A 72089-nucleotide genomic window follows, 5' to 3' on the forward strand; every position below is an offset into this window, starting at 1 on the left:
TTTAGCATTCCCTATATGTAGCGCCACATACTAATAGCACCTGCACATTTTTTTTAGCAGAAGACGCGTCAGTAGAAATATACTTAAATTTCATTTTGGATAACTTCAAAATATAAATAAGATATTATTGGTTAAATTTTGCAAATGATTGATGAATAGATATGCAGCAGACTTAACTGAACAAATCAAGTGTTCAATATAAACAAATACATCAAAACTTTATGGGTATTGTCAATGAAAAGCAAAAACTTACCTCGAATAATGTCCCAGAATGGCACGTGAATTGCAATAAATATTTGATGCTTGGGTTCTCTAACGACTAAGACAATGTTTGTTGACTTTTTATAAAGGATTACCCGCATAGCATTGCTGAAATTATTCTGAGCAACTTCATTTACATTTTCAAAAGTTTTAAAGTGCTCTTCGGTTGCTTCTTCAAATCCCTTTAAATTAAACATTTTTTCTATAAGGTCGCAAGCATCTAATTGGCATATTTTTAGAAAAATAGCATTTCCTTCACTTTTGAATACTTTGTGAAAAAGCTTAGCACTCTTGTTAGCCCATGACTGAATTCGTATGTCTGGACAATTGAGAGCTATATTGATCCACCAAACTTCAGCACATAATCTGATTAGAAAATAAAAATCGTTAAAGAATTGTGAAGGAGGTGAAGTAAACTCAGTTTGTAAGATAACGTTTTCTTCTTTCATCAACGCATCCATGTACTCAGAAAAAAACTTATACACTGTCTGGGTACTAACTTTAGTATCTTCAGAAGGCTGTTTACTTAAAATGTCCCATATTCTATAAAACTCAGCAAATGCTTTACCATTACTGCAATGTCTGTAAATAGTACTCAAAAAATTGTAATGAATGTTTGGTTGAATAAATTCAGCAAATGAGTTGGGTTCATTCATAAAAAGGTTAACAAAATTGTCACAGACATTATCGCAGAGTCTGTTAAAGTCATCTTCATTCTCCATTATCTTGTTCTTCTCTTTAACTTTTTTTCTGCAAGCAAAGTAATAAGCTAAGTTATACTTTTCTAAAATATGGCCAAATTAAACATGTTTTAAGAACGGCATAAGACATGCTTAAAACATGTTTTAAGAATGTCTTATCATTTAGTAATGTTTTATCATTACTTCAATGATTTTGTGTGTCAACTCCTTGCATATAGTTTATAGGTTTTTGTTTGCCTAGTAAAAACTTTTTCCTTTTTACAGCAAACTAGAGTTTTATTGTCATCACTTTTAATGTTGATAAACAGAGCAGATAAAATGAAGAGACAGGCTCTGATGGTTATAAGCCTAACTATAAATAATGCATACACACTAGTGCTGGGCACGGGTAATAATACTCGTTGAACTCACGGGTTTATCTTCTCTCGAGTTTAGGGTTATAGAATATTCGGGTAATTCGATCTTGCGGGTTCGGGCTTTGACGCTCAAGTTTGGGTTTTGGTAGACGGAACCTTCGAGTAGTGTGAACAAAAACTCGGTCTATGTCGCCCTGTGCTTTTGACTGTTTAACAACCCACCTGTTAGCGCGGTGAGCACAAATTTCAGTCGATGAAAACAGAGAAAAATAAGAAACAAATTGAATAGAAATATAATTGCTTTGTAAATTTTAAGATATGTCTAATATTTAGAAAATCTAAACAACAAATACGTATTAATAAACCCGATACTCGAAAAACCTGTCGGTCAAGACGTTCTCATGCCCAGCACTGATACACATGCAATACAGGCATGTGATGAACCATTGATGTCAATAATAGCCATTATTTCAAAAATTTATTGTTTTTTGTTTACTAAAAAAAACCATTAACATCACTGCTTTTTTATTTCAAGCGTATTTTAATAAACAAGCCAAGGTAGTAAGTTAGGATATGTGATTGGATTGCAAGCAAACCTTGTACATTGTGGGTACAATGTAATGTATATTTTTGTCTTAAAAGCTGGCAAAACGCTAGGTACTACCGAACTAGTAAAAATAATTTTGCCAATAGTATATGAGATCGAACGAACGTATTCAATTTCTATTTTTCCAATTAAATGACTTTTATTTTGGGTTAAAGTGATGAATCAGTTTTACAAACTTTAAACTCTAGCCCATGAAACATCTATAATAATTAGGTACACATGTTTTAACAAAGGCTTTCAGACTTGTTTTTTTCACACCAGCTATGAAATTATAGTTCATATCGCTACTTTAATAGCAAGAAAAAGGCATTTCACTGAATTCAGAGTTATGGTTACACTCTTCATTTGATGAAACATCTTCTATAAGTGATATGAGTGAATATATATGCATGCATCATATGAAATCTAAGTCAGTTCAAAAACAATAATCAAAAACAGGTCGAAACATTTTCATATTATAATTAACTAGTTTGCTGGCATTTTCATGTGTTGTAAGAGATCATTATGTGCAATAACAATATGCATAATTATTCCATGCTGTTGCAAAGTGATGAAGTGGTGCAGTCGGTAACATGCTTGGCTACACAACGGAATGTGTGTGTTTGATTCTGGTGCAAAGCCATCTTTTTTGTAATGTTTTTAGCGCGACTTTAGACAAAGAGATGCAACGCTTATTATAGGAAAGATTGTCCTTTTTGTCTTTATTTTAGTTCTCATATCAAGCACTGCTCATATTATCTTACGCTTCACTCCACTAATATGCACTGATTCAAACACATGGAGTGTCTCCTTTTTTATCTTTGTCCCTTGTGTCTTTAATCCCGACATGATCTTTCCTATCACTTTCATTCACATATTGTGAACTCATTTTTATGTCATTTTTAAAACAATCTCTGTATTTCTAAATCTCATTATATGTTGATATTTATTTGTTTCTCAATGTTTCTCTATATATCTATGTGTATGTAAACATAATTATGTATATCTCTTTCACTATCTATATATACACACATACATGTACATATGTACGTATGTACATACGTACATACATGTGTACATGCACACATACATACGTGAATACATACATATGTAGGTACATACATACCTATGTATATATGTACATACATATGTACATACATATGTGCATACATATGTACATACTTATGTAAATATGTGCATATTTAAATACCTATACATGTACATATGTACATAAATACATACATACATACATCTATATACATATACTAGCCATGCTTACCGGTGTTGCCCGGGTATTAAACATCAGCTTATTATCAATGGGATGTAATGAGAATTGCCTGTCACTTGCTATTAGCCTGGCACATTGCCAATAGGAAGTTTGACAAGCTTACTAATGAGAGCTATTTGTCTCCGTAACATTACGCAATCACCCTGTGTAGTAAGCAAAGCCATTGTGTATTTGCTCTCATATAGCGACATATACAGTCAAACATGGATAACTCGAACTTCACGGGACCGAGCAAAAGTGTTCGAATTATCAGAGCATTCAAGTTATCAGAGCACTGTCACAAGTCCATGTATTTACTTATTTATTAGTAGATACATGTACATATGCAAACTATAATATAAATCAAAAGCACAAATGGCTTGTGTTGTATTTTGTGTTAGTTGTTTTCTCCTGCATACATATTTTATTGTGTTAGTTGTCTGCTCTTACATAACTTAAGTTCTCAGCATTATGATATAACCTGGTTTCTTGAGGGTTTAATAAAGTTCCCTTCCAGTTGAACTTGCATCCGAATCTGACGGTAATAATTTGTCAGAAAAATAATCCTGGTATAATCCTAAATATTAATGGCTTTAATACTCACATCTGACAAATTAAACATGGTGGCAGCGGTGTGAATGAACATTTGTGTAAGATGGAGGGCATATCACCACCACAACAGCTGGATTTAAGGGCAAATGACCTTGCAGGAGAATGGCGTCGCTGGGTACGTTCTTTCAGTGACTATTTACTTGCTATCGATCTAGTAGGAACAAGTGGAGCTAATGAAAGGAGAAAATTAGCTCTATTTAGACATGTTGGTGGTGAAGATGTGAGAGAGCTGTATAGCCAAATGGAGTTCGTAGGCACTGACAATGAAGGAAATCCAGAAGAGATTGCTGAAGGTGCAACAGGCAGGAAAATAGATGATGTCCTGAAGCGGTTTCGAGAATATTGTAACCCAAGATCTGGTGTTATAGTAAGCCGGTATACTTTTCATAACTGCTCACAAAGTGGAGAACCCGTGGATGTGTACTTAATGAAACTCAGGCGCGCAGCTGAGAGCTGTGAGTTTGGCAATCAACGAGATTCTCTAATCAGAGATAAACTACTTTTTGGACTAGATGATCATAAACTCAGAGATAAAATGATGCGTGAACCAGATGAACGTTTAACTCTTGATTATGTTATAAAGGCTCTACGAATTGCCGAGGTTTCTAAGAATGCACAGAACTCCAGTGAAAAGCCCACAGAGGTGAGTTTTGTCACATCCCACAAGAATGGTTCCAAATTAGGAAATGATAAACCAAAGATTTCATGTAACAAATGTGGTCGACGGCATGTTCGAAATCGATGTCCTGCTTTCGGAACAACTTGTCGAAAATGTAAACGGAAAAATCACTGGGAGTCAGTATGTACCAATGAGGTTACTCAAGCCGTAAGCGAGTTACAGGTTGCTGATAATAATGAAGCTAATTCTGACGAAGTGTTTCTTGGCGAAATATTTGACATAGACAGCGTAGGTCTAGAGGCCGGTTCATGGTATTCCAACGTGAGGGTTGACACTGACATTAAAAAGAATCAATTGATGAGATTCAAATTGGACACTGGTGCGGCCCTGAGCGTTTGTGGTCCTCAACATTGCGTAGGAACTCAATACCCATCTACAAAGAAGCTGTATGGACCAGGTCGTACACTTCTCAATTGCATCGGCATCATTTCTGGTAAACTTACTGCGGGTCGGGAGAAAATAACAGAAGACATATATGTCATAGAAAACCAAAACACCCCGTTATTGAGTAGAAAAGCATGTGAAAGCCTCAAGTTTGTCACCGTTGACAAAAGCAGGTGCGAAATCGGGTCTATACGCGTCAGTGATAGTTTGTTCAAAGGACTAGGTAAGCTTGATACAGAATATTCCATTACCTTGGATGAAAACGCAAAGCCGTTTGCATTGCATGTTCCACGCCCGATTCCATTCCCGCTTCGACAGAAAGCTAATATTGCACTTGAGAAAATGGTTGAAGACGGGGTAATTGTAGCCATAGAAGAACCAACGCAGTGGGTGGCACCAATGGTGGTAGTGCCGAAACCTGGGCAAGACAAGGTCAGGATTTGTACTGATTTCACAGAACTCAATAAATATGTACTCAGAGAAGTTCACCCTATGGCCACAGTAGAGGAAAGCCTGGCATCCATAAGAGGTGGCAAAGTGTTCTCAAAAATCGATGCCAATAGCGGTTTCTGGCAGATTCCGTTGTCAGATGAATCCAGTAAGTTGACTACTTTCATTACGCATCGTGGCCGATATCGATATTTAAGACTCCCACAAGGACTAAACAGTGCCCCAGAGATCTTTCAAGCTGAAATGAACAGGATTTTGGGGGATCTTGAGGGTCTTATAGTACACATGGACGATATACTAGTGGTTGGACAATCTACAGAACAACACGATTCAAGACTCAGCGTAGTATTAAGGCGACTCGAACAAGCTGGAATGACTTTGAACAAGTCCAAATGCCAGTTTGGGGTATCTAAAGTGCAGTTTCTAGGATATGTCATTGATCAGTTTGGAATCCACACAGGACCAAGAGTGCAAGGCATCTTGGAGTTTCCTACTCCTGCTAATGTAACCGGAGTAAGGAGTTTTCTCGGATTAGCTAATCAATACGCGCGGTTTTCTCCTCAGCTGGCTGATGTTACCAAACCTTTGAGAGATTTACTTCGCAAAGATGTGGACTGGATGTGGGGTTACGGTCAGCAGGAAGCCTTCCAGAAGGTGAAAGAGATATTTGCCAATCCACCGGTACTGGCGACATATGATCCTACCAGAGAGACTATAATCACAACAGATGCTAGTAATCAAGGATTGGGAGCCACCTTAAGTCAGGTGCAACCAGATGGCACTCGAAGACTAGTCGCTGCAGCGAGCCGCTCTCTAAGCGATACAGAACAACGGTATGCGGCTATTGAAAAAGAGGCTTTAGGAGTCTGCTGGGCTCTAGAAAAATTCTCCCAGTACATTCTAGGGATGAAGAAAGTTTTGATTGAAACAGATCACAAGCCGTTAATCACACTGTTCGGAAATCTATTCCTAGACCGGCTACCCGCAAGAATTCAAGGTTTTAAGCTCAGGCTACAGATTCGATTATAGAATTACACACATCAGTGGGAAAGACAATATCGCGGCTGATGCCCTATCGCGGAATACATCTACCAAACCTGACGAGGCAGATGCTCAACGGGTGGAAGAAGTTGAGACAGTAGTAAATGGTGGTGTGAGGTTAAATGGCTTATATACCAGGTTGGAACAAATGAAAATAGACCAAAGAAACGATGAAACCCTAAGCAAAGTGCTTCAGTTTGTCAGTGAAGGTTGGCCAGCATATTTATCATCCACGGACACTCTCATGCAGCCTTATTTCAAACGAAAAGCTTTTCTCTGCATCAACAAAGGGTTTCTGATGATGGGAAATCGACTGGTGATACCGCTAAATCAAAGAAGTAAAGTATTAGAGGATATACACAGGGGTCACCTGGGAGTAACCAAATGTCAGACTCGTGCGAGAAATAGTTTGTGGTGGCCGTGCATGTCCAAAGCTATCGAGACAATGGTTGGCCAATGCCAGATCTGCCAAAAAGACTCTAATACTTCATTTGAAACTCTGAGACCTACAGCCACCCCGGATCGCCCCTGGCAAGTCGTTGGTTCGGACTTATTCCATTTTCAGGGTCAGACATACTTATTAGTTGTGGACTATTATTCCCGATTTCCTGAGATCGCATTGCTGGGTAAGGATAGCACATCTAAGAATGTGATAAATCACATGAGAAGCATTTTCTCGCGACATGGGATACCAGAATGCGTCATTTCCGACAACGGTCCCCAATACTCTGCACAGGACTTCGTGGAATTTGCAGAGACATATGGATTCACTCAGGTCACAAGCAGCCCTCATTACCCGAGAGGGAATGGCGCTGCCGAAAGGGCAGTGCAGACTATTAAGAAAATGCTAACAAAAGAAAAGGATCCTTATCTGGCCCTTCTGGCATTCCGGACATCCCCTCAACTGGGATTATACTCTCCCGCTGAGTTACTGATGGGCAGAGTACTAAGAACCACTGTAACATGTCATCCTGATGCACTGATACCCAAACTACCAGATCACGAGCAATTTAAAAAGAAAAATGACTCGTACAAAGATCAAATGAAAATCAATCATGACAGTAATACTCGCGTAAAAGATTTACGACCGCTAGAGAAAAACAGTGCAGTCTATATACGAGATAACCATCGTGACGGTGTTATAGAAAATCGACCGAATGTAAACAATCGAGCTGTACAAATCACTTGTGATAATGGCAGAATCGTGACACGTAATCGGTCCGCAGTTGTACCTACTCAGCCAGCTACTCAAGCTCCAAATACACTCACCACTCGCTCAGGGCGAACCGTTAAGCCCCCTTCGTACCTTACTGACTACGAGTTGTGAATCCCAACGTACGTTGTAAGGTTGCCTGTTAATTAGTATTATACTCATGGACAATATAATTCAGTATAATCACGTTTCTAATATTTTGTGAAAATTAGTTTTATTAACCAACATCATTACATGCTTTGTAATCTAGAAAAGGGATGTTGTATTTTGTGTTAGTTGTTTTCTCCTGCATACATATTTTATTGTGTTAGTTGTCTGCTCTTACATAACCTAAGTTCTCAGCATTATGATATAACCTGGTTTCTTGAGGGTTTAATAAAGTTCCCTTCCAGTTGAACTTGCATCCGAATCTGACGGTAATAATTTGTCAGAAAAATAATCCTGGTATAATCCTAAATATTAATGGCTTTAATACTCACATCTGACAAATTAAACAGCTTGTTTCAAATTAAATGCTTCTAATGTAAAGTTTAAAACGTTTTTATCAAAAAGTATAGAGATTTTTCTATCACTTGAGATTGGTTTGTTGTTTGAGGTGATGTTATTGCCAAGACGTTTTTTTAGATTGACATTGGCAAAACTTGATCGTTGTTGAAATGCTCAAAAGAAAAGACATCTTTTTCTTTTGAGCGTTTTACCCACGATCAATTTTGCCGATTTTTCTTGAAGTTTATGCAACTTCAAGAAAAAGTTACCAAAGAAAAATCCCTTACTTTACCTGGGATTCGTTAAGAGCAACACTCCGAGGCAGTTCAATTAAAAGTTTTACGAAGTTTAACGGTACATTGTATATCACTCACGCTTTTTGAATGGATACTTATTGAATGTACACACGTATTCTGTGTTTAGGTCAAACGATGAATAGTTTTTTTAGCTAAGACAACGTATAGGTTTAATAAGAAGAATTTTAAGACGTTTTAAACATTCAACATTCCGACGTTGATTCAACACGGAATCAACGTCGGAAAACTATTCGTCACGGGCTAGCCGGGTCACGCACTCAAGGATTTTCGCCACGCACATACAAAACAACATGCTGTTTTTGTTTTGTATGTGCGTGGCGAAAATCCTTGCGCCCGTGACCCGGCAAGCCCGTGCTATTAATCGTATAGCAGTATAAATCAAATTGGACCAAACCATTGAACTTAAAACCCCTGGAATGGCAAGTGGTCATTCGCGAGTACGGAAATCCGGTCGACGCCATTATCAGTTAATGTTCAAGTTAATTTCATTGTGTTCAATGTGAGAAAGAAATCTAATTTCAGATTTAACAGCTATGGAAGGTCACGAATACACCGCTCAATCAAAGGAACAGACTACTGAGATTGCTACTAATAATTTATGTACGAGAGATAAGGGTGTAGGTGCACAGTGCTATTGCTATTCCATGAACTGCAAAAACCGCAAGAATGGACTTTTAAAGGAAAAGGCATGACATTTCACAAGTGAGTCACTTCTACTACTAGTTATGTTACTATTGCTCAAGTCTACGACTACTAATAGTTGTGCTACTACTAGTTAGTACTGCCACTGGTTAATTCTACTACACTAGTCACTGGGTGAGTGAGAGTCGATCAGTGTCACTACTGAGTGTACGAGTTTGACTGTATTTTGTCGGTGATTAGATAAATTTATAAGCTAGTGAGTGAAATGTTCTTCCTTTAGAACGAAGGTTTTTTATTATTTAAATTTGGAATTTTTATATTAATATTTTGGAACTACAACCCATTAGGTTATTTCTAAATATTTATATTTGAAGGAAGTGTTTGTCGTGCTTATATTATTTATTGTTGTACCTGGATCTAGCTAGCAGTAAGGAGATAAAAGTAATAATACTATTGTTATTACTACTGTTGCTAACTAACTACTACAGTTTCATTTTAATTTTTAGATTTCCAAACAAAGCAACTGAGAACTCTCGTTATTTACAATGGTATCGCAACCGCAGAAGAGTGAATAAGCCTGATCCTTGAGCACTTATCTGCAACGAACATTTCAATGATCCATGTTTTAACAGCAGGTTAAAACGTTCGACTGAAGTCATTTAAAGGTAATATTTTTCAATGTTGAATGATACTTTTCAATGATTAAATTTAAAACCAAATTGTCAAGCACAGTGCTGCAAGGTTGCTCAACTTAAAGTAGCTATATCTAAAAAAATTTTAGAAACCTCAAACAGCACCCAAAACAGTGACAGCTGCCACAGCAAGTGCCTATGAATATGTCTGCAGCTTAGCAGTTGTGTGATCTGTTCTTTGTGATTCTTCATCTTCGTTTCTGGGATTTAATGTCCAACGCATAAATTATGCTGTCCTTTTTATCAAATGTTAACTGTGTAAATGTTTTTTTCATTTCCTAGTTGTTGTAATAAAACTACATAATACTCCTGCAAATCATAAATTCCAAATTGATAGCAATAACTTGCAATTTAGAACACAAAACATCTTTTTGGAACAAAAAAATCAAAAAAATCTATTTAAATAAAAAAAATCAAATAAAGCAATAGAAATTGATTTTTTTGATTTAAAAAAAATCATCGATTTTTAACAACCCTGCCTACAACACAACTGGGTAAGACATGGTGAATCTTTTCATATTAAATAACGGTAATGTGAATTTTGTTGCAAGTCAACCATTAAGCTTTATGCCTAAGATGGGTGTGAATGACTTCCAGTGAAAATTGCTACATTTTCATTTTACATAGCGATATGGTAGCATTTTGAGCTGTTTTATTTTCATTTATTTTATTACTTGTATGGTTGTTTATTAAGGGTACTATGTTTATGTGAATAAGACATTCATTTTTGTTGATTTTATGTAATTGTTATAATTGATGCTTTTGTTTAGGGGGTTGGAATAATAATCCTACTGTTACTCAGTTTAAGGCTACCTTCGCAAACTTATCAGCAAATGTGGTGCAGAATCAGATGCTAGTAAGACAGGTAATGTTACTGCTCAAAACGAGATTCTCATCATACAGGCTACTCCAGAAGTTGATCAGTTTGTGGAACTCAATGTCAAATTTCAGATGTCAAATTTCTGTTATAGGTAACAGTATAGTCTATATAGCTGGCTACATTGTGCAAAAGCTAACTAAAGTGCTGTCGTCACATTGGCTGTCAGTTGCTGGTTACCACTAAGTCAAGTATCCAGTACCGACATCTCTGTACTCTACTCAAGCTACAAAACAATGGAGGATTGGTGCGTCCATCAGACGATGTCATCAGGATCCTGCTAGTTGCAGATCAATACTTTCGTATTCATACAAAGCCAGATCCACTCCATTGTGTGGTGTATTTTATCAGTAGTGTAAGGTCTAGTGATGTGTTATGCTTTGGGAAACACCTTACGGATACGGCAGATGGCATATCCAACCACTGCGTCATTGATGAAAAACTTTATTCAGTTGTTTTATGATCTCCGACAGCATCATTATGCTAAAATCCTGCACTCAAACTGCAAGGTGCATCTTTGTGGCATACAATACTAAAGTAGTACTTTTTAAAGGCCAGTAACAATATAATCACTGTAATATTCATCTGCAGCTGTTGTTGTGCTGTTATTCCTAATCTAATTTAGTTCTAAGAAACTGCTGCACCTTGGCTCAATATCCACTTCTATACAAATCTCCTTTTACACAGTTTCTGTAACGTGTATATATAAGTTTAATCATCTGATTACACTAATTCCTGCATTTCCTTGTTTGCATTAGTTTGATTATTCTCTATTACAACGGTTTTTAATTTCCGTTTAGTTGTTGCAGTAGTTCATTCCATCTTTTACAGATACTGTATTATACATATCATACATTCATAAGCTATTATCACTTAAATCTTGAAAACAGTTTCTGTTTTGGCAGCATACCTATGTGTTGTTTTTATCGAAATACTTCATGTGCTAAGTTTTTCCATATGCATTTATGCTTATGTAATATAAATTTTAATATAATGGAACAGTTGTTATTTGCCTGAATATATCATTTGCTGAGTTTATGCATTTGTAATACAACAGTTTGTATGAGTAACATGGTCCACGAAAATCTATTATACATCTACTTATCATTTGATATATCCTACTCCATATGTTATAAATAGGTTTTCTTCTATCAGGGCACTCTAAACGTTGTGTAGGAGTAGCTTTCATTAACACCCAGCTGGAAAATAACTATTCAACATGTACATTTGTCATTTTTCACCGTTTGTTTACAAACGGAACTAGCATTCGATTAGCTCTCCAATATGGCGCATACGTTTACGTATTATTATCAACGTAAAAGTCACGTGATTGCCATTCCAGGGGTTTTAAGTTCAATGGACCAAACCTTTAGAAAAGTCGTTGACAAAATTATTTTGCCGATGGTGGTAATAACAACGCTTATGAATTACGAAAAGATGAGGTTTACCTCTATGGCTTTGAATAAAGTGATTTTCTAAAGCGATAACAACCGTTTCGGTAGCCGTTGGGCAAAAAAACAGTTCGAATTAACAGTGTTGAATTCGAGTTATCTATAGCAATTTATCATTACCTGGGAACGGACCAAAGAAACTGTTCGAATTAACCATGTTTTCGAGCTATCCGTGGCCGAGTTATCCATGTTTGACTGTATTGCTTAGTTAACGAATCAAGTTATGTGGCTGAGTTCGTACGGTGTCTGACTGGCAAATTGGATAGTTTGACATCAATTCCTCTGCGATACAAAATTATTATTCAAAAAATTCAAAAGCTAATGCTTGGCATTTAAAATGATGGGCGACCAACTTTGAGAAATATATATAGACTAGCTGTACTACCCGGCGTTGCCCGGGCAATAAAAACCTCTTTGGACAGAAAATGTGATTTTATATAACATACCATATACAACATTTACCAGTCTAACTTTCAAATTTCACATCGAGAGAAAATATTGTTAAGCTATTCAATTGAATGAAGAAGAAAATGAAACAACTGTAAAGATTTTCAAGGTTTTTCAAAGAGCTACAACTTTTAAATTTCATATCATGATAGAAGTGTTTTGTTGAAATAAATTAGGAAGAAAACAAACTGTAAATGTGTTTAAATGTAAATGTGAAATCATTAGCAACTAATTGCTAAATATAGTATGTTTAGCTATGTTAACAGTAAAAAATTATTTATTAAATAAGGTAATAAAAAAGTCATGGACAACCAAATTATTTTTGTTTAACATATAACAGCTTCTACCTCTTTAACTTTCAAACTACATATCATGAGAAGAGTATTTTGTGTAATTTTAATAAATTAAGAGAGAAAATAAAAACAACCGTAAAAGTTTTTAAACATTTTTCAAACATTTGTAACTTTTAACATTTATATCATGAGGAAAAGGTTTTGTGCAGGACCACTAAAATTGAAATAAAAAAACTGTAAAGGTTATCAAACCACTGTAAATTTAAACTTTCACAACTTTAAGCGATGTGTTGGAAGGTGGTTTGAAAACCGAGTTGTTCAAAATCCTAAACAATTTTTTCCATTAAAATAAAACTATGTAAATTATATGATCCGTTCAAAGACAAGAAAACAACTTCAGTTAAGTATTTTTTAAACATTTTACACCATAAGCTGCACTGAATACTGCATACTATAAATAGAAACGGGTAGATACAGATCGTGCTTAATTTTAATAAAATGTTTTCTATTTATCATCATGGAAAACGACAACAAAAGTAAAAATTATGTTAGACTGGCTTTTGAAACATCAAAATTATTAGATTTAACATACAATACTAAAAATTGCAGAAATTTATAATGAAACAGCAAAAAATGCAACATATCAGTTACATCAAAAACAGCAATGGCACATTTAGTTCCCATATTTAAAAGAAAATCCACCTCCAAAACAATTTAGGGTAACTCGGCTGGAGGGCTTTTCTCCTTAGCAAATTTCTTTGGTAAAGTGAACATCGTGCCAGATGGTTCCTCTCTTTTTGTAGAGAAATTATAAAGCGTAAAATGCTTCTCTGTTTGTTCCGTTTCCGAATCTTTTCTATTTCCAACGCTCATGTTCCAGTTTGGTTGAGAACCAAATTTATGTTCGAGCTCCGATACGAAAAAATCTCAAAATCTTTGATCAAAAACTTAAGGCTAAAATATTTATTACATTCATGGTGTATCCGCTGCATAAAATTGTAATTGATCGACATGGTGTTCTAGCTCAGGGGTAGAGCATCCAGATAAGGACCTTTTCGATGCAATCGTTGTGAGTTCAAATTCATCAGAATGCGGAATTTATATATCAAGATTTTAAGATCTATAGCCGGAATGCAGACAAACGACAGATGACGACAGAATACAGACATACTTTGAGAAATATATACACAGATGGAGAAATATTTCTATATATATTGCCTAACTTTGAAATCTCGCGGCCTTGTTGTTACAGACAGCAAATTGAATTTACTAGCAAATGTTGTTAGACCAATAATATCTTAATCAACTGTCTGTATTTCGTCGGTGAAAATGTAAAGATAATAATAATATTTATAAAACTTCTACCTATGTAAGCCATAACATTTTACCATAATACTTTTATTAAAAAAATGGTTCGAGCGAAAAAATGATATGTAGATCATTTTTACACAAAACAGGTAATCTACATAAATTGTAGTTGAAAGAGTTTCATAGGAAACTCTCGTTTCATCTATTATGTATGGGCTGCTATGAGTATAGTGCTGCTAAGTTCATTTATATATCAAAACTGCTGTTGTATATTTCTTGTCAATTTTATTTGAAAAAAGCACCCATGTATGATCATTGCTCATTTATACTTTACTAATACGCTGACATCCTAGTGTGCTGCTAGCGATTTTCAAAGAGGCAGGTTATAATTATTAATTTTAATTGTAATTAAAATTACTATACGCAGATAATTATCTTATCAATTACCTTTGGATTGTGGAAGTATGAAATGCACCACTACTTTCAACAATACATTGCAACACTTTTTTCATTGCCCTGAGTAGAAAACACAGCAAATTACTACTCAGGAACAGCTATTGTCCTATGCGTTTTTACATGCAAGCCAACTTGCTTCTCTGTGTCACCCTAATATTCTACATGTGAAGTTTTTCCATTCCATCAACACAGCTTACTATCTATAGGCCAGCTATTTTGGATGGTGACCAGGTGCAATATACAAACAGCCTAACCAGATTTTTTTTGTAAAAACTTTTCTTGGGTTATATAGCTTATTACACCCAAACTCTAATAGTTCGTAGTTCATCAGAGTACTACAAGTAGGACAAATATTTACATGCATCTTACAACAAGCAGCTGATAGCGATCCTGAAAAGCTGACATTTCCAATGTTCCATATCATAATGAGTAAAATATAGTACACTTTAATAAAATGAAACATAAAACATGATGGATATATGCGGCATCATCTGATTAATCTATTAGCAAAGTTTTTAATTTTGGATAATCATAAATAAACAGCGTAAATGATACAAAAAAGAGGATAAATCCAAATACTGATGATTAACTATCACAATATAAAACCAGATACTGTATTATATAGTACTTGTGCGCCCTTACCTACTGTCTTTATAAGGGACACTTTTCAAATTGGAAAAGAGACACAAAGGCCTAAATAACAACAGGTGTCTGTACGCCTCTATACTATGCTACCATATTAGAAAAGAAAGTTAATGTTCATGGAATATGGTAATTAACTATTCATTAAATAAACAGAGATCAAAAACTGCTAGAAGTACGTTTAATGAAAACAATTACTCATTATTTAAAGTTCATAAGGTCAAAGTTGCCTTTTCTGTTCTGACTGCATGTTGGTTCTAGGCAACTTTGATATCAGGTTGCTCGTTGTGTTAAGGTAGACTACTACTACAGCAATAAAAGTCCAATGAAAGGATCAACTATTGTGACACTTCAATCGGGCCCATTAGCTCATTTAATTAAACGACCAGTTTCATGGTTGAAGTCTAAGGGCTTGATGCTCGTATAGTCCAATATTAAAGACATTTCAGTAACTGAGCGTACAAAATTTTGTGAGTGCATGAAAGATGCGCACAGAACAGCAGCTACTATAAAGCAAAAGTAAAAAGCTCTAACACTCATATCGTCTTTATCAGTTCTAAAAATGTAACAATGATATTGTAGCATTTTCTAAAAATACTTTTTACAAAGACCATATTTTTAAACTGTCAGCCTCGTAAAAATGAAAAAATAAGATTAATTTACCTGAGTGTAGAATAAGGTAAAAGTTATTGCAAGTCTCAGTAAAGTGTAATGCTCCAAGGTAGTTGTAGTAGTCAGGCTATAGGTGTTCTTTTACGGCTGCTCATATACTAGTCACTGCTAGTCTTTTCTGTGTATTAGATAATCAATAAAAAACAAAACAACTGTGAATCCCCTAACAATACCAACATTGTATATGATCTGCTATTGAGTCAATGAACAAAGGCACGATGAAAATAACATTGCTTCCGCTGGAACCATACTTGCCTAACTACAGAGCTCAACTTAACATGAGAAGAATGTAGGTCAACCAATTGAGACAACTCCATTAAAAAGGTTTTCCTGTACCTGCATTTTGATCAGTTAATCTAAAATACAAAGAGTTTGTACTGAGTTTGCAATGCCATACTGTGTGTATCGTTATATTTTGCCAGAGTCTTTTCATTGTAATAGCTTGTACGCTTATAAGTTCGCGGAAGTAACATGACATCACAAGAATAGCTTGACGTAGAAAAGAATACTGTTGGACATGGAAAGAGGTTTAGTGAGAGGAATCATAAGGTTTTTTAGGGTTTTCCTTTTGGCTACTAGTGTAGTTATATTATTGTTAGCTAATAATAATGTGATGCAACATCTTTGCGGAGCCTTGCGGAGCCTTGCGGAGCCATGCGGAGCCTTGCGGAGCCTTGCGGAGCCATGCGGAGCCATGCGGAGCCTTGCGGAGCCTTGCGGAGCCTTGCGGGGCTTTGCGAAGCCTTGCGGACCCTTGCGGAGCCTTGCGGAGCCTTGCGAAGCCTGGCAGAGCCTTGCGAAACCTTGCAGAATTTTGCGGAGCCTTGCGAAGCCTTGCGGAGCCTAGCAAAGCCTAGCGGAGCCTAGCGGAGCCTAGCGGAGCCTAGCGGAGTCTAGCGGAGCCTTGCGGAGCCTTACAGAGCCTAGCGGCACAAGTGTTTTGCTGCGTACCATGCTTTAGGCGCAACTGCTCATACTAAAACACTAGCATAAACTTAAGAAGATTTGCTATGCATACTAATATGCTGACAGTCTGGTGCGCCATGAGAGATTGTTATGAGTAAGAGTATGTGCATAATTGTTCTATTCTGCAGCAAAGTCATGGAGTTGCGTATATGTTGCCTTGATTGGCTATTAATGAAAATACATCAGTTTGATTCTAGTTCAAGACAATTATTATATGAGACTTTATCATCGGTTCAGACTGATGGACGCAGTTCTCATTATAGTAAATTCTTTTTTCTGTATATGTATATATATATGCATATATATATATATATATATATACTAGCTGTGCTATCCGACGTTGCCCAGGTAATAAAAAGTCTTTTTGGACTGAAAATTGATGTCTATTTTACATCTGACAACATTTTTCATTCTAACTTTCAAACAACATATCATGAGAAAAAAATTTTGTGTAGTTGAAATCAATTTGGAAAGAAAATTAAAACAACTGCAAAGGTTTTCAAACTTTGTCAAAAAATTGTAACTTTCAAACTTCCTATCTTGAGGAAAGGGTTTTGTGCAAGACAACTAAATTTAAAGTAAATAAAACAACTGTAAAGGTTTTCAAACAACTATAAGTTTAAAATTTCATAACTTGAAGGAAGTGTTTCGTTGAAATAAATTAGGAGGAAAATTAACATGTAAAAGTTGTTAAATGTAAATGTGAACTCATTAGAGAGTAATGGCTCAATATAGTCTATTCTACTGGGATTACAATCAAAAATTATTTGGTATACACTTACAGGTATATGATTTCAGCTTTTTTCAGTGTTGGCATGCAAAAATTGGGATACAAAAATATCGTAGGCTATAGACGTACTTAGAGTGGTATAGAAACCCATCGTCATTATCTGATGTAATCACTTCCTGGTAAAAATCATCAACATTAAAAATAGAACCAAAATGCTATGTTATCTTTAGTAACTATAGGTAACTATTTGAGTGTGTGTCCACCTTATGGAGCGGTTTTTCCTTTTTTCGTCGTATGAATTTTGATCGTACGAAGCGTACTGAATTATAATGGTGATGAGTAGTTAATAAATTATAGAGCGGTGTTTCTTTTTTCCATTTGGTCGTATGAAGCCAAATGAATTAATAGGTATGAGTAGTAAATAGCGTACTTTCTGACTATTAGCCTGCTACTTTTTTTCTGATGATTTGAGGCAAACGTCTTATAACTATAAGGGGGCGGCTTTTCTGTGTTTTTTTTCACTGCTAATGCGCATTATATCCGGCTAGTGCGACTCTAGCGATGAAAGAAAAACCTATGCCTGATGGTACTGTTCCATTAGGCACTGAGCTAAAAAGTGTCGGTTATGTAGTAAATTAATAAACTTTACTACAAAATGTAAATGAATTAATGAATAATAAATTACATGTAATTAATATTTACTGTCAATGCGTATAGAGGGAGGCTCACGTGAAGGTTTGTTTTGGCGGCCACTGGAAAAAAAACATTGTTCTCGCCCACTAAATTTTCCACTTCAAAAATGTAAGTACATGTACTTCTCATTCAAGGTTGTATTGTCTATGAATTGCCACACCTCCACTACTTAAAAACGTTGGATTTGCCAATGTTCGTAATAGTAAACATGTTTATTTCATTCCGCAGCTGAGTTATTAATTTCTTTTTAGCTACCTTTACTCTAACTTACCACTACGACACATTCCTTCAAACAAATTATTATTGACTCATTGTAGATTACATTCACTGCTCTAAAGCCAAAGTCGGGCGTTAAAAATGCTATCTTGGTTATCGACAGCATCAAGTTTATTTTGACAGACTGTGGAGGTAGCATTTTCTCAATTTTATTGGATGAACAATATTATATCTATTTTCACGTGCATGATTCTAGCTTGAGTAGGGCTACAGGTTGTTTTTTGTTTTAATGGTTTAGAAGTGATCAAACAATAGCAAAATTATGCTTACATTAAAATATAGTTAAGCAAACTAACTCTGTTGTGACATTCATTAGTTTTAACTTGGAGAGGCGCTTTTTACTAATGTTTTATTAAACTTACTCTTCAGGCAAGCATTAACTGCGCCAAATATTTGGGCTGGTACTAGAAACCGATGAGTCAATTTGCATCTATTCATTAAGTCCTAATGACTCCTAAATAATAATCAAATTTGAATTTCTTATCCCAGGTTTTGTCATCAAACTGGAAAAAACATCAACCCGTTCCAAGTTTTAACTCTGAGACCAGCGATTCAGTTATACTTCTAATTTTGAAAGCTATAGCATGGCTCTCCTGCATCTACCTGTAGATATATTATAGCATGACATTCCTTGGCATGTTTCTGTGGGCAGCACATGTTCATTTTAAAACAAATTGATGTCTCTACCATGAATTTTGTTATTTTATTCAGATGCGGACAAAGGCACCCATAATCCAATGACAACACTGTTTTCAAAGGTCACTGACTCATATGGGAGCTATACGGGATATGGGATGGAGCCATACGGGGTGCATTTTTTATCACCCATGTTCGGTCAACAACACTGTACCCTGCTACTTCATTGCGTCCAGTAAAGGGATCTACAGATAAAGTTAGGTTACGTTAGATAATTTGGACAGTTTTACCAATTAAAATGCTTACTTTTTCTAACGGTATTGAAGCAGTACAATGCCTCCCAAAAAGCTTACTGTCAAAATGCAATAACATATTGATTCCCGTAGAGAAAGAGATCAAATTCGAAAAGCAGCAGCTAGACAAGCACAAATTGCTGAGGAAATAGGGCTATGGCTAGAACAGGCCAGAACTACTACTGCAGCTGCTAGAAGAGCAAAAACTGCTAAACAAACACAGCTATGTCAAGAGCAGACCAGAATAGATGCTGCAGCTGCTAGAAGTGCAGGGACTGCTGAGCCGACCCAGCAGCGACTCAAACGGTTCAGACCAGCCGCTACAGTGGCCAGGCGTGCAGAAACCTCCGAGCAGATGCAACGGCAACAAGAACTTGATGCACTAGCTACATCAGCTGCTCAGTGAGATGAACTTCTAGAGCAGATTTAACGTTGACAACAGCAAGATGCACTAACTACATCAGTTGCTAAGAGGCGCCATGCATGGGCAGAAAACTTTGCACTTGACTACAATCCTGCAACACGGTATTGGGCCAAATTTTTTATGAGACGAATGTCTAAAAATGCTCCAGATGTAATGCCATATGTTGGAAGGATGAGAGGCCATATATGTAATTTATATAGTAGATTTTACTGAAAATAAATTTATTAACACAACCACATTACTGCTGCACAGTTTGTATATACCATGTCAAAACACAGGCTATAGACAACGAACTGGTGAATCATGATTAATGTTTTAAGCATGTAGAAGTCGTCATTCAATAAATGCTGGTAATAGCTCAGCAGTGCAATAGCAAAATATTTTGTAGAATTTCTCAAAATATGTAAAAGAAATTTCAAAATTGTCAGTTTGAAAAACTTCAGTTTGCCTAGCAATGTCAATTTCATTATCAGTTTTATTTACAAAAATTGGACAACTTTGGTTTGAGTGGTTTGAGACTGATGCATTGTAGACTAGCTGTAAAACACATGGCAGATCTCCCTTGTTCTTTCCAACATTATTGACATGTATGACTGTGTATGTGTATGCAGTCTGATCAGCACAAACATTTCAGTATATTGCATCTTTGGAGTTGTTTTACAGTAAGAAAAACAACTCTCAATAAACCTATTGATTTATGTGAATATGTTACCATACACGGGTAATGCAGCTAGTAGTAATCTATATATTTATTTTTCAAAGTATGTCTGTCTGCATACTATAGCTATAGCATTCCAGCTATAGCTATTAAAATCTTGGAAAAAGAATCCATACCAAAGAAGACTTTATCTCGGACCCTGCCTTTTACCAGTCCTATGCCCTACCCAGTAGGCCACAGAGATTGAGTTCATTGCTTGCCAATATAAGTCACTATTTGAGAGCACATACCCATTGGCTTTGCATATCACATTGGGTGATAGCATAAGTAAGTGATTGTCATTATTTAGCTTACTAAAATTTTCCATTGGCAATCTGCCAGGCTAATAGCAAGTGGCAGACAACTCTCATCACTTTTCTTGTTTATAAGCTGATTGTTAATACCCGGGCGACGCCGAGTAGCACAGCTAGTATTGTACATAATCGGTACACTAATATCAGGTTTTAAGTTTGAGATAAATTATTGTTGATTTTGTGTTCCGAACAAATTTATCCTAATAAAAAAATGAAGAAGCATCGAGTTGCTAATACTTGGGACCTAAAATATTTCAATAAAATTTTACTCACAAGTAAAATTGGCTTTGGCCAAAATACATGTATAGTAATTTAACCTTACGAAATATATTTCTTAACAGGGGTATAGTAACTCGTGACACATAAATAAAATAATCAGTGTGCGTTATAGCTATAGCCTGAATGACAGATATACAGACTATGAGAAATATATATATATATATATATATGTATGTATATATATATATATATATATATATATATATATATATATATATATACACTTGCCTACACATGTATGTACTAGGTGAATGCCAAGCGTTGCCCGGCTAATAAAAAATGTCCTTAGACAGAAAATTTATTTTCATTTAACATACCCAACATTTACCATTCCAACTTTTAAACTTTACATCATGAGAAAAGTGTTTTTGTGCAGGTCAAATAAATTAGAAAAAAGAATAAGACAACTTTGAAGGTGTTAAAACTTTTTCAAACAACGACAACTTTTAGATTTCATATCATGAAAGAATTGTTTTGTGGAAATAAATTAGGAATGAAAGTAAAACTGTAATTGTATCTAAATGTAAATAGTAAATTATTAGTAAGTATTGGATAAATTTAGCCTATTTTGCTATGATTACAATGAAAAAATATTTGGCATACAACGATATAAATTTAATTCATTTCAGTGTTGGCATCACAAGGCAAAGATATTGTATAGAGTAGTATAAAAACCCATGGTATTTACCTATTGCAAACACTTCCTGATTAATATCATCAAAATCATCATCATTAATATGGAGTAACAAAACAATATATATTAAGCTTAGTAACTATATAGTTCACTTACTAAAACTCTAGTGTATTTATTAGCTATGATCGGCAAAAACTTGTAACATTGCAATGTATTCTATGCAGTACCTACTATGGGAAAATCTTACATTCAAGACAGAAATGTAACGTAAACTCTGAATTTAACTCAAATTAATTTAGCTTACTCAACAAATACTTGAAAGCAGTTTTACCGTATATTTTAATAAACTTGAAACTTTTAGCTAAAATTTTATTACCTATCTGTTTGCTCTGCCATTTTTACTACAACAAATAATTCTAAGCTGAGATAGCCAGTAACGTATATCTAGTTCTGGCGTCATAAAAGGTATTTTGGCAAATATGTAGCATATAGACATTTTGTTTATTTCATTGTAATCAATACGACAACTGCCAAAGTTTAAATTTGAGAGAAACTTTTGTTGATATTATAGAGCAGAAAACTAATTTGCTCCAGCATGGTGAGAACAAAATAGCATTGTGTTTCATGGATTGAGGTAAAAAAAATTTATAACAAGAACATCTAAACCCGTGAGTACAATGCATAAACTAATACAACATTTTATCATGAGCAATCAGAAAAAGGTATGCAGTAAATAGTCAGAGTGATAGGATCATAAAAACCTTCAGAGACTTGTGGTTTGATGATTTGTTTAAAAACTTGCGGTTGCAATCTTTGTTAGTTCAATCCAGCCATAGGAGCATTGTTCATGCCTAGATTTTTAAAGCTATAGCTGGACAAGCAGGAAATGACAAACAAACGAAAAAATTTGAGAGTGATATGTTAATATACAGAGGTGTATACATAGGCAAATGCGTGGGCGTATGCGTGGGCGTATGCGCAGGCGTATGCGGGAACGTATGCGCGGGCGTATGCACGGGCGTATGGGCAAGCGTATGCACAGATGTATGTGCAGGCGTATGAGTAGTGGTATGCTTAGGGGTATGTGTATGCATAGACATAGGCATATGCTTAGGTGTAGAGGTAGGCATATATGTAGGATTGTACATAGGCATATACGCAGGCAAATATGTAGGCATATACTTCGGCCTAAACATAGGCATGCACATGTACATATACATAAGCATAAACATACAATAGGCATATATAGACATAGGTATATTTAAACATAGGCATGCATATAGGCCGCATATTGATCTGCTGCCTGTCATGATATAAGTTTTATATCCATAAACACATAGGCAACTTATTCACCAAAGAATGTGGGAAAAACTGTTTTTACATGTATATTGCTATATTTTGCTATTTCTCTACTTTTTTGTTACAATTAATAAACTGACTGTACTAACAAATTACATCTATGTCTATATCCTAAAATCTTATTATTATAACAATCCAGCTATTCAACAAGAGTCTCATTTCAAACGATTGTTCCTAATATTTTCCTTTTTTGGCTCATAGGAAGCTTGGAACACTTTTGCTTAATGATTTTTAAAGAAGCTGTTTGTATGCGTACATGAAAATATATTGATATTATTTTTGCAAAACTTTTTACTACCAAAGTCATAGTATTTTATCTAAAAAGTAATTATTTAAATTAGAAAGATTGATTAGAATGTAGATTACCTGTGGACAGAGTCTGTTTGACTTCATGAGGTAATACTAGTGAACCTTCATCAGAACAATTCACATTAAACAGACTGTCTTTGACAAATGTTTATTTCCTTATGCTTTCTCTCTAATAATTCATTATTGCCCTGTGTCATAGCCGTTATGTCATCAAGAAAAATGAAAAACCCAATGAGTCAGTCGCTAGTCATGAGACAGGAAACTTTGTTAAAGGAGCAAAGCAGCAAATGATTAATATATTTTTTTCACATCTAATCAATACCTTTGTTCGGTCATTGACAAATCTAAAAAAACAAAAGGGTCATATGTGTACAAGCAAAACCATAACTGCCTATATTAATAGTGCTTTTGTCTTAGCTTACATAAGCAGCTATTGCGTTACAGCATCTTTTGTAGTTGGTGTAATGTCAAATTATTTGCCCAGTAGAATGGATAGCAGTACTGCGCGCCATTATAGATTGTCACATTGTGTCACCAAGTACATAATTGTTGCTATTAGTAGTAGTATGTATGCTGGTTGAACAAGTGTCCTAAAATCTAAGTGTGCTGCAGTGATTAGAAGTTCAATTCCAGACTGGTGTAATATTTTTCTTGTCAGGTCATTACTGTGACTACGAACATACAGACAGATGAGCGTATACCACTCTTATTATAGTAAATATTTTTGTCACTAATTAAACTTCTACTCTCTCATTTGATCCCTAATCTACTTAACATAATTTCACAGTCACTGTCTCTTGACATTGTCTCACATATAATTTTACAAACATCCTTTCACAGATACTATCCTTTTACAAGCCTGAGAAACATGGTTTCATTGACATCATTTTACAGAAATCTTCTTACAGACATTGTCCCAAGGAAGTACAACAATTTTTGGCAATGTTTTATGATGTTGTCTCAAATCTAGTCTATCAGCTAATTAGTTGAAATTTCCTTTATATATATTAACATTTTTGTTGTTGTCATTCAAGTATATTGGTATAAAAGGCACTAAAACTTTTAAGCATTAAAAGAGCATCCACAGTAAAAATTACCTGCCAAAAGTTAAATAACAGCGTTAACTAAAATACCTCTAAATGCACAATTACTAAACCATTATCAATATGTTTCAATCTTTTAATTGTATGACTTTTTTGCCTTAGAGTAAATATTTGTTATGTTGCTTAAGAGACTGGAATATTGTAACGGATTCTATCAGCCTTTATTCAAGCATGATCTAGAGTGCAAGAAGTGCTGCATAAAATGCAAAAGAACTATGAATAGTTTGCTTCGACTTATTCAAAAGAATTCTCTTTAGTGGCGTAGCTACAACTATTCTGGTCTCTTAGTAAGAGCGCTTTCTATATATATGTATATGTTGTGAAATTAAGATTTGTCAGACTTACCATTAATAACTTAAAATTTATGAAGAGGATGATCAGGTACAGATATCATATTTTCCACACATCCGGACATAATATATTTCTAGCCGGCCTGTGTTCAAGACCAGCATCAAAAAGAAAAGAAGTCAAAATAAAAAGAGTGGAAGATCATGCTAGTAGTATGGTAGCAACAATAGAGGATGCTCTAATAGAGAAAATTTAAAAGTATGTGGAAACAGATGAAACGTATCAGACAGTGATGAAAGGAATAGAAACAGGATGGGAATCTGCAATATGTTAAGTTAAAAAGGTAAAGAAAAAGAAGGATGAGCTCAGTGTGGTGAATGGAATGATTATGTGGAAGGCTAGAGTTTACTTACCTATAAATATGAGACAGGAAATAATGGAAAAACTTCATAGTGGACATCAGGGCCAGGTCAAGACGGCCCGAAGGTGTCAAAATTCAGTGTGGCAGCTAAGTATGGGAAAGAAGATAGTAAAGATGGGAGAATGATGTGAAGCATGTATAAAGAATAGAAAGATATCACATGAGCCGATGAGTAACACTCCATTACCAGAGAAGCCTTGGCAAAAGATCGGAACAGACTTGTTTTAGTTCGAAGGAAAGCGCCAAGTTATTTTTTAAGGACTACTAGTCGAAATGGATAGAGGTAGTTCAGATGAATAATCAAACAGGAAAGGAATTGGCATTAAAATTCGCAGAAATAATAGTAAGGTTGGGAGCCCCGATGAAAGTACGTAGTGATAACGAACCATGTTACAACTTACCAGAATGGAAGGAAATTTAAAAGAAGTACAACATACTAAGGGAAGCTAGTAGTCCCATATATTCTGAAAGTAATGGTATAGTAGAGAGAGCGGTAGGCACAATAATCAGTCTGTGGAGGAAAAAGAAGGACAAGAATTTGGCTTTGCTAGCCTAAAGAACTACTCCACTGGAAAGTGTAAGTTGGCCAGATGAGTTAATGTGTAATAGAAGAATTCAACATGAGTTACCAGGAAAGCACCTAGTTGTACCCAATCTAGGACAATTGAAAGAGGAAATAGAGACCTAAAAGAGAGACTGAAAAACAATGTTGTCAAAGAGAATGTCTGTGTTGAAAGAATGGGACAAAGAATGAGTGAAATTAAATCATGAGGATGAACGGAGAAAAGCAATAGTTATTAAAGAGGCTTCAGAACCAAATAGCATTTCAATGGATTTGAACGGAAGAGTAAAAAGGAATAGGAAACATCTGAGATTATCATTTGAAAAAGCTTCACGCTACACGATAGAGTAGAGATAGCTAGCTAGAATACTATAACGGAATTTGGATTCAATAGAAAGGGCTCAAAGTAAAAGAAAAGTGGACAATAGAAAGTGAGAAGATTAAGAGCGCGCATAATAGAAAGGGTTTAGAAATAAAAATAGCAAAGGACTAATAGAAATGGATGACTATACAATAGTTGGGAATAGCGCAGTTTACTATATCACGCCCCTCAGTGGACGTAGCAAAATTTGCTTTAGGAAGAGCCACCTTGGAGAAGCTGCTATACATGTGTCGTATTCCTGGAATTAAAATCATCATATCTGAAGTTCTTGCTATCATGGGCCGGCAGGATAACGCTGTGGATAGGGTTAGAGATTCTCGATATGAGCAGACTGAGAAAAGCATCCAACCGGCCGGGATTTGTCTTCTGTTCTGTTTATCCCTCTTCCAGAGTGCCAGCTATGCAGTATGAGATCATAAATCGTGTTAATAGACTCATTTTTACCCTTTACTATAATAAGCGGGAAGGCGCGCCTAATTTGTGCCCTTGCCTTTTTGGAAAGGGTCGGATGGCGTGTTCTTTTTTAATAAAGAACACCAAAAGGATGAGGTCCACCATAATAAACATTGGGTGAGGGTATTGTTTAAAACTCTGTCCAGACTCATAACTACAAGGAGAAGGGGTGCGATAGACCTGAGGAAACGTCTGTTTTGGCCTCCTAGGAGAGAAAGGGATAATAGAGAAGAAATTGATAGGAGAAACGATAAAGAAAGAGTTAATAGAGAGGGATTGGATAGAGATGGAAGTTTAGAGGAAAGGAACATCGAAGCTGCTAGAAAAAACAACGATGGAGAAGGTCGACAATTAGAGGAAGAAAACATATGGAGAAGAAAAGAGTGGGAGGTGATAGAAAGAGCAAGACAAGATAGAGAAATAAAGGAAGAGGAAATAAGAAGAAGGTTTGAAATCGAAATGGCAGCAGTTGAAAGAGATTATGAAAGAGATGTGGTAAAAGCTAGAGAAGATAAGATAACAGCTGAAAGAGCTATTGAAGGAAAAAGAGACAATGGGCAAGGAGCAAAAAGGGTTAATGGGTAGGAAAAGAGACAACAAGAAATTAGAAGGATAGATACAGATATCAGACAGCAGAAAGCTTGTATCGTTGAACAACCCGAGATGGGAAACAGAGACATATGACAGGATGTCTACACTCTTCGAGAGTATGTTTAGTAGAAGAAATAGAATGAGAATAGTAGTCGTGGCTCAAGTAAAGATACTAGATAGAGATAATAGAATCAACATAAAATGAAATAACAGACTAGATAGAAGTGAAAGATAGTAGTTAGCGGAGGACAATATAGTGAAAAATAAACAGTGCTAAAGAAAAGAAATAAAGAAGAAAAAAGAAAGAGAGAAAGGGAGATGTTACGCGGGAAACCAGATGTCCAGTTTATGACAGCTGGAAAAGGATTATGGTAGCTTGAATGCAAATAACCGAAGGAGAAGGAAGCAAGAACCAGGTATGTTAGAGGAATGAAAGACAGGGAACAATAGGCAGGCAATGAAAGGCAGGAAACGACAGCCAGAGAACGACAGACAAAAATGACAGACAGGGAACGGCAGACAAACAACAAACTTCGAAATTTATAATTATAAATACGCCAACATACAGATGTATACATATACAGACAGATATATAGATATGCTGCCTATCATGATATATATTTTTTACATGTATAAATAAACACATAGGCAAGTACTTTACTAAAAAAAACCTAAAGCTGAATGTGTATATTGCATATACATATTGCTGCATTTTGCTATTTCTTAACTTTTTTGTTACAGTCACAAAACTGACTCTACTAACAAATGACATTTATGTCCATACCCTAAATTCTTCATACTATAACCATCCAACTATTCAACAAGAGTTTCATTTTACACAATTAATCCTAAGATTCTTTATTTTTTGGCCCATTAGAAGCTTGGAACATTCTTGCTTGATGATTTTTAGGAAATCTGTTTGTTTGACATAGATGAACATATATCGATACTATTTTTGCAAAACTTTTTACTACCAAAGTCATAGTATTTTATCTAAAAAGTAATTATTTAAATTAGAAAGATTGATTAGAATGTAGATTACCTGTGGACAGAGTCTGTTTGACTTCATGAGGTAATACTAGTGAACCTTCATCAGAACAACTCACATTAAACAGACTGTATTTGACAAATGTTCATTTCCTTATGCTTTCTCTCTAATAATTCATTATTTCCCTGTGTAATAGCCGTTATGTCATCAAGGAAAATGAAAAACCCAATGAGTCAGTTGCTAGTCATGACACAGCTTTTTTTATTGATTTATTCCACCTGATTAACCTGTACAACAGCAAACTTTGTTAAAGGAGCAAAGCAGCAGACGATCAATATATTTTTTTTTCACATCTATTCAATACCTTTGTTCGGTCATTGACAAATCTAAAAAAACAAAAGGGTCATATGTGTACAAGCAAAACCATAACTGTCTATATTAATAGTGCTTTTGTCTTAGCTTACATAAGCAGCTAATGCGTTACAGCATCTTTTGTAGTTGGTGTAATGTCAAATTATTTGCCCAGTAGAATGGTTAGCAGTACTGCGCGCCATTATAGATTGTCACATTGTGTCAGCAAGTACATAATTGTTGCTATTAGTAGTAGTATGTATGCTGGTTGAACAAGTGTCCTAAAATCTAAGTGTGCTGCAGTGATTAGAAGTTCAATTCCAGACTGGTGTAATATTTTTCTTGTCAGGTCATTACTGTGACTACGAACATACAGACAGACGAGCGTATACCGCTCTTATTATAGTAAATATTTTTGTCACTAATTAAACTTCTACTCTCTCATTTGATCCCTAATCTACTTAACATAATTTCACAGTCACTCTCTCTTGACATTGTCTCACATATAATTTTACAAACATCCTTTCACAGATACTATCCTTTTACAAGCCTGAGAAACATGGTTTCATTGACATCATTTTACATACATATTCTTACAGACATTTTCCCAAGGAAGTACAACAATTTTTGGCAATGTTTTATGATGTTGTCTCAAATCTAGTCTATCAGCTAATTAGTTGAAATTTCCTTTATATATATTAACATTTTTGTTGTTGTCATTCAAGTATATTGGTATAAAAGGCACTAAAACTTTCAGGCATTTAAAGAGCATCCACAGTAAAAATTACCTGCCAAAAGTTAAATAACAGCGTTAACTAAAATACTTCTAAATGCACAATTACTAAACCATTATCAATACGTTTCAATCATTTAATTGTATGACTTTCTTCGCCTTAGACTAAATATTGGTTATGTTGCTTAAAAGACAGGAATATTGTAACGAATTCTATCAACGTTTATTCAAGCATGATCTAGAGTGCAAGAAGTGCTGCATAAAATGCAAGAAAACTATGAATAGTTTGCTTCGACTTATTCAAAAGAATTCTCTTTATTGGCATAGCTACAAATACTCTGCTCTCTTAGTAAGAGCGCTTTCTATATATATGTATATGTTGTGAAATTAAGATTTGTCAGACTTACCATTAATAACTTAAAATTTATGAAGAGGATGATCAGGTACAGATATCATATTTTCCACACATCCGGACATAATATATTTCTAGCCGGCCTGTGTTCAAGACCAGCATCAAAAAGAAAAGAAGTCAAAATAAAACGAGTGGAAGATCATGCTAGTAGTATGGTAGCAACAATAGAGGATGCTCTAATAGAGAAAATTAAAAAGTATGTGGAAACAGATGAAACGTATCAGACAGTGATGAAAGGAATAGAAACAGGATGGGAATCTGCAATATGTTAAGTTAAAAAGGTAAAGAAAAAGAAGGATGAGCTCAGTGTGGTGAATGGAATGATTATGTGGAAGGCTAGAGTTTACTTACCTATAAATATGAGACAGGAAATAATGGAAAAACTTCATAGTGGACATCAGGGCCAGGTCAAGACGTCCCGAAGGTGTCAAAATTCAGTGTGGCAGCTAAGTATGGGAAAGAAGATAGTAAAGATGGGAGAATGATGTGAAGCATGTATAAAGAATAGAAAGATATCACATGAGCCGATGAGTAACACTCCATTACCAGAGAAGCCTTGGCAAAAGATCGGAACAGACTTGTTTTAGTTTGAAAGAAAGCGCCAAGTTATTTTTTAAGGACTACTAGTCGAAATGGAAAGAGGTAGTTCAGATGCATAATCAACCAGGAAAGAAATTGGCATTAAAATCCGCAGAAATAATAGTAAGGTTGGGAGCTCCAATGAAAGTACGTAGTGATAATGGACCATGTTACAACTTACCAGAATGGAAGGAAATTTAAAAGAGGTACAACATACTAAGAGAAGCTAGTAGTCCCATATATTCTGAAAGTAATGGTTTAGTAGAGAGAGCGGTAGGCACAATAATCAGTCTGTGGAGGAAAAAGAAGGACAAGAATTTGGCTTTGCTAGCCTAAAGAACTACTCCACTGGAAAGTGTAAGTCGGCCAGATGAGCTAATGTGTAATAGAAGAATTCAGCATGAGTTACCAGGATAGCACTTAGTTGTACCCAATCTAGGACAATTGAAAGAGGAAATAGAGACCTAAAAGAAAGACTGAAAAACAATGTTGTCAAAGAGAATGCCCGTGGTAAAAGAATGGGACAAAGAATGAGTAAAAACAAATCATGAGGATGAACAGAGAAAAGCAATAGTTATTAAGGAGGCTTCAGAACCAAATAGCATTTCAATGGATTTGAACGGAAGAAGAGTAAAAAGGAAAAGGAAACATCTGAGATTATCATTTGAAAAAGTTTCACGCTACACGATAGAGTAGAGATAGCTAGCTAGAATACTATAACTGAATTTGGATTCAATGGAAAGGGCTCAGAGTAAAAGAAAAGTGGACAATAGAAAGTGAGAAGGTCAACAGCACGGATAATAGAAAGGGTTTAGAAATAAAAATAGCAAAGGACTAATAGAAATGGATGACTATACAATAGTTGAGAATAGCGCAGCTTACTATATCACGCCCCTCAGTGGAGGTAGCAAAATTTGCTTTAGGAAGAGCCACCTTGAAGGAGCTGCTATACAGGTGTCGTCTTCCTGGAATTAAAATCATCATATCTGAAGTTCTCGCTGTCATGGGCCGGCAGGATAACGCCGTGGATGGGGATAGAGATTATCGATATGAGCAGACCGAGAAAAGCATCCAACCGGCCGGGATTTGTCCTCTGTTCTTTTTATCCCTCTTCCAGAATTCCAGCTATGCAGTATGGGATCATAAATCGTGTTAATAGACTCATTTTTACCCTTTACTATAATAAGCGGGAAGGCGCGCCTAATGTGTGCCCTTGCCTGTTTGAAAAGGGACAGATGGCCTGTTCTTTTTTAATAAAGAACACCAAAAGGATGAGGTCCACCCTAATAAACATTGGGTGAGGGTATTGTTTGAAACTCTGTCCAGACTCATAACTACAAGGAGAAGGGGTGCGATAGACCTGAGGAAACGTCTGTTTTGGCCTCCTAGGAGAGAAAGGGATAATAGAGAAGAAATTGATAGGAGAAACGATAAAGAAAGAGTTAATAGAGAGGGATTGGATAGAGATGGAAGTTTAGAGGAAAGGAACATCGAAGCTGCTAGAAAAAACGACGATGGAGAAGGTCGACAATTAGAGGAAGAAAACATATGGAGAAGAAAAGAGCGGGAGGTGATAGAAAGAGCAAGACAAGATAGAGAAATAAAGGAAGAGGAAATAAGAAGAAGGTTTGAAATCGAAATGGCAGCAGTTGAAAGAGATTATGAAAGAGATGTGGTAAAAGCTAGAGAAGATAAGATAACAGCTGAAAGAGCTATTGAAGGAAAAAGAGACAATGGGCAAGGAGCAAAAAGGGTTAATGGGTAGGAAAAGAGACAACAAGAAATTAGAAGAATATATATAGATGCAAGGAGGAGAAGGTCACATATCAGGCAGTGGAAAGTTTGTATTGTTGAACAACCAGAAATGAGAAACAGAGACATATGACAAGATGTCCACACTCTTCGAGAGTATGTTTAGTAGAAGAAATAGAATGAGAATAATAGTCATGGCTCAAGTAAAGATAACAGATAGAGATAATAGAATCAACCGAAGAGAAGTAACAGACTAGATAGTAGTAAAAGATAATAGTGAGTGGAGAGCAATATAGTGGAGAATAAACGGTGCTAAAGAAAAAAGATGAAGAAAAAAAAGGCGAAAAGAGATGCGAAAAATCGGATGTCCGGTTTCTGGCAGCTGGAAGAAGATTACGGCACCGTGTATGCAAATAACCGGAGGAGAAGGACGCAAGAACCAACTACGTTAGAGGAACAAAAGACAGGGAACAACAGGCCGGCAATGAGAAACAGAATACGACAGCCAGAGAATGACAGACGGAAAACGACAGAAAGCGAACGGCAGACAAACAACAAACTTTGAGATTAATAATTATAAATACGCCAACATACAGATGTATACATATACAGACAGCTATATAGATATGCTGCCTATCATGATATATATTTTTTTAAACTTATATATAAACACGTAGGCAAGTGCTTTACCAAAAAACCCAAAGCTGTATGTGTATATACATGTATATATACATATTGCTGCATTTTGCTATTTTTTAACTTTTTTGCTACAGTCACAAAACTGACTCTACTAACAAATGACATTTATGTCCATACCCTAAATTCTTCATACTATAACCATCCAGCTATTCAACAAGAGTCTCATTTCACACAATTGTTTGACTTCATGAGGTAATACTAGTGAACCTTCACCAGAACAATTCACATTAAACAGACTGTCTTTGACAAATGTTTATTTCCCTTTGCTTTCTCTCTAATAATTAATTATTTCCCTGTGTCATAGCCGGTATGTCATCAAGGAAAATGAAAAAACCTAATGAGTCAGTCGCTAGTCATGAGACAGACATCTCTATTGATTTATTCCACTTGATTAACCTGTTTAACAACACACTTTGTTAAAGGAGCAAAGCACCAAACGATCAATACATCTTTTTTTTCACATCTAATCAATACCTTTGTTCGGTCATTGACAAATCTAAAAAAACAAAAGGGTCATATATGTACAAGCAAAACCACAACTGCCTATATTAATAGTGCTTTTGTCTTAGCTTACATAAGCAGCTATTGTGTTACAGCATCTTTTGTAGTTGGTGTAATGTCAAGCTATTTGCCATTAGAATGGTTAGCAGTACTGCGCGCCATTATAGATTGTCACATTGTGTCAGCAAGTACACAATTGTTGCTATTAGTAGTATGTATGGTGGTTGAACAAGTGTCATATAATCTAAGTATCCCGCAGTGATTAGAAGTTCAATTTTAGACTGGTGTAATAATTTTCTGGTCACATCATTACTGTGGCTACGCACAGACAGATGGACGAGCGTACATGCTCTTAATATAATAACTATGGTTGTCACTTAGTAAACTTCTATTTTCTCATGTGATTCCTAATTTATTTAATGTCATCACACAGGCATTATCTTTTGACATTGTCTCACATATACCATTTAACAAACATCTTTTCACATATAAAATATTTTCAAAAGCCCTAGAAACATGCTTTCATAGACATCATTTTACAGACATTTCCCTGCAGGCATTGTACCAAGGAGGTACAACAATTGTTTGCAAGGTTTTATGATGGTTTTTTTCAAATGTAGTCTAGTAGCCAATTAACTAAAACTCTATTTATATATATATTAACATTTTATTGTTGCTGTCATTTAAGTATATTGAAAAAAATGCACTACAACTTGCAAGCACTGAAAGAGCATCAACAGTAAAGATTAGCTGCCTAAAGAAAAAAGTCATTCACTAAACGATTTATAAATGCTCGTTTACTGAACCGTCATAAATAGTTTTATTTTATGAATTTTTTTCTTAGTAAATATTTAATATATATTGCTTGAGAGACTGGAATATATTTACTGGTTTGTATGAAGCATTAGATGCTAATATAAGAGAATATCAAAGTTTGTTGTGGTCTATATCTTTTGCAATACTACCATGATAAATCTTTATGTTTTTTACTACTTGATATATATGTAATGCCTTAATACCATAGGTTTTGTATTTTAGTATTCCAGTTCATGACAACTTATGTTTTAGTTTTTGTGTCCTTTTAATTTGCCGGAAAAGCAAAAATTTAATTTTATTTATTTTAATGACTTTGTGTTAATAAAATTAAAAATTATGTGAAGCAACTCAAATTTAACTGCAGTATTCATCAATTATGAATTGACTGCTGTTGGCAGTAAGGCTAAGCCCATTTAGCTACAAAGTTCTTTCGGGATACTTTTTGTCAATTGACCTTGAAAGCAACATCCATGTAAGATCTTTGCTTGTTTTGTATTTTACTATTACAATATCACTCTGGTGTGTTGCTAGAGATTGCATAGGAAAAAGTACAGTGATAAAAGTACAGTTATAAAAATAGGGATGAAAATACAGTGATAAAAGTACAGTGATAAAAGAAAAGTGATAAAAGCACAGTGATAAATCTACAGTGATGAAAGTACAGTGATAAAAGTACAGTGATAAAGGTACAGTGATAAAAGTACAGTGATAAAATTACAGTGATGAAAGTAGAGTGATAAAAGTACAGTGATAAAGGTACAGTGATAAAAGTAAGGTGATGAAATTACAGTGATGAATGTACAGTGATAAAAGTACAGCAATAAAATTGCAGTGATAAAAGTACAGGGATAAAAATAGAGTAATAAAAATAAAGTGATAAAATTACAGTAAGAAAAGTAAAGTGATAAAAGTACCGTAACAAAAGTACATTGATAAGAGTACGGTTATAAAAATAGGGATGAAAATACAGTGATAAAAGAACAGTGATAAAGGTACAGCGATAAAAGTACAGTGATAAAATTACAGTGATGAAAGTACTGTGGAGGACCGGGACATGCCTGTGTACTATTTACTGCACTCATATATATATCCGCACTATCATTTAACCGAACCTCTCGAACTTCCCTTATTGCATACTTGAACTGCCTTTTTATTATTATATAACTGTATTACTGAACTGCCCTTGTATTACTGAACTGCCTTTTTATTATATAACTGTATCACTGAACTGCCTTTTTGTTACATAACCATCCTGTTATATCTGGCATATCCTTTGTGATATAAATAGATCAGTAGGCGGAGTTAAACGATAGGCGCTGGCTATATAAGCCAGCGCGGTAGACAGACAGAGTGTGCTTGATTCCACTCATACTTGTGCATACTTGTATTAAAGATATCGATAATAAACTGCTATATACTCATACGAACTGCTTCTATTGACGCCTGCCTGGTTGGCTCACCGATTGTATAAGCAGGCTCAGTGCAACCAACAGACGGAACTGCCAGGGTGACTCTAAGAAGGCTAGGAGGCGATCCACGGCCTTGTCTAGACTCGATCGGGTGTGCCATGGCACTAGAGATCCAGTCTTAAGACCAGCCATTAGTGGATCCAGACTAGCCTGGGATAGAGATCCAGAGGCAGGCCGGGGGTTTGGTTTCGGAGCAAGCCTGACTACTAGATTCTTGTCTTGGACTGACTTGACCGCCACAGGCAGGTCAATCAGGCCTCGGACAAGGTCAGCCAGTAGCCCAGGTTGCGACTCCCTTGTTAGGACGTAAAGCTGACTCAGCTACCGGAGTCAGATCCTTTACACTGGTGGCAGCAGTGGGATTTGCTTAACCCACAACAGGACGACTAACAGGGACTAAAAAGACGACGCAAGTATGACCAGACGGACTCGCAGCGCGGAAAGACCGGAAGCTCTTCGAACGGAGGGACTAGGAGGTCTAGAGCGACTGACAGGTGTCTTGGAAAGACTGCTCGTCAACCAGGGAACACAGGGACCCCCTGCACCAAGAGAAACATTCAGAGCCCCAGAATATGACGGGAATAGCGATGTAGAGGCCTTCATCAGGCAGTTCAACGATGTAGCCGTTGCAAATGACTGGGGGCCAGGGTCCGCGCTGTTACACATTCGAGAGAGACTGCGAGGGCAGGCTAAGGACTGTGGACACGGGCAGACCATACACGGCGTATTTAACAAGCTCCGGGCCAGGTTTGGACTGACACCCAAAGAAGCCAGAGCCAAACTGCAGGGTTTAAAAAAGGACCAGCAAGCAACGCTATTTGAGCACGCCACCCAAATAGAGAAGCTGACCGACATCGCGTTTGGGGCAATGTCAGATCGCCTAAAAGAGGAGATGGCCGTGGACACGTTCTGTGGTACGCTGGGCAATGTTTATTTGCAGCGACATCTGCTAGCGGTGCCTACTCCTACGTTGGAGGCAGCCGTGAGAGCAGGGAACGAGTACTTAGAGGTTCGACCTAGTATGGCGTCTCACCAAGCCCAACCCTTCAAGTCGGACGTCAGGGCAGTCCAGCCAGACGAGACAGGACAGGGCGAGGGAGAACAGGGCCCCGAAGAGCCGATTGTGGTGGCTAGGACTACCCCGAATACCCTCGAGCTGCTGTTGACCTCGGTGACGGACCTAGCCAAAGAAGTGGCCAAGTTAAAATTGTATATCCATCGACCGCAGTCTATTACAGAAAGCGGGACGAAGAAAAAGGAAATGGCGAGATGCTGGGGGTGCAACCAGGAAGGCCACCAGAGGAGAAGTTGTCCGCGGAGGCAGGCAAATCAGAGGACACCCTATAGGCAGGACCAGAGAAACGCCTACGGCCCGCAGCAGTAGGTCTACCTGCTGGCTGCACAAGGGCACCCGGACACGAAAAACACAGACAACGTAACAATACAAGTCGAAGGGAATCTGGAGTTGATCCGGAGGGTTGGCAGCATCCGACTAAAACGGCGGCACCGGTCAAGAGACCCCCGGTAGAAACGATTCCCGTCTACAACCCATACCAAAGTCTATGGGAACTGGACGAGGAGGAAGAGGGATGCGAGGCGAGCCCCCGGGACTCACCGCGGGCGGCCAAACAGGCGCAGCGGCAGTACCTCCACCAGATCCAGAGACTGGACGAGAAACGAAGAGTTTATGGACGTACCAGAGAACCAGAGAGGCCAGGGCGGAAGAGAGGTCCCACTAGGGCCGAGCACCCCGAGCGATCTGGACAGCAAGGGTCGGGACAGAGAGCGGATTCAGGGGTAACTGAAGCTCTCGAGAGACCAACGCTGTACAGATCAGGAAGGAGGGAGCTTGCGACCCAGATGGAACCTCGCCGTAAGCCTAGACAGGTTAGGTCAGAGAGAGATGGCCCCACCGGCGCTGATCCGTTCAGGAGATCCGTATCGACCGGATCAGGATGGAACGAGGACCCAGCAATGGTGGAGCATCTCCAGAGACCGGAGTACCATAGACCCAGAGACGAAAAGGGCTGGAATGAAGCCGAACCCCCGAGACGGGGGCCGACCCGAGGCGGCCATCTCCGAGGAGGGAATCTGGGCCAACCCACGAGTCCGGTGTCGGGTCCGACAGGCCGGTACGGGGAGAGCACAAGGCCAGCTACTCCCGAGGAAAGCCTGGAGGACCAGCTCGAAAAGAGTCCACCACCGGACAGGCCTAGGGGACGTCCGAGGAGGAAAAAATCGAAAGAAATGCTCGATACCGCCGCAACGGGGGAAGGGTTGCCAAGGGTTGGAGCCTTAGAAAAACCCCATAGGTCGAGCTACTTCCTACCGGGGAAGGTAGAGAGGCAAGACCTCCTGTTCCTCATAGACACCGGCTGCAACACTAACCTACTCTCCAAAAAGGTGTTCGACAGAATGCCGGAGTGAGTGAGGGTGCAGTTAGAAGAGAATGACCGGTATGGACTCATGGCAGATGGTAGCAAGCTCCAGTTTTATGGACTGATAAGGCTAACCGGAAGGATCAGGGACGTGGCTATAGAGGAGAACTTCCTCGTAAGCCAGATCAGCGAAGACGCTATTCTGGGTATGCCTTTCCTGATCTCCCACAAGTGTCAGATTGAATTCGGCCGACCCGTCATTTCCCTAGGGAATAGGCAACTTACTTGCACCGACAAATACGGGAGGATAATGGTGTCCAACGTTCACGCCTGGAAAAAAGTTACTATCCCTCCCTTGTCAGAGGTAAGAGTGACGGGGAAGATCTCCGCCAGAAATTACGTGCCGATGGGCTTGATAGAGGGCTCTGATCCACACCTACCCGTGGCATGCAGCCTGAACAGGCCTGGAGAGGGGGGTGATGTCACCATACGATGCCTGAACCCCGGACGTCAACCGATAGAGTTGGGCGCCGGACACGTCATTGGCTCATACACGGCTGTGGAAGAAGAGGACATACAGACGGATCTCTGGTCTGGGCCGGAACACGGGAGCCTCGACGAATCAGGAGTGGGGTGTGCCACTGTAAAGACGGGGAAAGCCGTCCCGGGTCACCTGGTTGAGCTATATCAGCAGGCCCTCCCAGGATGCCGGCACGAAGGAGAGAAGCAGAGCCTGGCCCATCTTCTGACCAGGTACCAGGACGTGTTTAGCAATTATGATGGCGACGTAGGAAGGACCGACCGAATCGCCCACAGCATACCCCTGATGGAGGGTGCCAGGCCGGTCAGACAACCCCCCCACCGGTTGGGACCCCTCAAGGAGGCAGAAGCGGACAAACAAGTACAGGAACTACTGGAAAAGGGTTTGATCGAGCCTGCCAATGGGGCATGGAGTTCCCCAGTCGTCATGGTGAGGAAGAAGGATGGCGGATGGAGATTTTGTATTGATTATCGACAGCTGAATGCGGTCACCCAACAGGATGCGTACCCCATCCCTAGGATTGATGAAAGCCTGGACGCCCTGGCAGGAAGCCGATTTTTTAGTACGTTGGATCTGACCAGTGGATACTAGCAAGTACCGCTAGATCCGGACGCTCAAGAGAAATCCGCCTTTGCCACGAGAAGCGGGTTGTGGAAGTGGAAGGTACTGCCCTTCGGATTGACGTCGGCCCCCGCCACCTTCCAAAGACTGATGGAGTCTGTACTTCACGGGCTCCATTGGAAAACCCTCTTGCTATACTTGGACGACATCATCGTAATTGCTCCAGACTTCGAGACCCATTTGGCCCGTTTGGGAGAGGTCTTCCAGAGACTCGCCGCCGCGCAGCTGAAACTGAAGCCCTCTAAATGCGAGCTCCTCCAGAGGAAAGTGAGGTACCTTGGCCATGTGGTGAGCCCGGAGGGAGTGTCCACGGACCCAGAAAAGGTAAAGGCAGTGGCCGAATGGCAGACCCCTCGAAATATAAAGGAACTGCAGGCCTTCCTGGGGACCACGGGGTACTACCGACAGTACCTACGAGATTACGCCACTATTGCCAAGCCACTCACGATCTTGACTAGCAAAGGGAAGCCTTGGAGGTGGGGAGCAGAAGAGCAGCAGGCATTCGAGACCCTCCGACAAGGCCTGATCTCGGCACCAGTGCTGGGGTACCCCAACCCAAAGAGTCAATATACTCTGGACACCGATGCCAGTGATGTGGGAGTGGGGGCCGTCCTGTCCCAGAACCAGGGGGGCAGGGAGACCGTAGTGGCGTACTACAGCAAGACCCTCAGCCCAGCCGAACAAAATTACTGTGTAACGCGCCGAGAGCTCCTGGCAGTAGTAAAAGCCGTCAAGCACTTCCGGCCCTACTTGTATGGTCAACAGTTCGTGCTCCGCACGGACCATGCCTCCCTGAGATGGCTGTGTAGGAGGAGGGAGCCGTCGGCTCAAGTAGCTCGGTGGCTGGAGATTCTGTCAGAATTCTCGTACTTACTGGAACACCGATCAGGGGTCAAGCACGGGAATGCCGACGGCCTGAGTCGACAGGTATGCCCAAACGACTGTCGACAGTGTATCCGAATAGAGGAGCGAGACGGGGGCCCTAGCAAACAGGCATTGCTGGAAGGAGAGTCTGACACCGTGGCTGCAATTAAACTACCAGGAGACCAAAATTTTCGACAGCTGGTACAGAGCCAAATGGAAGGGACACAGGCTGTGGCCAGGATATACTGGGCAGTAAAAAATGATCAAGAGCTACCAGAGGAGGATCTGACTCTAGGGAGTAACGAGCTCCGGGTCCTACACAAGAGACGGGAGGCTCTGAGGTTATCCCCAAACGGCGTCCTGGAGGTCAGACTAACGACGGACGGCCACCCCAGATGGTGTACCCTATGTCCTCGGGCGGACCGGAGCCGGGTAATGTGGGACACGCACAGGCTTGCCCACGCGGGGGTTCACAAGACGGTAAACAGATTACTACTCAATTGGTATTGGCCGGGACTGAATGCCGACGTGAGACGACTCATCAAGACGTGTGAGATCTGTCAAGTGGCAAAAACCGGCGGGAATCACGCAACTAGGAGCAGACACCGATTGTACGCTGGGCGACCATGGCAGAAGCTAGCGGTCGACCTGGTGGGACCAATGCCAGTGACTAACCGAGGGAACAAGTGGATCTTAGTGATTAGCGACCATTTCTCCAGATGGCAGGATGCAATAGCGATCCCGGATGCAACTGCCCCGGTAGTAGCCACAACCCTGGACGAAAGGGTGTTCTGTTATTTTGGCCTACCCGAGGAATTACACTCCGACCAAGGGGCTCAATTTGAGTCTAAACTCATGGGAGAATTATGTAGTCTATGGAACGTAGACAAAACACGGACTACACCATACCACCCCCAGGGGAATGGCATTGTAGAAAGAAACAATCGGAGTTTGGGAGATTCCTTGAGAGCCTTGCTCCTGCGCCGTGGGCCTACAGAGTGGGACTTGTTGCTGCCACAGATAATGAGGGCTTTCCGGGGCACTCCCCACTCCGCCACGGGAGAAACCGCGAATTACATGATGATGGGCAGGGAACTGCGATTGCCAGACCAACTCTCAGACCCTGTTGCAGTCACTGGCCAGGCGGTACAGCCCTACGTACTGGAACTGGCCAGCCGGCTGGAGGAAACGTATGAAATTCTCCGAGACCGCCAAATGAAGATCCGGGTGGAGGACGACGAAGAGCCCCCATCGTTTGGGACCGGTGACTTGATGCTGCTGGTCAACAAGAGACGTAGACGTGGAGAAAACCCCAAGTTACAGCCCAAATATGTGGGACCCTATACAGTCACTAGGTGTAATCCCAACCATACGTACCAAGTAGAGAGACAAGGACAAATCTCAGTACAAAACGAAGAGAGATTAAAACCATACTACGCGTGTCCAGAGGCCGATGGGAGGGCCCCGGCCACTAAGGAACCCTCCAGGAGGCCAAACATGAGAGGTGCCACTGGACGAAGAGAGAGGCGGCTGGAGGAGCTAGGAGAGATGCTGCCCGCAGTAGAGTACACTGGAAGGGAGCCTCCCCCGCCAACACGGCGGGAGAGGATGGAACCTCCCCCGGAGATGGACAGTAACACGTTCAGGAGACGACTTCTGGAGGTCCTGGCCAGAGAAAGAGAGTCTGCCTCGGGCAGTCACGATCCCGCCGGAGGGGTTAGGGAGGCAACAGAGCAAACTGGTATATCCAACGCAGAACCAGAGGAACCAAGTCTCGGGCCCTGTTCCGAACCCCCGGTGGAGCCCCCCGGACAGGAGTTGACAGAAGGAGAGACAGACAATACCGCAGTCGATGAGGCCTCCGACTCCGGGGTCACCGAACAAAGGGATCCGCCCCAACCCGAAGTTCCTACACCAGCACCAGCTGAAGAAGAGGTGCGAATGAATGCAGAACCAAGGAGAACAGAAAATGGCATGGGAGAAAGACGAGACGGGAGACCCCGGCGAATGGTGGGTCCTCCTATCAGATACGGCGAGACTGTGTGCCACCAAATCGACCCTGAAGAAGAAGGACCGGAAGCCAGAGAAAGACAGGCCGAACTCAAGGAACGGTATCAGTCTACCAAAGCTATGGTGGAACAACTAGAGACCTTGATAGAGAGGGAAGGTCTGAGGACAAACCTAGAACTGATGTCTCAATATACAATTCTAAAAGAGTCGGTTGCCGAACTAGAAGAAATGATGGCCGCGAGCCGCCACGGAGGAGAGCAACCAGATACAATCATACTTGACCAAAATATCCCGGGAAAGGGGACAGAGATGGAGGCAGACGAAGAAAACCAAGCGGGAGAGGAGCCATCCGGCAATGAAGGCCTTCGACAGCAGACTCCGAACGGCAGAACAATTCAGGAACAAGAGCACGGCAGGACCGGAAAGCGGCCATCTTATGAAACTGAGACAGCCTCCAGTCACTTCAACCGTTGCGCACTAACGAATAACCAGCTCTCTCCACAAACCTATATCACGAATATGAGACCAACTTCAGATGAAACCAATGCCATCGAGGATCCAGAACTGCAGGAATTGTTAACAGAATTGGATGAGATCTTGGAGGAAACTGAGATAACGGCAGGGAACCAAGACGTCGATCAGGTAAAACTACCTGGGAATAACATAGCCAAGAAAAATATCGCACCCATTGCCTATAAGGGAGCGAGGCCGGTAGAACCGGCGATAACCACTACCAGGATGGTGCAAATGGTAGGGACCAGGGCGTCCCAGGACAAAGCCAAGCCAAAACAGGCCAGGCAAAATTCTGAGGGCCAGAGTTTCCAAGTCAGGAGCGGAGGTAAACCACTCCAGGGTGGCCCTCCGCTAGAGACTAGCCAGAGGCACCGACTGGATACTCGACCACGACCAGGACCAGTACAAGCCTGCTCGATAAACCTACCCACGATTCCGGTCGATCAGAAAAAAGAGAAGAGGACCAATACCAACGTTACATCCGGATGGCCGAGGAATGCCGTATAGAAGCTCAGAGGTTGAGAACACAAGCGCGGCGTTTCCACTGAGAACACTTAATTGTTCACCCCTGGCCAAACAATTGGGGGGGAGAGTGTGGAGGACCGGGACATGCCTGTGTACTATTTACTGCACTCATATATATATCCGCACTATCATTTAACCGAACCTCTCGAACTTCCCTTATTGCATACTTGAACTGCCTTTTTATTATTATATAACTGTATTACTGAACTGCCCTTGTATTACTGAACTGCCTTTTTATTATATAACTGTATCACTGAACTGCCTTTTTGTTACATAACCATCCTGTTATATCTGGCATATCCTTTGTGATATAAATAGATCAGTAGGCGGAGTTAAACGATAGGCGCTGGCTATATAAGCCAGCGCGGTAGACAGGCAGAGTGTGCTTGATTCCACTCATACTTGTGCATACTTGTATTAAAGATATCGATAATAAACTGCTATATACTCATACGAACTGCTTCTATTGACGCCTGCCTGGTTGGCTCACCGATTGTATAAGCAGGCTCAGTGCAACCAACAGACGGAACTGCCAGGGTGACTCTAAGAAGGCTAGGAGGCGATCCACGGCCTTGTCTAGACTCGATCGGGTGTGCCATGGCACTAGAGATCCAGTCTTAAGACCAGCCATTAGTGGATCCAGACTAGCCTGGGATAGAGATCCAGAGGCAGGCCGGGGGTTTGGTTTCGGAGCAAGCCTGACTACTAGATTCTTGTCTTGGACTGACTTGACCGCCACAGGCAGGTCAATCAGGCCTCGGACAAGGTCAGCCAGTAGCCCAGGTTGCGACTCCCTTGTTAGGACGTAAAGCTGACTCAGCTACCGGAGTCAGATCATTTACAGTACAGTGATAAAAGTACAGGAACAAAAGAACAGTGATAAAAGTACCGTGATGAATGTACAGTAATAAAATTGCAGTGATAAAAGCACAGTGATAAAAATACAGTGATAAAAGTACAGTGATAAAAGTACAGCGATAAAAGTACAGTGATAAAAGTATAGGGATAAAAGTACAGTGATAAAAGTATCGTGATAAAAATACTGTGATAAAAGTACCGTGATGAATGTACAGTGATAAAATTGCAGTGATAAAAGTACAGTGATAAAAACACAGTGATAAAAGTACGGTGATAAAAGTGCACTTATAAAAATACAGTGATAAAAGTGCACTTATAAAAATACAGTGATAAAAGTCCACTGATAAAAATACAGTGATAAAAGTACATTGATAAAATTACAGTGATAAAAATACAGTCATAAAAGTACGGTGATGAAAGTACAGTGATAAAAGTACAGGAATCAAAGTACCGTGATAAAAGTACCGTGATAAAAGTACAGTGATAAAAGTAAAGGGACAAAAGTGCAGTGATGAAATTACAGTGATGAAAGTACAGTGACAAAAGTACAGTGATAAAAATGCAGTGATAAAAGTAATGGGACAAAGGTACAGTGATAAAATTACAGTGATGAAAGTACAGTGATAAAAGTACAGTTATAAAATTAGGGATAAAATACAGTGATAAAATTACAGTGATAAATGTACAGAGATAAAAGTACAGTGATAAAATTACAGTGATGAAAGTAGAGTGATAAAAGTACAGTGATAAAGGTACAGTGATAAAAGTAAGGTGATGAAATTACAGTGATGAATGTACAGTGATAAAAGTACAGCAATAAAATTGCAGTGATAAAAGTACAGGGATAAAAATAGAGTAATAAAAATAGAGTGATAAAATTACAGTAAGAAAAGTAAAGTGATAAAAGTACCGTAACAAAAGTACATTGATAAGAGTACGGTTATAAAAATAGGGATGGAAATACAGTGATAAAAGAACAGTGATAAAGGTACAGCGATAAAAGTACAGTGATAAAAATACAATGATAAAAGTACAGTGATAAAAGTGCAGCGCTAAAAGTACAGTGATAAAAGTATAGTAATAAAAGTACAGTGATAAAAGTACAGTGATGAATGTACAGTGATAAAATTGCAGTGATAAAAGTACAGTGATAAAAATGCAGTGATAAAAGTACAGTGATAAAAGTACAGCGATAAAAGTACAGTGATAAAAGTACAGTGATAAAAATACTGTGATAAAAGTACCGTGATAAATGTAAAGTGATAAAATTGCAGTGATAAAAGTACAGTGATAAAAACACAGTGATAAAAGTACGGTGATAAAAGTGCACTTATAAAAATACAGTGATAAAAGTGCACTTATAAAAATACAGTGATAAAAGTCCACTGATAAAAATACAGTGATAAAAGTACATTGATAAAAGTACAGTGATAAAAATACAGTCATAAAAGTACGGTGATGAAAGTACAGTGATAAAAGTACAGGAATCAAAGTACCGTGATAAAAGTACCGTGATAAAAGTACAGTGATAAAAGTAAAGGGACAAAAGTACAGTGATGAAATTACAGTGATGAAAGTACAGTGACAAAAGTACAGTGATAAAAATGCAGTGATAAAAGTAAAGGGACAAAGGTACAGTGATAAAATTACAGTGATGAAAGTACAGTGATAAAAGTACCGTGATGAATGTACAGTGATAATATCGCAGTGATAAAAGTACAGTGATAAAAGTACAGTGATAAAAGTACCATGATGAATGTACAGTGATAATATCGCAGTGATAAAAGTATAGTGATAACAGTACAGTGATAAAAGTATCGTGATAAAAATACCGTGATAAAATTACAGTGATAAAATCACAGTGATAAAAGTACAGTGATAAAAATACACTAATAAAAATACAGTGATAAAAGTGCACTAATAAAAATACAGTGATAAAAATGCACTAATAAAAATACAATGATAAAAGTAAATTGATAAAAGAACAGTGATAAAAACACAGTGATAAAAGTACAGTAATAAAAGTATAGTGATAAAAGTTCAGTGATAAAAGTACAGTGATAATAGTACAGTGATAAAAATATAGTGATAAAAGTACAGTGATAAAAGTACAGTGATAAAAGTGCAGCGATAAAAGTACAGTGATAAAAGTATAGTGATAAAAGTACAGTGATAAAAGTATCGTGATAAAAATGCACTAATAAAAATACAGTGCTAAAAGTGCACTAATAAAAATACAGTGATAAAATTGCCCTAATAAAACTACAGTGATAAAAGTACATTGATAAAAGTACAGTGATAAAAAAACAGTGATAAAAGTACAGTAGTAAAAGTATAGCGATAAAAGTACAGTGATAAAAGTACAGTGATAATAGTACAGTGATAAAAGTATAGTGATAAAAGTACAGTGATAATAGTACAGTGATAAAATTGCACTAATCAAAATACAGTGTTAAAAGTGCACTAATAAAAATACAGTGATAAAAGTACATTGATAAAAGTACATTGATAAAAGGTACATTGATAAAAATACAGTGATAAAAGTTCAGTGATAAAGGTACTTTGATAAAAGTCAAGGAACAAAAGTACAGTGATAAAAGTGCAGCCATAAAAGTACAGTGATAAAAGTATAGTGATAAAAGTACAGTGATAAAAGTACAGGATTGAAAGTACAGTGATAAAAATACAGTGTTAAAAGTACAGTGATAAAAATACAGTGATAAAAGTACAGTGATAAAAGTGCAGCGATAAAAGTACAGTGATAAAAGTATAGTAATAAAAGTACAGTGATAAAAGTATTGTTATAAAATTACCGTGATGAAAGTACCGTGATGAATGTACAGTGATAAAATTGCAGTGATAAAAGTACAGTGATAAAAATGCAGTGATAAAAGTAAAGGGACAAAAGTACAGTGATGAAATTACAGTGATGAAAGTACAGTGACAAAAGTACCGTGATAAAAATGCAGTGATAAAAGTAAAGGGACAAAGGTACAGTGATAAAATTACAGTGATGAAAGTAAAGGGACAAAAGTGCAGTGATGAAATTACAGTGATGAAAGTACAGTGACAAAAGTACAGTGATAAAAATGCAGTGATAAAAGTAATGGGACAAAGGTACAGTGATAAAATTACAGTGATGAAAGTACAGTGATAAAAGTACAGTTATAAAATTAGGGATAAAATACAGTGATAAAATTACAGTGATAAATGTACAGAGATAAAAGTACAGTGATAAAATTACAGTGATGAAAGTAGAGTGATAAAAGTACAGTGATAAAGGTACAGTGATAAAAGTAAGGTGATGAAATTACAGTGATGAATGTACAGTGATAAAAGTACAGCAATAAAATTGCAGTGATAAAAGTACAGGGATAAAAATAGAGTAATAAAAATAGAGTGATAAAATTACAGTAAGAAAAGTAAAGTGATAAAAGTACCGTAACAAAAGTACATTGATAAGAGTACGGTTATAAAAATAGGGATGGAAATACAGTGATAAAAGAACAGTGATAAAGGTACAGCGATAAAAGTACAGTGATAAAAATACAATGATAAAAGTACAGTGATAAAAGTGCAGCGCTAAAAGTACAGTGATAAAAGTATAGTAATAAAAGTACAGTGATAAAAGTACAGTGATGAATGTACAGTGATAAAATTGCAGTGATAAAAGTACAGTGATAAAAATGCAGTGATAAAAGTACAGTGATAAAAGTACAGCGATAAAAGTACAGTGATAAAAGTACAGTGATAAAAATACTGTGATAAAAGTACCGTGATAAATGTAAAGTGATAAAATTGCAGTGATAAAAGTACAGTGATAAAAACACAGTGATAAAAGTACGGTGATAAAAGTGCACTTATGAAAATACAGTGATAAAAGTGCACTTATAAAAATACAGTGATAAAAGTCCACTGATAAAAATACAGTGATAAAAGTACATTGATAAAAGTACAGTGATAAAAATACAGTCATAAAAGTACGGTGATGAAAGTACAGTGATAAAAGTACAGGAATCAAAGTACCGTGATAAAAGTACCGTGATAAAAGTACAGTGATAAAAGTAAAGGGACAAAAGTACAGTGATGAAATTACAGTGATGAAAGTACAGTGACAAAAGTACAGTGATAAAAATGCAGTGATAAAAGTAAAGGGACAAAGGTACAGTGATAAAATTACAGTGATGAAAGTACAGTGATAAAAGTACCGTGATGAATGTACAGTGATAATATCGCAGTGATAAAAGTACAGTGATAAAAGTACAGTGATAAAAGTACCGTGATGAATGTACAGTGATAATATCGCAGTGATAAAAGTATAGTGATAACAGTACAGTGATAAAAGTATCGTGATAAAAATACCGTGATAAAATTACAGTGATAAAATCACAGTGATAAAAGTACAGTGATAAAAATACACTAATAAAAATACAGTGATAAAAGTGCACTAATAAAAATACAGTGATAAAAATGCACTAATAAAAATACAATGATAAAAGTAAATTGATAAAAGAACAGTGATAAAAACACAGTGATAAAAGTACAGTAATAAAAGTATAGTGATAAAAGTTCAGTGATAAAAGTACAGTGATAATAGTACAGTGATAAAAATATAGTGATAAAAGTACAGTGATAAAAGTACAGTGATAAAAGTGCAGCGATAAAAGTACAGTGATAAAAGTATAGTGATAAAAGTACAGTGATAAAAGTATCGTGATAAAAATGCACTAATAAAAATACAGTGCTAAAAGTGCACTAATAAAAATACAGTGATAAAATTGCCCTAATAAAACTACAGTGATAAAAGTACATTGATAAAAGTACAGTGATAAAAAAACAGTGATAAAAGTACAGTAGTAAAAGTATAGCGATAAAAGTACAGTGATAAAAGTACAGTGATAATAGTACAGTGATAAAAGTATAGTGATAAAAGTACAGTGATAATAGTACAGTGATAAAATTGCACTAATCAAAATACAGTGTTAAAAGTGCACTAATAAAAATACAGTGATAAAAGTACATTGATAAAAGTACATTGATAAAAGGTACATTGATAAAAATACAGTGATAAAAGTTCAGTGATAAAGGTACTTTGATAAAAGTCAAGGAACAAAAGTACAGTGATAAAAGTGCAGCCATAAAAGTACAGTGATAAAAGTATAGTGATAAAAGTACAGTGATAAAAGTACAGGATTGAAAGTACAGTGATAAAAATACAGTGTTAAAAGTACAGTGATAAAAATACAGTGATAAAAGTACAGTGATAAAAGTGCAGCGATAAAAGTACAGTGATAAAAGTATAGTAATAAAAGTACAGTGATAAAAGTATTGTTATAAAATTACCGTGATGAAAGTACCGTGATGAATGTACAGTGATAAAATTGCAGTGATAAAAGTACAGTGATAAAAATGCAGTGATAAAAGTAAAGGGACAAAAGTACAGTGATGAAATTACAGTGATGAAAGTACAGTGACAAAAGTACCGTGATAAAAATGCAGTGATAAAAGTAAAGGGACAAAGGTACAGTGATAAAATTACAGTGATGAAAGTACAGTGATAAAAGTACCGTGATGAATGTACAGTGATAATATCGCAGTGATAAAAGTACAGTGATAAAAGTACAGTGATAAAAGTATAGTGATAAAAGTACAGTGATAAAAGTATCGTGATAAAAATACCGTGATAAAAGCACAGTGATAAAAGTACAGTGATAATAATACACTAATAAAAATACAGTGATAAAAGTGCACTAATAAAAATACAGTGATAAAAATGCACTAATAAAAATACAATGATAAAAGTAAATTGATAAAAGAACAGTGATAAAAACACAGTGATAAAAGTACAGTAATAAAAGTATAGTGATAAAAGTTCAGTGATAAAAGTACAGTGATAATAGTACAGTGATAAAAGTATAGTGATAAAAGTACAGTGATAAAAGTATCGTGATAAAAATGCACTAATAAAAATACAGTGATAAAATTGCCCTAATAAAACTACAGTGATAAAAGTACATTGATAAAAGTACAGTGATAAAAAAACAGTGATAAAAGTACAGTACTAAAAGTATAGCGATAAAAGTACAGTGATAAAAGTACAGTGATAATAGTACAGTGATAAAAGTATAGTGATAAAAGTACAGTACTAAAAGTATAGCGATAAAAGTACAGTGATAAAAGTACAGTGATAATAGTACAGTGATAAAACTAAAGTGATAAAAGTACAGTGATAAAAGTACAGTGATAAAATTGCGCTAATCAAAATACAGTGATAAAAGTGCACTAATAAAAATACAGTGATAAAAGTACATTGATAAAAGTACATTGATAAAAGGTACATTGATAAAAATACAGTGATAAAAGTACAGTGATAAAGGTACTTTGATAAAAGTCAAGGAACAAAAGTACAGTGATAAAAGTGCAGCGATAAAAGTACAGTGATAAAAGTATAGTGATAAAAGTACAGTGATAAAAGTACAGGATTAAAAGTACAGTGATAAAAATACAGTGTTAAAGGTACAGTGATAAAAATACAGTGATAAAAGTACAGTGATTAAAGTGCAGCGATAAAAGTACAGTGATAAAAGTATAGTAATAAAAGTACAGTGATAAAAGTATCGTTATAAAAATACCGTGATAAAAGTACCGTGATGAATGTACAGTGATAAAATTGCAGTGATAAAAGTACAGTGATAAAAATGCAGTAATAAAAGTACAGTGATAAAAGTGCACTTATAAAAATACAGTGATAAAAGTAAAGTGATGAAAGTACAGTGATAAAAGTACAGGAATAAAAGTACAGTGCTAAAAGTATTGTGATGAATGTACAGCGATAAAATTATAGTGATTAAGGTACAGTGATAAATATAGCGATAAAAGTACAGTCTTAAAAGTAAAGGGACGAAAGTACAGTGAGAAAATTACAGTGATGAAAGTACAGTGATTAAAGTGCAGGAATAAAAGTACAGTGATAAAAGTACAGTGATAAAAGTACAGTGATGAATGTACAGTGATAAAATTGCAGTGATAAAAATACAGTGATAAAATTACAGTGATAAAAGTACAGTGATAAAAGTGCACTTATATAAATACAGTGATAAAAGTGCACTAATAAAAATACAGTGATAAAAGTACAGTGATAAAAGTGCACCAATAAAAATACAGTGATCAAACTACAGTGATAAAAGTTCAGTGATAAAAGTACAGTGATAAAAGTACAGTAATAAATGTAGTGATAAAAGTACGGAGATAAAAGTACAGTCATAAAACTACAGTTATAAAAGTACAGTGATAAAAGTATCGTGATAAAAATACCGTGATAAAAGTACAGTGATGAATGTACAGCGATACAATTGCAGTGATAAAAATACAGTGATAAAATTACAGTGATAAAAGTACAGTGATAAAAGTGCACTTATAAAAATACAGTGATAAAAGTGCACTAATAAAAATACAGTGATAAAAGTACAGTGATAAAAGTGCACCAATAAAAATACAGTGATCAAACTACAGTGATAAAAGTTCAGTGATAAAAGTACAGTGATAAAAGTACAGTAATAAATGTAGTGATAAAAGTACAGAGATAAAAGTACAGTCATAAAACTACAGTTATAAAAGTACAGTGATAAAAGTATCGTGATAAAAAGACCGTGATAAAAGTACCGTGATGAATGTACAGTGATAAAATTGCAGTGATAAATGTACAGTGATAAAAATGCAGTGATAAAAGTACAGTGATAAAAGTGCACTTATAAAAATACAGCGATAAAAGTGCACTAATAAAAATACAGTGATAAACGTACATTGATAAAAGTACAGTGATAAAAATACAGTGATAAAAGTACAGTGATGAAAGTACAGTGATAAAAGTACAGGAATAAAAGTTCAGTGATAAAAGTACCGTGATGAATGTACAGTGATAAAATTGCAGCGATAAAAGTACAGTGATAAAAATACAGTGATAAAAGTTCACTAATAAAAATTCAGTGATAAAAGTACATTGATAAAAGTACAGTGATAAAAATACAGTGATAAAAGTACAGTAATAAAAGTACAGTGATAAAAGTACAGTGATAAGAGTACAGTGATAAAAGTACAGTGATAAAAGTGCACTAATAAAAATACAGTGATAAAACTACAGTGATAAAAGTACAGTGATAAAAGTGCACTAATAAAAATACAGTGATAAAACTACAGTGATAAAAGTTCAGTGATAAAGTACAGAGATAAAAGTACAATCATAAAACTACAGTTGTAAAAGTACAGTGATAAAAATACAGTGATAAAAGTACAGTAATAAAAGTACAGTGATAAAAGTACAGTTATAAAAGCTACAGTGATAAAAGTACAGTGACGAAAATACAGTGATAAAAGTACGGTGTTAAAAGTACAGTGATAAAAGTACAGTGATAAAGTTACAGCGATAAAAGTACAGTGGTAAAAGTACAGTGACAAAAATACAGTGATAAAAGTACAGTGATAACAATACAGTGATAAAAGTACAGTGATAAAAGTGCAGTTATAAATGCACAGTGATAAAATTACAGTCATAAAAGTGCAGTAATAAAAGTACAGTGATAAAAGTACAGTGATAAATGGAGTAGTAAAATTACACTGATAAAAGTAAAGTGATAAAAGTACAGTGACAAAAATACAGTTATAAAAGTACAGTGATAAAAGTACAGTGACGAAAATACAGTGATAAAAGTACCGTCATAAAATTACAGTTATAAAAATACTGGGTGAAATTTCTGTGATAAATGTACAGTGATAAAATTACAGTGATAAAACTACAGTGTTAAAAGTACAGCAATAAAACTACAGTGATAAAAGTACAGCAATATGAGTACCGTGATAAAAGTACAGTGATAAAACTACAGTGATAAAAGTACAGTGATAAAAGTAGAGTGATAAAATTGCAGCGATGAAAGTACAGTGATAAAAGTACAGTGATAAAAGTACAGTAATAAAACTACAGTGATAAAAGTATAGTTATAAAAGTACAGTGGTAAAATACCGTAATAAAAGTACAGTGGTAAAAGTACAGAGATAAAAGTTTATGGATACGAACATAGAAATTGTTGTACTCTGAAAGAAACAATCATTATTCCGAGACTCCAGACAGTGACTGGTTAGCTCAGTTGATTAGAGCTCCAGTTTTATAGATGATTTTTCAGGTTTTGAGATCACTATAGTCTAACATTACAGTAATTTCATTTTACCGAGAGCACAAAACTTTGTGATTACACAAAAGTTGCACATGTAGATCATCAGCTATGATAACAAAAGTAAGAGGCCTTGAAACTCGTTATGTCTTTATTAGTTCTAACACTGTAACATTCATTATATAGCATTTTCTAAAATTACTTTCTTGAAACGCACATAGCTTTACATTTTCAACTTTGTAAAAAATATACAACTGGAAAGTAAGATTAATTTACTATAATTTTGAGCATTCTGAAAGTTGCTGCAACAAATAGTCTCATTAAAGGGTAATATTCCAAGATAGTTGTAATAGACCGGCCATTTTCTTTTTTACAGCAGGTCAATTACTAGTCACTGCTAGTTTTTGAAATGGGTCAGATAACAAAAAAGGAATAAAAAGACTAACAATGAAAGCTACTTTAAGGAATCGTGTTGAAAAGCCGGCATTTGCACCTACAGATTACATTCACATACACGAATAGAGTGGGTCAGGTATCCTTATCACACAGTCTCATCCTTTTGTATACATGATCCGCTCAATTGTTCAGCCCACCACCAGCACAATGAATATACTAGAAATTACACTGTCATATAGCTCACGACCAAAAAGATATTGGAAAAAAAGAAAGGGTACTGATGGTTGAGAAATGTAATATTAACAGTCTAATGGCACTGTAGTGCAATAGGATAACTGCAATGGTAGCTGTAATGTACTGGGTGTGGGTGTTATTATATACATGTACAACAAATAGCAATAATGAAAGGAAAAGATTATATGTTTATATCTCTCCCCCTGCAATAGGAGAAATGCAGTACTGGCCAATATTAGAAGTAAAATGCACTGATATTATTAGAATAACCAATATTATTAATATTGTAATAATATAAAACTGGTACACAATTTTGTTTACATTTAAAAACGTCATAGTTTTTATAATCTCATAAGTATAATCTCATAATCTTAAAAGCTCATAAGAATCGTTAGAAAAAAATATCATCATCATTTCCTTTACTTACACTGCGTTGTACACCAGTTAAAATACCGAAACACTCAAGAGTCTAAAATGTCAGTTACTTTGACATCAGCAAAAATGAAACGATTTCAGTACTCCTACGTTAATTACAGAAACCTTTGACAATGCTATAGACTGGTGAAATGTGCGCGTTATTTTTTCGCGAAATGCGCACGACTTTATCGTTATATTCACTGTCGCTCGCGTTTCAATTTCCGATCTTAACTTTTATTAAACTAAGCTTTTAAAGCGTTTTGTGGCGATTTTCATCCAAATTAATCTGTCTATTTGTGTATAATCTGATCAGATGGGTAAGTTTTAAGATAGTTCCGACGGTTTACAAAGACTTGGTAACATATTTAAATAGGCTTAAATGTGTTTTGTATCGTTATTATACTTTAACGACTCTTCAAACGGCCGGGTGGAATTTTTTGATGAAATTTTTAGACAAGGGTTCGTTTCATTGTTGATGATTAATTTCATAAGTTGTGTGCACATGCATTTGTCATAAAAACTCTCATACTTCGCTTCCGCTCGTTTTTTCGTAGGATAATTGTTTCTGTGGGAGTAATATTTGCCTAACTCAATAACTTTTATCCTACATGAGAGAGATTTCTGTCAAATGATGGGAAGGCATCTTGTAAAAAGGAGGTCCTTTACATTTACATGTTCTTTAAAATGCATAGAAATTACACTGAGTGTCTAATGTAATATTTTGTGTATCAATATGTACATGTATTTTATTAGTATTATTTCAGTTTAATTGCTTGCAGTCTTAAGGATTCGTGGTAGTTACATGACATCGCAAGAATAGCTTGACATAGAAAATAGAATGGTTTGGCTTTCTAGTGTATAACATTGTTTGACATGGAGGGAGTTTCAATGAAATTAATAATCATGTCACATAGAAACAGACTTTTTAGCTTCTTGCAGACATAATTCTGTTAGCTATTAATGACATGCTGTGACATCTTTGTAGGTCAGTTTATAGTCAGCAAGTAATGCTAAGCTGCTAGAGTTGGAAGTCTCGGCAGTAAATAGTAGATGAAAATAACTTTCACCAACAAACAAATCAAGTCAACAAATCATGAGCAGTTGTGTTTTTCTGAGCTTTTTCTACACATTTATTATTTATATTTGATAACAATCAAAAAACTCCGTCGCAAAAATCTACTGAGCAAAGCCGCTAAGATGATTGAGTAAAAATATAGAAATTATAGTACTAATTTTTTTCAAAAATATGTAGCACAAGTTTTAATACTATATAATTTAGTTGAATTTTACATTAATATTGTTGATAACACAAAGAAACATTTAGATAGTCTGTGAGCATATAGAGGTGAGTGTGATGAAAGTAGAAAATATTTTTAACATAAAAAAGTTATCTTCATTTGTTCTACTGTTTGTTTCCCTACATTGAAATGAGCAAGTGATTAACAGAAGTATATTATTTGCAGCTGCCAAATGCTGCTACTTTCTTAAGCTTGCAGCTTGGACCAGTACTTCATACTTCTCCTTATCAGCATAAAAATCAAAGTTCAACATTTGACAGCAATCATAGCGAGTAATATTGTCTTGTATCAGTCTAAAATGATTTATTTGTTGTGTACTATATATACAGTATATATACTGTATATATACAATATATACTGTATATATACAGTATATATACTGTATATATACAGTATATATATATATATGTATATATACTGCATATATATTTATATATATATTTATATATATATTTATATATATATATGTATATATATATATATATATATATATATATATATATATATATATATATATATATATATATATATATGTGTTGTTCAGGGTGAACATTGTCAATAGTATACCGTATTTGAGTTATAGCAAACTAAATTTTATCAGGTCGCCGCAATCAAATTGTTTCATCTCGATATACTCAAAAGTATTTGCATTGATCGGACCATTGGTGTATGCAACCATTGGAAATATTCCAGTATAATCTTTTGAGAAAGTGTAGTAGGTTACGCTTTCTACAAATTTTGTTATACATGTGATTATTTCAACTCACTGCATCAGATATTTTGTGGTGTTCTATAGAACTTTCAGCTTTGATTACCAAAATGTATTCAATAACTGAGATAATATCTCAATGAGCCTGAATAAGCATAAGCTATTGATTTAGCCTTATGTATTGGCATTTCGCTCATAAAGGAAAACACTGAAGCTGTCCCCTGCAGAGAAACATAATATACACAAGCTTAATTGGCATAGCTCAACTTTTGTTTAGCTATACCAAAATCTTCATCTATCAAGAAAGATAGATAAAGATTTGCTAGCGGTCTTGTTCTGACATTCTGCTTAGCTTAATTCCGATATTACCGGTTTAGCATTTGGCAACACTTTCAAGGGTGGCAAATCCTAATATTGAATGGGCGGCCTTCCCAATACAATTTTGCAGCCCTAATTATTATACTTAAAAATGATTGACAAGTGGTTTATCAAAAAATAGGCTAGGTCTTTAGGATAGAAGAATGAATCATTATTGTATTACTTTTTATTGGCAATAGTAATCATTAAGAAAATGATGCCTTTCATTACATGCCAAATTAGTCAAAAATCTAAAAAAATTAATTGAGTTGAACCAATGCGTTAGGAAACTTGAGAGTCTAAAAGTCTTGCGGAGAAGCCAGGATAGTGAACTGAAGGTTGTAGTTACAGAAAGTTCATAAACTAAACCTTTTGTTGAACAAAAAAAAAATTCAGAATGTGATTGACCATGTTTACTAGCTGATAGTGAGATTTGAATAAAATATCCCAATTTGCTAACTATTGTGATATAATTAGTTGGATTCGCTGAAAGTATTTTAAGCAGCTGTCTACCTTTGGGTGCAAAAATTTACCTTTGTTGTGTAATGCTGCTCTTTTAAGCTGGCTATCTAGCTTTTACTGAATTAGGGTAGCACCTAGTGAATCGTTCAGTGTAAAAAGAACTTAGTACATTTTGGTGCTCTTTAGTTTATAAGTCAATTTTATGTAAAACCGCTGTCATTTCAATTCATGGTTACATATGAGTTTTCAATCCTCAAAAGAAATAGCGGAAAGAGTAATAAAATCAATCTCAGGCATAGTAGCATATAATGGTTAAAGTTTTTATTTAGAACACCTTTACCCCTTTATCATGGCTAGTTTTATATTATACTAGTACGCTGGCAGTCTGTGTGGCATTCTGCACACCTGCCAGAGAGTTTAAGGTGTACAGATAAAGAACATAAAATAATTATCTACACAATTATTTAGAAATAAAAATGATGGTTGATTGATGGAAGTGTTAGAATGTCAGCCAGTCAAGCTCAGTGTCATGAGCCTAATTAAATGCATTCTTTTTTTTTTATTCATCAACCACACATTTGGACAGATGTATACAAACAGACACTACTATCTTTAATGTAAACATGTATTTTTGTTTTATCTTATTCTAAACACATATAGCAGAGATTGCAAGGTCAGCTATAAGATGTTTCTAATTAGTTGCTCTTCAAGATATCTCACTGTTGCTGTAGTTATAGTTTCTCTTTCAACAATTATAGTCATACTTTATTTAGCTTGTAACATTTGGCTACTGTTTACTTAGTTTGGCTCTTCAAGTTCTCATTATTTATTCAAAAAAATGATTGAAAAATGGTTTTGAAGGTGTTGACACAGAAACGAACTTTTTTATAACTCTTTGACATCACTTCCGCTTTGTTAGCCGAATTTAGTATTGGTTAGTGCATTAAAAATTTCTATTAGCTACCGGAAATGATAAAGTCGGCCATGCACGATTGCCCGGGGTAAACCCAAAAACAAATTACCACTCAAGCAATGCTATTGTTCCAAAATAAATGGATCAAGCATAGTTGAATTCTTGGTAAGTAGGAAATATTGAGCTGTTTGTACATGTAAGCCAGCTTGCTTCTTTGTAGCACACTAATCTTTTATGTGCAAAAACTTTTTATCAAGACAGCCAAGATCTAGAAGCTTGCTACTTTGGATAGTGACCAGTTGTCATAACCACACAAACTAACCAGATTTCTTTCTAGAAAAACTATATTGGCTGCAATGTATAGCTTATTACAATACAAACTGTGACAGTTGTTAGTTCAGACAAGCATAAAGAGAAATAAAAGTACAGTAATAAAAGTATAATGATAAAAGGACCAGGGTAAAAACATAGCGAGATAAGTACAGCGATAGGAGTACAGTGATAAAGGTACAGTGATAAAAGTATAGTGATAAAAGTGTAGTCATAGAAGTACGGTGATAAAGTACAGCAATAAAAATATGGTGATAAAACTACAGTGATAAACGTACAGTGAGGATAAAGGTACAGGGATAAAACTACAGTGGTAAAAGCACAGTGATAAACGTTGTGCAATAAAAGTACAGTGATAAAAGTACAGTGATAAAAGTACAGTTATAAAATTACAGTGATAAAAGTACAGTGACAAAAATACAGTGACAAAAATACAGTGATAAAAGTACAGGAATAAAAATACAGTGATAAAAGTACAGTGATAAAATTACAGTGATAAAAGTACAGTGATAAAACTACAGTAATAAAAGTACAGTGATAAAAGTACAGTGATAAAAGTACAGTGATAAAAGTACAGTGATAAAAGTACAGTGACAAAAATACAGTGATAAAAGTACAGGGATAAAAATACAGTGATAAAATTACAGTGATAAAAGTACAGTGATAAAAGTGCAGTGATAAAAGTACAGTGATAAAAGTACAGTGATAAAAGTACAGTTATACAAGTACAGTGATAAAAGTATGGTGATAAAAGTACAGTGATAAAAGTGCAGTGATAAAAGTACAGTTATACAAGTACAGTGATAAAAGTATGGTGACAAAAGTACAGTGATAAGAGTACCGTGATAAATGTACAGTGGTAAAAGTATAGTGATAAATGTACAGTGATAAAAGTACAGTGATAAAACTACAGTAATAAAAGTACAGTGATAAAAGTACAGTGATAAAAGTACAGTGATAAAAGTACCGTGATAAAAGTTCAGCGATAAAAGTACAGTGATAAAAATACAGTGGAAAAGTACAAAAGTTGCTTTACTCTGAACTGAATGATTATACTGAGACTCCAGAAGGTGGTTGGTTAGCTGAGTTGGTTAGAGCTCTAGTCATGTGGTTGGTGTTAAAGGATTTGAGGCCCATGTAGTCCAACATTACAGCCATTTCCTTGTCTGAGTGTACAAAAATTTGTGATTACACAAAAGTTGCACACATAGAACATCCGCTATTGTAATATAAAACTAAAAAGCTTTGACATTCATATTGTTTTGATCTGTTCTAGCAAAGTAGCATTGATGAAGTAGCAGCTTTTAAATAACTTTCTTACAAAGCACGTATCTTCACAGTGTCAACTTTGTAAACATTGTACAAGAGGAATGTAAGATTAATTTACTTGTGTGTAGAATAGGCTGAAAGTCACTGCAAGGAGAACTCTTAACAAAGTGTAATGTTCCAAGGTAGTTGTAATAGGCAGGCTATACGTGTTGTTTTTACTACAGTTCTTATGCTAGTACTGGTAGTCTTTGCTTAGTATCAAATAATCAATAAGGAACAGAAAAACTAACAATGAAAATAGCTTTGAATAAAAGCAACGATACAAAACCCTCCAACAGGATTGGTTATGGCCGTCCTGTGGGCGGGGTTTGTTGATCGAGCGCTATTGGGATTGTGCTAGCTTGGGTTTCAGGGCAAACTCAAATCTCGCTGGGCGGTCGCTTTGAATTGTTAGGCTTTTGGGTCAAAGTTTTTATCGCCGATATGCGTCGATCAGCGATAAGACCTGATTTCCGGCTAGTAGTACAAACAACAAAACCTGCAACCAGAAAACACGTAATTCTTTCTTTCCTTTTTTAATTTCAGCAATATACTAGCATTCATTGAAAATAAAACATTTCAAATTACCTATTTTTACTAATTTTGAAATTGGTAGGGGTCTTAGTATATGCTTAAAGTTAAATATAATTTACCCAAAATCACCAGAACAACAGCCTTTTTTCCCTAGTTTTTGATTAATATTTAGCCAACCCTACCATAAATTGGCAAAGTCTTTCATCGTTGTCACATTGCTTGACCTGACCAATGAGATTGGACAGCAGGCAAAGCTTTGCCGTGTAGTTTTCATAATTAAAATCTAAAACTAAACCCAACTTTGGGCCATTTCACAATGTCGACTATTACTATCGTGAATGCCTGTGAATGGCAATTGACTGATCATAACTGTGACAATATTAGGCAACTATATTTATTTGAAAACAATATAAAACCGACAGATCAGTTAAATAGCCACCATTGTTCACAATATTTTTAAGTGTACAAGGGGCTTTATTCAGCATATTTCTTCGTCTGGTGATTTGTTAGAGTTCATCCCAACCGAACTCGATCAACAAACTCGCCCACACAATGGACGTAACCAATGATAGGGGGGTTATATCATTGATAGGAGCACTACAAAGCAAGTAGTTGCATCTGCAGATGACATTAATAAAAGCCAATAGCAGAAACAGGTATCCTTAACAAGCAGTCTCAGCACTGTGGATATATGATCTGCTTATTTGTTCAGACCCCACAGCAGCACCATGAAGATATTATTGTTTCTGTGGGAGTAAAATTTGCCTGACTCCATAGCTTCTATGCGACCTGGGAAAAATGTCTGTTAAACGATGGGAAGGAATCTCTTCAAAAAGGTTGTCCTGTACCTACATTTGCTTCAGTTCCCTAAACTACATAGAGTTTACACTAAATGTTTAATGTCATAATGTGTGTATCAATATATTTTAGGTATTACTTCATTTTAAGAGACTTATTTTTGTAGACTTCATTCGTGCACTTCATTCGTTTGTAGACTGCATTTGTGGTAGTGGTATGACATCACCAGAATAGCCTGGCATTGAAAATGAGAAGGCTTAGCTTACTAGTGTATAAAATCGGTGAACAAAAAGAGATGTTTTGTGAAAATAACCATCAAGCTGCCTTAGGAAAACAGACTTACATTGGATTACCTATTTGCAGGCGTAATTCTGTTAGCTATTAGTTATGTAATATGCTACATCTCTGTAGACCAGTTTAGGGTTACTCAGCTAATAATGCTATGCTGCTAGAGTCAGAAGTTTAGACAGGAGATAATAAATAAAAATCACTTTCACTAAAAACCAAATCAAGTCAACAAATCAAAAGCAGTTGTGCTATTTGGGGTTTTTGAATAAATTTGTTGTTTATATTTGATAACAATCAAGAAACTTCTTTGCAAAATTCTAATTAACAAAGCCGCTAATACAATTGACTAAAAATCTGTAAATTGTACTAAAAATTGCAATTGTAAATTGCAATTTTTTTCAAAAGTATTTAGCGCAAGTTTTGATTGCATGTAAGTTGATTGGTTTTTACATAAATATTGATGACAGTGATAAACACTGATTACACTGATATAAGCCAATGGCGGGGTCAGGTATCCTTACGAAGCAGAAACACTTATCTGATTAAACAAAGTAGAATTAAAGATGTAACATTTTCTAAAATTACTTCCTTGCAAGGCACATATCTTTACAGTGTCAGCTTAGTAAAGAAGGTACAAATGAAAAGTATGATTAATTTACCTGACTGTAGAACAGGCTGAATGTAGCTGCAAGGAGTATTCTCAACAAGGTGTAATATTTCAAGCTAGTTGAAATAGGTAATTGTGCAGGTACATTTTACCGCAGCTTTTATTCTATTCATTGCTAGTCTCTGAAGGGTGTCAGATAATAAAAATGAACAGAAAAACTAACAATGGAAATGAATTTAAATAAGAGCATTAAACAGCAAGTATTTGCGCCTATAGACTACACTGATATAAGCCAATGACGGGGTCAGGTAACTTAAAGAAGCAGATTCATCATTGTGTATATATGATCTGCTAATTTGTTCAGACCTACCAGCAGCACAATGAAGATAGTTATGTTTCCGTGGGGGTATTGGTTGCCTAACCCAATAGCGTTAATGTGGCCTAAAAGGAGTGTCTGTCGAATGGTGGGAAAAAATATTTTAAAAAAAGGTTGTCCTGTAACTGCGGTTAGACCAGTTTTAAAAAAGACATAGAGTTTACACTGAGTTTTTAAAGCCATACTGTGTGTATTAATATACTTTGGTGGTATCAGTTCATTTTAATAGTTTGTAGACTTGTGAGTTCTTGGAAGCTGCATGACGTCACAAGAACAGCTTGTCATAGAAAGTGGAAAAGCTTGGCTTACTAATGGAAAGAAGTTTGGTGAAAATAATAATCATGTTGTCTTTGAGAAACAGACCTATTAGCTATTTGCAGACATATTTTTGTTGGCCACTAATGACCTACTGTAACATCTTTGTAGACCAGTTGATGGTAACACAGCAATTAAGGTTACACCGTTAGAGTTGGAATTGTCAGCAGAAAATAATAGCTAAAAATAACTTTCACTAACAAACAAATCAAGTCAACAAATCAATACCAGCTGTGTCAATTTGGCTTTTTCTATACACATTGTTTGTATTTAATAAAAATTGAAAAACTCCTTCGCATTGATGAACTGCCAAACAGCTGATAGAGTTGAGCTCTTTGGGTGGTCATAGTACTATAATTTCAGAAGTATGTAGCACAAATTTTAATAGAGCATAATTTGTTTAGCTGTATATTTTTGCATGAACTGTGAACACAAATAAACGTGATACTTCTCAATATTAACATAAAGGTTAAAGTTGCACAATTGATAACATAGTGTGTAATTTGTCTTGCATTAGTCTAAAATTATTTCTATTACGCTCATTCAAAAAACATAGTAATATATATACATTTATATATATATATATATATACATATACATGCATATACATGCATATACATGCATATACATGTATAAGATATATATAACATTTACTATATGTATCAGTAAATATATAAACGTATATAGATATATATTGGTCAAGGAAAGAAGGTCAATGACAGTTGTATTATCTCAACTAGGAATAACATCTACATTCTTTGTCTGTTCGGTCAGACAAAGAACGCACGCTATTTTTTTACATTTGTACCAGTAGCGAAAGCTACCAGTATCGTCATATTCAGATTTTTGATGGATATCTTCCGGTAGAATAGTAACCTCTTTTATGCACACACTTCTAGGCAGGACTTGCTATTACTGATTCATCATATTCAGAATTCTTATTTTGTTTTCTCATTTTGTATTAATTGTATCATTAACAAATCATGTCATATTTTAATTGTAGAAAAACAGAATTAATTTAGCTATTACTTCCAAATTATTTCACATTTATATTTATACCCTTTTATAGTCCCTTTATTTTTTTAATTTATTTTACCTGCACAAAACATTTTCTTTGTGATAGGAAGTTTGAAAATTACAGTTGTTTGACAAACTTTAAAAACCTTCACAGTTGCTTTTATTTTCTTTCCTAATTCATTTCAATTACACCAAACACTTTTCTCATGATACATGTATAAAGTTTGAAAGTTAGAACAGCATATGTTGTTATATGTTAAACACAAATAAATTTTCTGTCGAAAGGCTTTTTTATTACCTGGGCAACACCTAGGACAGCTAGTTTTATCTATAAGGTGTAACTATTAAAAGCCCTACAATGTTTAATGCAATCACTATAAAATTCCAATAGTACCACCATAATAAAACATACGATATACCGATCTGGTGCCTAGTAAATATCTATAGAGTGACCACACAATTTGTATACAATATATCATAGAACGCTTACAGTAATGTCTAATGCAGTCAATATATAATGCCCGCATAGTAATTGAGTGTGGTTTCACATATTGTAAAAATGTATACTATCAGTAACCTTGACTATGCCCAGAATCTATTACATGTACATTTCCAATCAGTGAAGCTGCTGATGGATGTTTACATGGCTGGTTGTCAAGAAGCACAAGGAGTTTGAAACCAAATATGATTGGCAACAGGCAGATGGCTTGGAGCACACGCGTGTTAAGTTTGCGTGAAATTGGCCAAACATTGTAAGAGCAGTAGGCTATATAAAACTCGCACACACGCACACACGCACACACGTACTCACACACAAGCACACACTAACAGACAATGACCAATCAAGATTTATCAATGTAAAACTTGTGCCCAACATAGACCTAAGGATTAAATTTGTCCCAAACTGTTATTTTAATAGGCACGTTTGGTCATATCAAATTTGCATTAGAGCAGGCCAGTGGCATATACATTCTATTTTTGTTCTATAAGTTCTACAATGCTTTGCTAGTATGTTGGCATGCATTCCAAATTGTTATTTCAGTGTTTTAGGGCTAGATCAAACTCACTATGTCAGAAGTCTATAAAAAGTTATTCTACAGCTCTTGAGATGAAGATGATATACTATCTAACGAGCTCCCAGAAAACAGCAAGTCGACAGCATGCAAATGAAGCAATACTGTTTATACCAAAATACCTTGTAATGCTTCAAACAATGGTTTTCTTCAGGTTAGTATTTACTAACTTTTTATACAGGGAAATTGTGCAGCGGCGTTGAGGTCTGTTATCTATGAAGTGCTATGCTGCGCTGACGAGCAGACCATGTTTCCATTTAGTGCTATTATATATACATGTATATATATATATATATATTATGTATGTATATATATATATATATATATATATATATATATATATATATATAAAATTGTTTCCTCACAAAAAAATTGTTTCGTAGCAACTTATCTGAGATGGCCATGGAGGCTGCATATGCTTTGATGCTTTGCTTCTCTTCTTTCACTGTCTGCTGTACCCTTTTGAGTCCCCTACCGCCGTCTTTCCTATCAAGATACAATCTAGTAGTATCAGATTTTGGGTGGGGTGCTCCATGCATGGTCAGCAGTTTACGAGTTGCTATATCTGTTTTTTGATGGCTTCCTCAGTTCACGTTATTATGCCTGCTGGATATCTTATTACTGGCAGTGCGTAGGTATTTATTGCCATGATTTGGTTCTTGGCATTGAGCTGGCTCCGTAAGACCTGCCGAAGGCGTTTTTTGTATTCGGTAATGGCTTTGTGACGTACCTCGGCTTCGTGGTTGATGTTGCTTTGCATAATCCCCAAGTACTTGTACTCTTCTTCTATATCTTTTATGGTACCATTTGGCATTCTTAGGCCATCTGTGAGCATAGAATGGCCTCTCTTAAGAATTAGCCTTCCACATTTCTCAATACCGAAGGTCATTCCGATGTCATTGCTGTATACCTGAGTGAGGTGTATTAGCGAATCAATGTTCCTTTCTTTGTTAGCGTACAGCTTGATGTCATCCATTTAGAAGAGGTGGTTTATCTTGGTGCCACTCTTAAACTGGTACCCATATTGAGTCTCCTCCAGCATATTGCTTAGAGGGTTTAGGCATATGCAGAAGAGCAGCGGTGATAAGGAGTCATCTTGATAGATGCCTCGCTTAATTTGTACACTTGCCAGCTTTTTGCCATTAGCCTCCAGTTCCGTCTTCCATTTGGTCATTGACATCTTGATGAATGCCACAAGAGCAGGGTGAACATTGTACATACCGAGGCACTCAAGTATCCAACTATGGGGAATTGAGTCATAGGCCTTTTTGTAGTCGATCCAAGCCATGGCAAGATTGGTTTGCCTTCTCCTGCTGTCTTGACAGACCGTCCGATCCACCAGTAACTGATGTTTAGTTCCTCGGGTGTTGCGCCCAATTCCTTTTTGAGCACTGGTCATATAGTAACTCATGTGCTCTTCCAGTTTGTCTGCAACTATTCCTGAGAGCAGTTTCCAAGTGGTGGGCCAGCACGTTATTGGTCGATAGTTTTTGGGATTCGGTCCCTGCTTTGGATCTTTTATCAGAAGTACAGTTTGTCCTTTGGCCAGCCATTCTGGATGGTCACCTTGTTCTATTAGGCATTCCATCTGCTTAGCCATTCTAGTGTGAAGTGATTTCAATTTCTTTAACCAGAAGGCTTGAATCATGTCATGGCCAGGTGCTGCCCAGTTCTTCAGACGCTGCACTCTGCACTTGATGTCCTCTTTGCTGATGGTGAGTCCTTGCTGAGCCACAGTGTGTTGATGGCTCTCTTTAAGCCTCTTCAGCCAATTTGCAGTGGTGTTACGAGTAGTCTCTTTCTCCCAGATGTCCTTCCAGAACTTTGAAGTGCTAGATCGAGGAGGCTCAGACATTGGCCTCTGCAGTTCACCTTTGAACTGGGAATACACTCTAGATGGATTATTGATCAACAGTTTGTTCATTCTCGTGTTATTCCGCTCTTTGGTGTACCGCTTCAGTTGTGCCGAGAGTGCTACTAGCTGCTGTTTGGCAGATTCTAGAGCTTCTATTGTGGCTTCCCTTTTTGGACGCTCCAAACTGTGGTTAGATCTCTCACTGAGCCTACTAACTTTCTTGCGCAAGTCCTTGATCTTATTTTGTAGCCTCAGCTGCCAGGATGGAATGGCTTGAAGCCTTGTTTGCATTGGCTTAATATCCATCTCCTCCAAGATGACGGTTGCTGTACTGTAGATTAAGGCATTAGTCTCACTGATTGATCCAGTGGAGATCGACTCCAGTGCCATGTTAATGTCTTCTAACAGCTTCTTAGGTATGGCCTTGCTAACTCTTCGTAGTGGTACCCTGCTTCCATAATCATTAGCAGCTGACATCTTGTTGATGATATTTTCTGCAAGCTCTCTCAACCTTGGGTCAAGGTCCAAGTGCATGTCTTCTTCAACCCGTGAGTCAACACATGATCGTGTATGCGTGACAGTGTGTGTTGATATGCACTCCTCTTTGGTTGAGGTTGATATATATATATATATATATCTATATATATACATGTATATATATATATATATATATATATACAAAGTTTATTAAAAGCTACAGGTTAAAATCATTACTGCTATTATTTTCATGCAATCGCGTTGCAATCTTCAAGTAGAATGACTATAAATTTTAATGTACAAGCTATAAAATGACTTTATAAAGGTGAAGGCTCAATACTATAGTGTGATATACAGATATATTATACAGCAAATATGTAGTCAAATTATGTTATTGAGCTAATTAGGTGTTTTCTAGCATGACGGCATGTGGATATCAGCTCACTTCTAGTGTTAAGGCTGGCTAACTTTGGTTCGAATATGATGAGGTACTTTTCCCATAGACATAACTGGCAAGATTTCGTTGATCTGTTGTATGACCACGCTCTTTTGATGATCTTCCAGGTTATATTATAGCAAATGTTCATATCTTTAAGTCCCATATGTATTTACTCAATTCTGTTTGTAGCTTTTTAGTTGGATATTTAAAGGATGTTTTGTGGTTGGCTAATCTTGTTTCGAAAGTTGTTTCAGTGAGGCCTACATACGTTTGTGTCTCTTGTGTATTGCGTTCTTTAGACTCTACGGTTGCCTAATATACTATGCAGCTTGAAAGGCATTCTCCATTTAGAAGGCAATTTTCCTGATTTTTGCAGTTGCATTTCCTATCGATGTTGGGTGGTTGCGATAGTGCTTGTTTATTGTGCCCGCTAATTTTGTGGTTGATGTTTGAAGTACAGCTATAACTTAGTTCTACGGAGTTTTTGTTGAAGATTTTGTGTAATTTGTGTTCTGATGGAAATTCACTCTCCAAGATCTTGAAAAATTGTTTACCGTGCTTGGTGTTAACAGCTTTGTTGTATGGGGGGGTTGTACCATAGTGTTTGGCGTTTCCTGTATCTGTGTTGATTGGTTTCTTTGTCGAGGTTGTTGCACTGGTATTTTAAAGAGAAGTTGTATTTACTGTTAGAAAGTGCATTTTGAAATGGGGCTTTTGTTTCTTCGAAGAGTTGCTTGTTTGACGAAATGTTGGTGAGTCTTTTGTTGATGGATTCAGGTATGTTTTTTATGATTGATGGTGAATGATTTGAGTCTTTGTGTACATATGTGGTTGTGTTGTTAGGTTTACTATACGGTTTGAAGCTGTTGTTGTTGAGATTCAAAGTTATGTCTAAGGAGTTTACTACTTTCTTATTTGCTTCGATGGTGATACCGTAAGCTGTGTTTACGGAAAATTTCACATAGTTCTTTCTTAGTGCGCTCAATGTTTCATGCAGTATCTTTCAGTAGTCCTAGGCAATCGTCCCAGTATAAGCCAAAGCTTTTGCCAACTTCTCAGTGATAAGGTGGAGCATGAAGATTCCGACAAGTTGGCAGCTTTCTGCTCCGTCATAAGAGCCCATTCTTATGTCAAACAAGTTTGCAGTTGATCTCTTACCCCATGGTTCATTATCGTTGTAGAGTATAGATTTTTTTGCGTGGTGTATTATACACTTGTCCAAGTCAGATATATTTGTGTATTTAGACGCAAACGTTAAAGCTTTGTTAAGTAGATATTCCGTTATCGAGGGATAAAATTCAACAAAATCAAATACAATGAAAGAGTTTTGGGATTTGTTAGTAATGTTTTTAAACCATGTTAGCACTGATGTTGTGTTTTTCCACATATTTAAGTTCAGTTGGTGGAGTATTTCCCGGTTGATGTGTTCCGTGATTTGTTTACTGATTATGCCTATATCCGATTTGCTAGGATTAATGAGCCAGCAAGTTGGTTTCTCGGAGAAGTTTGCCTAATAGTCTTTAATAGTGATAAATGCTTATTGCTCACTAGTTTTATATATGCGGTCTGCGATATTAAGTTGGTCTGCAATAGCCTTTGTTTCTAAATTGATGAAATTTACTGTAGCTGTAGTTATCTTTTTGTAGTCCTTCGTGGTGTTGTTGGTTAAGAGGCTTCGGTAGGTCTGAGTATTCATGCGATAGTAATTGTTAGTTTTGTCTGCAGCCACAATAACTTTGGTTTTGTCTTTAAGTTTCTTGCTTAGATCAATTTTATCTTGTGCTGAAATTTGCATCGGATTTCTCTAAACTTGATATTTCTGATCACATGTGTGAGTCTGTCTTCAAATCTTGCCATTTCCTTCACTGTTGGTGGAGACTTAGTTGAGTTGAATTCTAAATTTTATGTTTGCTTTGCAGTTGCAGATGTTTTTAGGTAAAAAAGGCTTTCCATCTAATTCTTCTGCGTAACTTCTCAGTTTGCTGTATAAGTTGTTTTATATAAGCTTTTCTTGATGGAATTGGAATACATTTAGTCCAGTATTCAAACCTTGTAGCTTCCATTATGTGCTGTGTATATAAAGTGCTCAACCGAAGGAGCTGAATAGTATATGTGGTTTAAGGCCGGGCCACACGTATCGTGTAATTCCAACTAATCTGGGAAATTCCACTCGTACGAAATTTCTGACCTGCCACCTGGAGTTTCCCCACCACGGATTCGTGCGAAACTAACTTTCAACTAGCCGATCAGAACGCGGTGATAAATTGAAGCCGATTCCGTTTCAATCATTTGCTTCAGTACACACATGGATGACAATCAACGGAGAAGAATTGCTTTGCTACTGCTAAAGAAAAAATATCTGCTACTCAAACAGAAAAAGAGGACTCTCACTACAAACTCAGACAGAAGGTATTGGGTCCACCCCATAAATGAGAAAAGAGATCAACTGGGAGTTTATGCAAATCTGATCAAGGAGTTGAGAGAGGATGAGGATTCAAGAAGACACATAAAATACCTAAGAATATCACCTTGGAACTTTGACTATATTCTTGAGGCAATAAAACCTCTCATAACAAAGCATGACACAGTGATGAGGAAGTCAATAGAGCCAAGACTAAAGCTGGCAGCCACACTTCACCACCTAGCTGATGGAAGTTCTCACGCAGCCATCTCAGCTCACTACCGCTTGAGCAGATCAACAGTCTCCCAGATAATTGATGACACATGTGTCGCACTGTGGACTGTGCTGCAGCCCATTTACCTCAAACCTCCTTCAGGGCCAGATGAATGGAGGGTAGTCGCTGAAGGGTCTGTTGTTTTCTTTTTTTGTGCTTAATATTTATTTATTTATTTTTATTAATTTTCTTCATAATATCCTTTTTCCATTGTTGCTAAAACGAACTTTCATTTAAATTTTGTAGTTTTGAAAGATGGAACTTCCCTCACTGCCTTGGTAGTATTGACGGGAAGCACATCATTATTCAGAAGCCAAAGCACTCTGGCTCCATGTTCTGGAACTACAAACAGAGAGACAGTATCGTCCTACTAGCTGTATGTGATGCTTCATACAGATTCACCCTCATCGACATTGGTCAACCAGGAAGTAATAGTGATGGGGGAATATGGGAGTCATCCGAGTTTAGAAGAGGCTTGGATAATGGTTAGAAAAATATTGTCTTTAATTAATTATTATTTATTTTTTATTATCTGTACATGCCGCAACCAAAACCAATCAGCTTCACAGCCGGGTTCACTACGTTTTCTCTCTCCTTTCACAAATCAAGTTAATCTGCCAGAGAGCGAGCCGTTGGTGGGTTATGAAGAAACTGGAGACTTTCCCTACATGTTTGTGGCAGATGAGGCATTCCCTCTGAAACCATATATTATGAGGCCATTCCCAGGTCGAGCCCTCAATTCGGTGCCCAAGAGAATCTTCAACTACAGACTCTCTCGTGCACGGCGCATCATAGAAAACACGTTTGGTAAGTGATGTGTTTTGGGTCTTTTCACTTCGCACGTGGAGGAATGTCATGTATTAATTTGAAATTTTTTTTGTTTCGCAGGAATCCTATCTCGTCGATGGCAAATCTTGTTTAAGATGATTCAGGCAGACCAAGAGAAGGCAACAAACCTAGTTCGTGCCATGTGTGTGTTACACAACTTTCTGCGCACGGTGAACGACACCAGCTACACACCACCAGGTTACCTGGACATTCCAAACACAGACGGCTCCATCACACCTGGTTTCTGGCGTTCACAAACACACCCACCCTCCAACCAGCCAAACCAAATGCAGCTACAAAGAGGTGGGACTGCAGAGGCAGCAGGAATCAGAGACAGACTTGTGCAGTATTTTTCAAGCCCCCAGGGCTCGGTCCCATGGCAAGATGCCCATATTAACCAAAGATAAACGAACCAATGTCAACCACTCTGCTTGGAACTCTACTAGTCGTAGTTTGTTTTACGTTTTACAGAATTATCGGGGATTTGATTTTTGATTTAAGATCAATGCTTTAAATTTATATGTGTTAAGTTCATGTAGATTAAAATTTTTAGTTCCAAATATTTTTTTTCAACGCTAAATGCAAATGTATTTATTCTGGTTGATAAAATAAATTCTGATCGGCTAAACAACATTGGCAAGTCAGCAAATACTGTATTATTTTTAGATTGTACAGAAATATCAAACTGATGAGAGATTCTGGATTGATTGTTCGCTAAAGAAAATTAATAAAAAATACACACAGATAATATTATGATAAAAACACAGATAAGCAGGAATAAAATACAATATGTGTATTATGATGAAACAAACAGAAAGATACTTGTAGCTAATCTAGTGCTAGGAATCATCTCAGGAAGGCGACAACATCTCTGTGAATGTTGGTGTATCTCGACTCTCGCTCGTGGGCCTGTCAGTACTCCGAGACGACACAAACGACATGGAGCTGGGAAGTCTGTCTGTGAGAGAGCTACTTGGTTGCGGGACAGGCTCTGCATACTCCAACTCAAACAACATGTAGTTAATTCTATTCTTAGTAATTGCGAATTGGTAAGGTGTGAGTCGCTCGAGTCCAGGCACTATTGAGTCCGCAAACAGCTGGTGTTCCGATTCTGGGGCGGGTCTACACAGTTCTCTGATATGGTAATTTACAGACTCCAGCTCGATTTCGATGGAGTGGTCTTCAATGATCTTTTTGCGCTTGATACCTCGGGATGCCGTTTTGATCGTCTGTGGTTCAGTGGGTGGTGGTAGTGTCGGTGGAGTTGGTGGGATAGCTGCTGGTGGTCGAGCAGGTGTAGACGCATGTGCATGGGCTTCTGTGGTTGGCGGGACGACCAGTGTGATGCATGCAGGAACTGAAGAAG

The 72089-nt window shown here is 36.7% G+C and overlaps 5 protein-coding genes and 1 long non-coding RNA gene across 6 annotated transcripts in view; 5 read left to right on the forward strand and 1 right to left on the reverse strand.

The window, feature by feature from the left end:
* The window catches only part of LOC137402012 (uncharacterized), an 11728-nt gene extending 11140 nt beyond the window's left edge, over positions 1 to 588 (reverse strand). Inside the window, exon 1 of the mRNA XM_068088479.1 lies at positions 254 to 588. Coding sequence (XP_067944580.1) covers positions 254 to 458 — 205 coding nt within the window. The 5' untranslated portion in view covers positions 459 to 588. The remainder of the gene's footprint in view (positions 1 to 253) is intronic.
* A 3238-nt stretch (positions 589 to 3826) lies between these two features.
* On the forward strand, positions 3827 to 6325 carry LOC137402482 (uncharacterized). Its single transcript, XM_068088984.1, has one exon. It carries the CDS (start codon positions 3827 to 3829, stop codon positions 6323 to 6325), a length of 2499 nt encoding a protein of 832 aa, XP_067945085.1.
* Positions 6326 to 8799: 2474 nt separating this feature from the next.
* LOC137401740 (uncharacterized) lies at positions 8800 to 11552 on the forward strand. The gene is made up of 3 exons (XR_010979386.1): positions 8800 to 9055; positions 9502 to 9660; positions 10659 to 11552. It is a non-coding gene; the product is annotated as an uncharacterized lncRNA (long non-coding RNA).
* A 14969-nt stretch (positions 11553 to 26521) lies between these two features.
* On the forward strand, positions 26522 to 32071 carry LOC137402483 (uncharacterized). Its single transcript, XM_068088985.1, has 3 exons — positions 26522 to 26604; positions 26799 to 27233; positions 31633 to 32071. Exons 1-3 carry the CDS (start codon positions 26522 to 26524, stop codon positions 32069 to 32071), a joined length of 957 nt encoding a protein of 318 aa, XP_067945086.1.
* Positions 32072 to 38009: 5938 nt separating this feature from the next.
* Positions 38010 to 39053, forward strand: LOC137402484 (uncharacterized). Its single transcript, XM_068088986.1, has one exon. The coding sequence runs from the start codon at positions 38010 to 38012 to the stop codon at positions 39051 to 39053; it is 1044 nt and encodes a 347-aa protein (XP_067945087.1).
* A 30472-nt stretch (positions 39054 to 69525) lies between these two features.
* Positions 69526 to 71130, forward strand: LOC137402486 (uncharacterized). Its single transcript, XM_068088987.1, has 4 exons — positions 69526 to 70028; positions 70142 to 70381; positions 70500 to 70702; positions 70784 to 71130. The coding sequence occupies exons 1-4, from the start codon at positions 69526 to 69528 to the stop codon at positions 71128 to 71130; spliced, it is 1293 nt and encodes a 430-aa protein (XP_067945088.1).
* The last annotated feature ends 959 nt before the right edge of the window (positions 71131 to 72089 follow it).

This window comes from Watersipora subatra, chromosome 8, assembly GCF_963576615.1.
Source record: "Watersipora subatra chromosome 8, tzWatSuba1.1, whole genome shotgun sequence".
NCBI lineage: Eukaryota > Metazoa > Bryozoa > Gymnolaemata > Cheilostomatida > Watersiporidae > Watersipora > Watersipora subatra.

Coding starts and splice junctions, on each gene's coding strand:
- LOC137402486 (XM_068088987.1), top strand. CDS start 69,526: ATGGATGACAATCAACGGAGAAGAATTGCTTTGCTACTGCTAAAGAAA. Junction 70,029..70,141: donor TGGAGGGTAGTCGCTGAAGG/GTCTGTTGTTTT, acceptor TAAATTTTGTAG/TTTTGAAAGATGGAACTTCC. Junction 70,703..70,783: donor CATCATAGAAAACACGTTTG/GTAAGTGATGTG, acceptor TTTGTTTCGCAG/GAATCCTATCTCGTCGATGG.
- LOC137402484 (XM_068088986.1), top strand. CDS start 38,010: ATGGCAGATGGTAGCAAGCTCCAGTTTTATGGACTGATAAGGCTAACC.
- LOC137402482 (XM_068088984.1), top strand. CDS start 3,827: ATGGAGGGCATATCACCACCACAACAGCTGGATTTAAGGGCAAATGAC.
- LOC137402483 (XM_068088985.1), top strand. CDS start 26,522: ATGAGCAGACTGAGAAAAGCATCCAACCGGCCGGGATTTGTCTTCTGT. Junction 26,605..26,798: donor TCCAGAGTGCCAGCTATGCA/GTATGAGATCAT, acceptor AACTCTGTCCAG/ACTCATAACTACAAGGAGAA. Junction 27,234..31,632: donor GGAGCAAAAAGGGTTAATGG/GTAGGAAAAGAG, acceptor AACTCTGTCCAG/ACTCATAACTACAAGGAGAA.